General features: G+C 34.5%; 2 protein-coding genes across 4 annotated transcripts; both read right to left on the reverse strand.

The window, feature by feature from the left end:
• Positions 1-648: 648 nt before the first annotated feature.
• Positions 649-7,784, reverse strand: LOC141685356 (RGS1-HXK1-interacting protein 1). Of its 3 annotated transcripts, none has more exons than XM_074490464.1 (8): positions 7,499-7,784; positions 6,874-6,940; positions 6,020-6,097; positions 5,055-5,107; positions 4,463-4,599; positions 4,301-4,365; positions 1,128-1,190; positions 649-1,016 (listed from the first exon to the last, which is right to left on the reverse strand). In XM_074490464.1, the coding sequence occupies exons 1-8, from the start codon at positions 7,703-7,705 to the stop codon at positions 931-933; spliced, it is 756 nt and encodes a 251-aa protein (XP_074346565.1). In that variant the 5' UTR covers positions 7,706-7,784; the 3' UTR covers positions 649-930. The 3 variants fall into 3 exon arrangements, 2 of the variants coding, with proteins under 2 accessions (XP_074346565.1, XP_074346564.1); XM_074490463.1 differs by having other exon boundaries at positions 649-1,020; positions 1,132-1,190; positions 7,499-7,782; XR_012560721.1 differs by having other exon boundaries at positions 944-1,020; positions 1,132-1,190; positions 4,242-4,365.
• Positions 7,785-35,309: 27,525 nt separating this feature from the next.
• Positions 35,310-36,173, reverse strand: LOC141685691 (zinc finger BED domain-containing protein RICESLEEPER 2-like). The gene is made up of 2 exons (XM_074490781.1): positions 36,157-36,173; positions 35,310-36,069 (listed from the first exon to the last, which is right to left on the reverse strand). Exons 1-2 carry the CDS (start codon positions 36,171-36,173, stop codon positions 35,310-35,312), a joined length of 777 nt encoding a protein of 258 aa, XP_074346882.1.
• Between the last annotated feature and the right edge of the window lie 35,916 nt (positions 36,174-72,089).

The raw sequence follows: 72,089 nt of genomic DNA on the forward strand, positions 1-72,089 counted from the left end.
ATGGATTGTATCCATATGCTGAAGCACATAAATTCTGTGCTAGATTTTTTCTATCGTTCTGCAAATAGTGCAGCCAACTTGTTTGCACAAACTGTCTATTCTATGCCAGACGTAGGTGGAGGGGTCTGACACTTCACCTAATTTTCTTAAACATGTATTGAATTTGGATATGAATTAATGAATGCAAGTACATTTTACTCAAAAAAAATTCTTATTTTTATAATCAATCTAAAGATTTTAATAATATTCAAATAAAATAATAATTTTTTAAAAAAATAAATTACCAATTAAATTCAGGTAATAAATTAACCTTCTCTAAGTTGAATATGAAATTGTGTTTGATTAAAAATCTAGCTTCTGTTCAGTTTTAACTCAACTCATTTATCAACAATTCAAACAGTTCAAAGGGCTAGTATGGCATCTGCCATTAGCACATCCTAATCACTAAATTTCGTTCATTTTTTTTGAGGTAGCTCATGATGATCGGTAAGAATTTTTATTCATGCTGTCATTATTTACAAGAAGAAACCAATCAAATTTTGTCACCTAACTTGTTAAGGCGTATGCTCATGGGTACACGCCAAGAAAAAACTGATTAGTAAATACCAATTGTCTAAACACGTTATATGAGAACACAACGCTGGTATCAGAAGTGAAAGTGCTTCCCCCTCGTATAACAAAACTAGGGATTATAAGTTATTTCTCCCCATAGACAAGGGATTAGAGTCTCTCTCCACCATCTTGTAGGAGATAGATGTAGTAGTCTACATCTCACTAGATGAAAACCAAAATTAAAAAAAAAAAAACAATGTAATACCCATTTTATATTGAACCAACCAAAATCGCAAGGACCTTTTATTACTATCCTACCATCTTTGACTAATGAAGAATACATTTAGTACACTCAAGAAGCATCTTTAGTTGTGGGCATTAAACTGAAACACCCAGTTCTGAGATCTTTAATATCCTTTTGTCCACAGCGGTTCTTTGTTGTCGGAGTGTCGACGCCATGGAAGCTACCTGATCAAATGGTTTAGGTATCAACACAAAAGAATATACCATGATATTAGTGATATTAGTTAAAAGCTCGCACAGCAAATGATAAGGATATGATGATCGTAAGTTACTTGCCTCTGCACGTAGCTTCAGAGGCTGTCTACCGGGAATCTCTCGCAGGAAATCCATTAGATCTATATTTAAAAAGAAAAAATAATTAGTAATGTACCTCCTCCTCTCCAAATTAATAGTAGTAGTTTTAAAGAGATTATCTTGTTCTTTCTAAGGGGAGGCGAAGGGTTAAATAGGAATGTACCTTGGCTGGATTTAAGAATATATTAACTACACACACAAGTTCTTTTCAACAACTGAGTTGGACATGAGTACATGACTTATAAATACGTCAGATATCTATTTACTGCTACTAAAAAGGTTTAAAATTAAGAATTAGCAGAATTCCAACCTAACTTGCGTAAAAAACAGCCTAAATCAACATTGTGAGAAATTTTACATCGCTTACAACCTAGGAAGCAGGGGGGCGGCACCCCCCTCACGAACTACGCACCAGATACGTATGGGGTGCGGGGGTGCGCGGGGGTGCGGCGGGACGCACACGGCGAGTCCGCGTATTCTTCAGAACAGATACGGGGGGTGCGGGAAGGGCACGAAATGTAATTTTTCCATTGACTTTCAATTAAAAAAAACACGACTTTTAATTACCAAATATCAATTGAGAGACGTTACGATTGAGCCCTAATTGAGAGTCTGAGAAGAGAGGGCTGAAGAGAGTCTTCGTCGCTGCCGGAAAGCGTCGTCATCGCCGCCGTTAATCAGTCACCGCATCTCCTCCGCCTTCATCGTCATCAGTTCGGTAAGCTTCATCTCTCTCTTCGTTTTCTTCTGTATCTCTTCATCGATCCTCTATCTCTTCGATTTGGTCTTGGGATTTTGTGTGTATAGCACTATAGCTGCTTGTATGTATATATATACGCATTTGACTTTTTTGTGTAACTGGGCTTGGGCTTTTAGTATAACTGTTCGTGCAGTATTATACTCCCTCCGTCCCTTTCAATTGTTTACATTTTTTAGAGAGTGTCCGACACGCATTTTAAGGTGCATATAAAGTATAGTTCTGTAATTTTTTTTTACAATTTTGTTTTTCTGAATAAAAATTAAAACATTCAACTTTTATTCAGAAAAAGAAAATTGTAAAAATAAGTTACATAACTATACTTTTTATGCACCTTAAAATGCGTGCCGGACACTTCTGCTGTGAATTCAAATGCTGTGAATTCAAATAAACCACCCATCAGGTTTACTTATGCTAGAAGGCCCAAAGGAAGAAAAGCCCAAGTTAAAGAAGCCCAAGCTGTGTAGTATCAGTCTTTTATTAGAAGGGAGGGTAGAGAAGTCATTTCATAATATTAAGGACAGAGGTAGGTAAAAGGGAAAGAAGGGGGGTTAGTAAGGGGATCTGGAAATTGTATTGAGTAGTAGACTTGGGAGAGGCCACATCTCGAAAGTGGCAAGCTTATTTTCTGTGTAACCATTACGATTGTGCTAATATATATTTGGTTCTAGTTCGTATTGTTGGGTAACTCAGTGTTGTGTGTTGTTTGGTGTGTGTGTAAGCTAACTCAGAAATGTAAACAATTGGAAGGGACAGGGAGTATGTATTATATCTACTGTTGCTGCTTTTTGTTTTTAAAGAATTGATTTAATAATTAATTTCTTTAAATGGTTGTTAACTAGTTATTAATATGCTAATTATGTGTAAAAAAACTGTGTAATGTAATCAGATTAGTTTTTTTATAAAAAATGAAATTTCAAGTTTTAGACAGTAACTACTGTCTTTTTTGGTTTAACAAGCTACTGACCTTTTTTTATTTTTAATTCTTCTAGTTATGGAATCCTTTTCGTCTACAAGTACCGGAGCTTCTCTAAGTCTTTCTTCTCTAAGTCTTTCTCTTGATGAGCCGGAGATGGAGGCCATGATCATTGAAGATGAATGAATTTCTTTAGCTATTATGTTTAATGTGGTGTCTTTTAATTATTATGAATGTTGATATAGGATATAGGCGTATTCGTATCTGAATCCGACATTATATATAATATAAATATATATATATATATATGTGTGTGTGTGTATTTATGATTTTAATAGTATATATAATTATATATTTAAAATCTATATATTAGCTTATACAGTGTGTTTTTATATAGTGTGTGTGTGTCCATTAAATAATATATTTATAAACATTTTATATAACTGTAAAAATATTGTAGATATTTATTAAAATAACATTCGAGTTTAGTATTTTAAATATATCAAAATTAGATTAAAAAGATATATAAAAATAAATGATTTTAGAAAAAAATAAAATATGCTTAAATCACTTCAACTCCTACCTCAAATTTAAAAAATTAATTTTAGTTATACTATTTTTTTGCAACTTTTTTTAATTTTTAATATAAAAATAAAAAAAAAACTAATTGAAAATAGGGTCCGAATATAATCCGTATCCGAAACAAAACATTTGTATAAGAGACAAAATGGATATAATCTGTATCCGAAACAAAGCAGATATTATCCAAATCTGAATCCGACTTTCGTATACGGATATAAGCAAATCCGTATCCGAATTTTCTGTTTGACAGCCCTAACTACATCTAAGATCACCCCGAAACTCGACAAACAAAATAATTGTTTGATGGCCATATGGTCCCGGAACGAAAAACACAGTGTGACGAAGATGTTAACAAAGAGAAGGATTGATCATTTCATTACTATTTTGAAAGGACAAGTTACACTTGAATACAATTATCAATCTAACCACACATACGTCTGATACTACAATCAAGGCAAATGATCACACTGCCTTCGATAAATTATTGAGATTATAGCAAGTTAATATTTAAGATAAATTGACAAAGTGAAGACCTCCTAAGCCAGAATATATGTTCATAATGTGAAGATGCCTATCCTACCGATAATTAAGAAACCAAAATAGTCTAATATCCCACCTCATTGAAGTGGATGAGTGGGACAATGGTTTTCATCCAAAAAAATCAACAAATAAAGAGTTATAGCCGCTAGATTTTTTTTGGTTTTATTAGCAGCAACCAGGACTCGAGCTCTATGATTTCCACATCCATCACATAACTAATGTCGATTTAATAATGAAGGGGCAGAAGAAGTAGCCACCATGAAGTCTTTACAAAAACTGACAAACTAGATTTATTACCTAAATAATGGAATTCGACTTCCCAGCCATGAAACACAAGAAAGAGACGTAAAACATACCAACAGCTTCGGCTTCAGCTTTATAAACTGCTTTAGTAAGTTGTCGGATCTGAGTTCCAGAGACTCTACAGATAGATACAAATTAATCATGCAATAAGTATAAAAACAAACTTTGATAATAGTATAATACATAAATTCAGGATGTTTGAAACCAGTAGTTACCTTAGAGCAGTGCGGCCACTATTCATCTCAGTTTCAGCAAAATTTGCTCTTTCAAGCAGTTTTGCACTCTCCTTCTTCATTAAGTCAACAGAGAGGGTCAATGCTTTTACATTTTTCTCAGCTTTAACAAACTGGGCCTGCAGATTTAAGATTCAAAGTTAAATCTAATCCGTTTAAAGTTTCATGGTGTCTGTATTACCGCAAGTGCTTTAGTAAGCATCACACAGAAATTATAGAATAATATCTTGTTAGCCTTTCTCTGTTGTTACTGTAAGCTAGTTATAAGGTGTTAGATAGCACTCCCTCCGTCCCCCTCAATTCTTTACATTGGGGGACGGGGGGTCGATTATTTACATTGGGGGACGGGGGGTCGACACGCACTTTAATGCTCTTATTATAATTCTTTTTTTAATTTTTTTTCTTTTAAATAAAATAATAATGCTCAAACTTTTATACAAAAAAAGAAAATTTTAAAAATAAATTACGGAAGTATACTTTATAGTTGTCTTAAAATGCGTGTCAAGAATGTGAAAAAAACTGTAAAGAAATGAGGGGGACGGAGGTAGTATCATATAGTGTTAAACAGCAATACCTCCTCACTTTGTAGTCGACCAAATGTATTCCTAAACAAAAATCTTCTAGGGCCTGAAACAGAAGTCATTAAAAAATAAATAAAAATCACATATAAACTTGAATAACTTTATAATTAGATTGTGATTGGGGAACGTGCAATTGATTTCAAATGATGAATTTCAAATGACATGATTTGAGTAGTCTTTTTAAATTCTTAAATTCGTACCTAATATTTGAATGTCTTGAATCCAAATCCAAATTATTTTGTTTATCCAAACATGTTATTTGCCCAAATCTAGAATATTGACTTGATCTATGTACAAACTACCATACAAGAGCCATCCAAGATGATACATCTTGACAAGTAATAAAATACTATCACAATATATTCACTTCTTCAGTATGTGTAGCCTATGTAGCGAGTAACTTCTCATGAAATTTAGGTTGACAGTTGACACTACAATTAAGAAAATTAAAAGAATCTTCAGCTGAATAATGCTAAAAGGTGTAATTATGGGATTTAGCCATGGTATATAGATTCTTTCAAAGGGGCATACTTCCTGCAAAGAATACTGGAAACTCAGTAATAAGTGAGAGCTGTAAGATGACATCCTGGACTTGTCAGGTCATCAATATAAAAGTACAGAACAAGAATAAAAGAAGTGTAGAATACAGAGAAAAGTTAAGTTTAACCTTTACATCTCCTGAAGTTCATGGAAATACTAATCAGCCTCCCCCATTAAGATTTAGGGATAAAATAGAATAGTGATCTTATTTGTCAGATTTATAATTGAATCTTCTTTGTATGGCACCGTATCAATGTGCTTGACACTCTACAACTTTGTTTACAATTATGAGAACTGACATCGATATGACTATGAAGTACATATGATGAGACTTAAAAAGATAACATGCAAGTCTACCGTCATTTATTTCATATATGTACCAATTTAAGGTAAATATGATCAGGAACTTTTACCCTACCACGCAATAGAATAAATCCAGCTGTAACAGCAATTGCACAAGCCATAACTGGGTGATCTCTTGCACTGGACAACTCCTCTGCCAAAAATGGATATAAAAAGCATTCATATATTAAATATAAGATACGGTAAAGGGAGTCAGGGACAAACTTAATTCATACAGATTGCCTGGTATCCTCCCCAAACAGTTACCAAAATACTAAGCATTCAAAATAGTAATTCTCCCGAAACATCACTCTTATACTCTCTGCAACTTTAGCCCCTTAACTTAAAAAAAAACTTAATTGAAATAATGTCCCCAGAACTGAACCACCAAGGACCAGGAAACCCCGAGATATCATTTTTTACTAGGTTGATTACAGCCATTAGTAAAGATTTAGTGCGGAGCAGGTGAATTAATTAGTTGGAAGGTATTTGATATTATTATGCATGATAATAGCTATCTATAAGGAATGTAGATAATTATTAGGACTAGTTTCTAATGATTCCAGATTCCAGGATATAGAGAGATGTAATCGTTTTATCATAAAATATATTTTGAAATTCATGAATTTATAAGTACATGATAAATCTCAGATTTTATTTGTGTTTTAGCTGTTTCTCTGTGGTGATAAATTCTATACCCTCTGATCAACCATTTCTTAGCCTTTTCATGCATGCTTGGGGGGGGAGCCAAGAGGGGACTTGAACAAAGCATAGATGAGGCTAAATGCATATGCTAATATATGTCACTGTCACCAATTTAGTGTCTAGGAATCAATAATATTTTTGAAGGTGAAGTTACAGATTGTAAGGGTTGATGCTCTGATTACCTTAAACAAACTATGCACAAGTACCAAAGTGTTGAAAAAATACCTTTAACATTCTTGACCAAAGCATCTTCATAAGTTTTACACTGAGATCTGATTTCAGGAACAAAATCCTGCAAAACATTGACACGTAGTAAAGGTAAAAAAGTACGGATGACCATAATGTGCTTCTTAGTTACATAGAAAGAAGAATACGTGAAGATGTGAAAATAAGTGTCCAACCTATTGAAAAAGTAAATTAAACAGAGTTCCACAGATACAGACGCTACTTACGAATACAATGGTGCAGTGGTGTGGTCGAAAGCATTTTACCTTGTGCATTAATATAGAAGTCATTGAAATGATGAATGCTAAGCTTCAGAAATTAAAAGTAAAATCAACATATCCCGACTCTACTTAACCCTAATAACGGACCGTTTTAATCGAAAATGTTGTTCTAAACCTCACATCATCTATAAAATTGGGTTTCCGTAAAATGGAGTTAAATAAGTAAAATGAGGTGTAGTATAACGAGTGAAGTTAGAGTTAAGCATATAGTCGGGGGTTGAGGTCCGCCCAAATATACAATCAGAAAGAGGCAGGCCAAATTAGTTAGAAAAATAATAGTAATAGTAAAATGCTGTAGGAGGCAAGTAGAAAGAACAAATTGCAAAACAGAAATGTAAAGAAACCTGAAGAGATTGAAAAAAGGTGGAGGAGGAATGTTGAAAATGACGGGCGGAGCGAATAGCAGAGTCAGTAGATTGAACGATACTACGAGACAGATCGGAATCTGATGAAGCTGTTATTTTATTGTATAGCCAATTCAATGATAATCCTTTTTCTTCTCCGCCGCCGCCGCCGTTTTCTTTGCTTTTCGCTGCCGATGATTCCTCCATCCCCCACTCTTCTTTCTATTTCTCCTTCCCCCCTCTCTTCTTATTTTTGTTTCTCCTCCGGTATCACTAATTAATTATTAATAAATTGGCAAAATTCTGGCAAAAGTCTAGTATAGTCCGTTTTTTATTTGAAAATCTGGATTTCCTTTTACAGGCCGGGCAGAAATGAAGGTCTCAGATTATATTATGTGTGTATAAAAAAAATCTAAAATTAAGGCTAAATTAAGTATTGGAATTTTATTTTTGAATATAATTTTCATATATTATTTGTTTATTTTAGATTATACATTTTAATTTATATTTTAAAGTACTACACTATATTATGTTATGCACTCTATTTTTTAAATATATTTTTCACATAATATTTTATTTTACAAGTTACATTATATTTATTTATTTAGGTTTAAAAGTAATACATTTTATAATTTTAAATACACTCTATTTATAAAGTTCTACGATATGTTTTGCACTCAATTTTTTTAGTATGTTTTTTTTTCACATAATATTTTATTCAGCAAGTTGTATTATATTTTTTATTTAGATTTAAAAGTACTACATTTTTATTTATGCAAAAATACTTTTTTTCCATTTAATCCACATCAAGCATATTACACTGTAATTTATATTAGACTAAGTTATGCTCTACAAATATATTTTTGAATATATTTTTCACATAATATATGTTTTGCATTTAAATCATATTTTTTATTTAGATTTTAAATTACTACACTTTATTTATTAAAAAAATCTACAATATGTTCTCCACTCTATTTTTTTCAATATATTTTTCATAATATTTGATTTGAAAGTTGCATTATATTTTTTATTTAGGTTTGAAAGTATTACACTTTATAATTTTAAGTACTTCACTCTATTTATAAAATTCTACAATATGTTCTCACTTTCATTTTTTTTAATTTATTTTTTCACATAATATTTTATTCTACAAGTTAAATTATAATTTTTATTTAGGTATAAAAGTATTATATTTTATAATTTTAAGTACTACATTCTATTTATCAAGTTTTACAATATGTTCTGCACTTTTTTTAATATATTTTTTACGTAATATTTTATTCTACATGTTGCATTATATTTTTTTGTTTAGATTTAAAAGTACTACATTTTATAATTTGAAGTACTCACTCTATGCATAAATAAATATTTAGTATTTCTAAACCTAAATAAAAAATATAATGTAACTTGCAGAATAAAATATTATGTGAAAAAAATATATTAAAATAATAGAGTGCATAACTTTATAAATAGAGTGTAGTACTTCAAATATAAAATGTAATACTTTTAAACCTAAATAAAAAAATATAATGCAACATGCAAAATAAAATATTATATAAAAAAATATAATAAAAAAAGTGCAGAACATATTGTAGAATTTTATGAATAGAATGTAGTACTTAAAATTTTAAAATATAATACTTTTAAACCTAAATAAAAAATATAATACAATTTGCAAAATAAAATATTATTTGAAAAAATAAAATTTTATAAATCGAGTGTAGTACTTAAAATTATTATGAAGTGTACTACTTTTAAACCTAAATAAAAAGATATAATACAACTTGCAAATCAAATATTCATATACTTTTTCACATAATATTTATATTTTGACAATTAACTATTTACTCTATTTTGACTTAGGTTTATAAGTATTAATATGTCTTTTACTTTGTATTCATCTCTAACTGGACAATCCTACAAAATCTAACCACAGTTATGTACAATCCTACAAAATCTAACCGCAGTTATACAGGTATCCAGGGTCTCCAAATAATATGGGTCTCTACTGAACCCAACTCATAATAAATTAATAAAATTTAAATTTAAATTTGGGTTTAATCTTAAAAAAACAGTTACTTGTGTCCATCAAATTAGTTGACAGTAAATTTTGTAGATTTTATTATAAAATTCATTTTAATTTTTAATAAAAATACATACAACTAATTATAAAAATAAAAATGTAAATATAAAACATAATGATTTAAATAAAAATCAGTCAATTATATAACAATGTTAGTTAATGAGTACAATGGGTCTTTTGGTTAATAGAGTAGTACATGGTTGTACAAAATCGAATTAGTTCGCAAATTAGTATAGGGCTGTAATACGAAACACAATTAATGTTGTAGGAGATTCATATATGTGATTGGTTGAGAGTAGGGATGAATATAATTAATTAAAAATAAATTAAAATTTTTAATTTAATTAATTTTACCCACAAATGACTTGAGAACCATCCAATACATACGCATATGGATAATTCGTATTCTGGTGAGTAGTATCCGGAGGATACGCCTTTGGTTTAGTTGTGTTAATTGTATGTCAAGAAATTGACAAAACACAGAAACGTAATAAATTATTGAGAATACGCCTATAGGCTTGGTGTTTATTGTGAATACGACTTTGTAGAAGTAGTGTCTCATGATGCACCTAAACTAAACTCGGTAGACAAACAAGATAAATAGAGCTTTGATGGGACTAAGGAAGAATAAAGATGAATGAAGATGCATAGTAATTTACGGTCACAATTTGTAGGCCTTCTACCACCGCATTGAATTTTGGAATTGAAGTTTCATCACGAAGAGAAGGAAATCGGCATGAATAAAGTTTGTTAGGATACAGCAACAATTGAGCAATGTTTTTGATATCAAACGCAACATAACAAAAAAACTAGTTAAGTTTTCTGTTTAATGGGGTTATGTGGGGTTTTATGTTTTGTATTTTAATGATACATGCCTTGCAGATGAGCGCATATGATGGTAAAAAAGTAAGCTATTTTATAGCTTGGTGTAACACCCTCCAAATCCGGGGTATAAATTTGGAGCATTATTAACACTAACTACTCGTTAAACATGTACAAGCAAAATATAAATAAAATAATTACCCCGAACTACTGCTACTCAGGATCTTTTCAAGGTTAAGGATTGAAAACAAGAACGACAAACCAACTTTATTACAAACCAACTAGACAACTGTCTCAAGAACTCTCTTTATTACAAAATATTATTTTATTCACATTTCTAACTAAACAACTTTTTATTCAAACTACCACTATTTCTTATCCTGCTACACCTGATCTGGCAATTCAAAACTCCATTCTAGGATAGGGACAAACACCCTTGGTATAAGAGGATCCCGCTGCATGACTCGCTTCTTGACTACTCGGGTTCTGATGGGTTTCATTCTCTACCTTAACTAAAAATAATGTGAATAACAATAAAAGGGGGTGAGCCAAAATTGCACAACAAGCCTGCAACAATGTATATATATATAGTGTAAAGAGAGAAGAATAAAGGAACCGATAATCTGCTGATTTGAATAACCATATGTTTCTGTATAGAATAATAAATTGCCATTGTTGGGCGAGTGCCAAATGAACAAGACTGGAAACAAAAACCAACATATGCAATATAACCTGCTGATTAGTCAGGATACAGTGCGGATCTATACCCAACTGCATACACCCAACCAACATAAGGGGTACCCAGGCAACTATGGCCTCATAATCAAGGGCCCGGTTAATACCCGGCCCGCATCATAACCATCCAGTTAGAGTTGTTCACGAACCGAGCTGTTCGCGAACAAGCTCAAGCTCGGCTCGTTAAGGGATCGGTTCGGCTCGGTTCGTTAAGGGCTCGAGCTCGAGCTCGAACATGAAAAAGTGTTCGTTAAGAAAACGAGCTCGAGCCGAGTTTTTAGCATGTTCGGCTCGAGCTCGGCTCGAGATCGGCTCGGGATCGTTCGGCTCGAGCTCGGCTCGTTAGAGCTCGAAGAAAATGTAAAAAATTCTGCTACTTTTTATAATTATTACCCAGTTACCCTGCTTGCTAATATTTTTAGATTAAAATTACATAAATCATTTTCACCAATCCATGTTCTCAGAAGTCACATCAAAATAAAGAAAAGTCTACATCAATTATCCAAGTACAAAAACATATAAACTTTAAATTAGATTACATTTCCAAAATTTAAAACCAAAATAGACTTTATAGGAAATTGTAGCAGCACCAGCTTGGCATTCGCAACTTCTTCAGGTTGATGTTCATGTTTCCATCCAGTGCACTTAGCCATCAGCAAATAGATGTACATCCTAGACTTGACTGCAAATAGTTAGTTACATAAAACATGATACTAATCTTACATAAAACACAGCAACCCTTATAAAGAATTCGGAATGAGAAATAATTGATGATAACTACGTCAATTTAAATAACTCCCCATTTTACTAACATCATCTCTGTTTTTTACTAACATATAGAAAATGAATTCATTTGCTTGGCAGTTGTCATTACAATACAAAAGTAATGCATAATTATGGTATTAATCTGATATTTACTTAATTTACTGATTATTAATATAAAGAGGTTCTGATGGTTTAAATTGAGCAACAGCCGGCAAAAAACTCAAGAAAAGTTAGCTCAAAAGAAGTGCATACGATTAAACCTGAAAAGCAGACTCCTCAAGGAGTTCCTGTTGATGCTCGTGTTCGACATCTTAAAGATCAGCTAATTAGAGCAAAGGTCTATTTTTCTCTCGCATCTACCACAAACAACCCTCCATTGCCACACAAAACACTTATCTTGGTAAATTTTAATTAACCATCCAATCCTCTTCCAGTAGTTCAATGTTAAAGAAAAATAAAGATTACCAAATTTAATTTATCAGTCATCACTAGCTCCCGACTATGTACGTACTATTCAGTTTAGTCAAATCCGGGTATGATCCAGCCTATAAGGCTATTCATAAGCAATAGGCAAATTCGAGTACAATATTTTAAAGTTGGAGAATATAAACTGTGAAAATTGTTTACATCTATATAATTCAATCCTTGTACTAAACGAGTAGCATTCCAGATGTCGCCTCAACGCTCAACCTAGCTCAGGTTAGAGGTCGAGTGGAAATATCTCAGTAGAGTATCTTCTTCAAAAACTCCGATTGATACTCAAGAAACAAAAAGAAAATATCCCTTACCAGCTATATATAAAAGTGAAATGCAGCATGATCATATACAGGGTTTACTATATATAAAAGTGAAATGCAGCATGATCAAAATTGAAGTGATCATGTCAGTACCAACAACAACAGAAACATATGATGATTAATATAAAGTAATATAACATGTGAACAACAACAACATTTGAACAAATTATGTAATAACCCCAATTTTTGGGAATTTTTGAAACCCTTATGAATAGTGTTTTTGCTGAACGAGAAAACTTTTCATGCCACGCTATGTAGGGGTTCTGTTATTGATCTTATGGGATATTATTAGTACTCTATGTGGTATATAAGTGTATGTAAAGATCGTCAGAATCCAATTCCGAACACTTTGGTTTTTCCCGGAAATCCATAAGATACGGAGAGAATTGAGTATAAGGTAACAGAATAAAAAGGATTTAAATTAAAGGATTATAATAGAGGATCATAAAAAGGAATATAATGTATTGAGAAAGGTTAAGGGAACCTAAGTAATAAGATCCCGGGTATGATCCTTCAAACGATAAACGAGAACGAAAGTTAAGCGAACCGTACAACAGATCAGCGGTCATTAGGCAAACGATTAGGAAGTTAATCAAAGGGATTAATGGGAGTGATGTCATCCAACCAATAGAAAGGAGACAAGGAAGGGAGGATGACATCATAAGGGTGACATAAGCATGACATGGAAGGAAGGAGGTGTGGTTGATTTAGGACCACACAAATTCAAGGGCAAGGTGGTAATTTGCTAAATCAAAAACAAAACCAAGCCAACCAACTAGCAAATCATTTCATCAAAAATCAAAAAAAATCAGCCAAGGCATTGTTCTTCATATTAGCTCTCGGCTTTTTGCCTTTTTCAAAGAAAAAAATTTCCAAAATCAAGATCCAAGCATCCTTAATTGGTAAGAAAATTCCCTAACCATCTTTATGCTTAGTTATGGCTATATCATGAGTTTAAGCCATTAATTCTTTCTCTAGCTTCTTCATTTAATCAATGAAGAAGACAATGAATAGTGTTTTCAAGTTTTTAACTTGAACTTTTCTTGTTTTTCTTGAAGATCCAAGCTTCCCTAAGGCTTCTCCAAGCTTATTAAGGCTTCCTAGCTCAACCCACCACTCCAAGGAAGGTATACCATTTTCAAACCCTAGGTTCATATATATTATAAGTGATTTTGATGAGTAGGATGTTATGGTATCTTATTGTTATGATTAGAGTTTGAGGTTTGGTATGGTAGTGAAATGAGATGGTAATTTTGTGGTTTTGATTTAAAGAAACTTAAGTATGATTAAAGTTAGGTTTAAGCATATGTATGAATGATTAAAATTGAATTGGTTGGGATTGTTATGATGTGATAAGGATGGGTGTTTGTTGTGTGTTGGATTTGAGGATGGTTTGTGTTGATTGTGGATAGTTTAAAAAATGGGAAAACGCGTAAACATAGCCGTCGTAACGTCCGATTTTCTTTGTACTGTTTTTGTGCATAGCATTAGGACCCGAGAACCCCCTGCTAAATTGTGACCACTGCCATGTTTAGATAGCTCATGTTACGAGCTTCGTTTTGATATGTAGTTCGTTCGATTCCGATGCACGGTTTAGGAGAAACGACCGTTTCAAGTAACGGCGTTTCGCGAACGAAACTTTTCCCCTCGCCTTACTTTGAAACATAGGTTAAAGACCAAAAAGGGTTAATTAATGCATGAAACATTTATGGTAAGTGTGTTAGGCAGTTGGTAAGACACTCGCGAAGGAATCGCCTTAAAACTCGTAAAGGTTAAATTATTAAAAATGGTGGAGCCGAGGGTACTCGAGTGACTTAAGAGAATCAGTAAGCGCAAAACGAGCGTTAGAGTCTGAGTTGGTTAGAGTATAGATTTACAAGTGACTTTGGTTTAATTCCAACTTACTTGTTGTTTATAGGTTACCAGACTCGTCCCGAGCCATTCGTAACCCCCAGTCGCTCAGGCAAGTTTTCTACCCGATATACTGTTGTTGTGATGTAAATATATGTATATGCATTATCTTGTGATAGTGCATGATTGTTATTAGCAAATTTTGCGATATATTGGAGCATGCTGATATGGTATATATGCATGTCTGTTTCGTAATCTGGTTATCTATCTGTTGATTTCAATGCTTATAGTTGCATAATACCTATGCTAGAAATAAGCAAGTAGTTGCGTATACCCTTAGTATAGGGGATAAAAGGTGAACATATTTCTAAACCGGGAGTCGATGTTCCCGAGTATATTATATATATATATATATATATTTATATATATATGGATATAGTTTTTAAAACTATGGATCGAATAAGGTTTATTCAATACCTTTATTTTACTTAATTGAATATTAATTTGAGTATTCATTCGAGGGCTTATGACTCAGTTTATTTTATTATTTGAATTTATTTGAATATTCATTCGAGGGCTTATGACTCAGTTTATATTATTATTGAATATTACTTGGATATTCATTTGAGGATGTATGACTCCTTTATTTTATGAATATTATTTATAGTATTCATTCGAGGTATTATGACTCCGCTTATTACTTAATAATATTCTTTATTGTATTAAAGAATAAGGTGTCGATAATCAAACTTACTTTTGATTATTCAAATAAAGATATTACTTTCGTATAAGTATATCTTTGATTATTTGCTATTCATTTCAAGTATAAGTTTTAATACTTCTACTTCAATTATTTTATAAAGATTATTCTTTATGGGAATATTATTTAAATAATAATATTCAGACATTTTCTAAATATTCTGGGGACTGATTTACTTCATTAAATCAGCTTCACTCCAAACATTCTTAAAAATGTTTTGCGAGTCTTCAAAATGATTTTTTTAAAAGTTAGAGCGGATCCCAAAACTCATTTTTTTTAAGATCCTCCTTTCGAAGGGGATTTAAATACTCGCTCAAAACCTGAGGGATCCGGCTCTGTGGTGTGTTTTATATTCGCAACAAGGTTGCTGTTTTGATAAATGAATTGATTACTTACCCAACACTCGGGAAGTAAAATTCTTGGAACAAGTTAATCCATTAACAGGCATCGCCTGGGAAATATCGGTGAGTTCTCCTTTCCAAATAGATACGACTTCTTGGTGGAGCCGTATCAACAAGTTTCTACTTGGGGAAAGTGGGGACAAGCTTTACGTTTCAGAGTCATGGATTTCATCTGAACTAGGAGTGGCGTAAGTGGCCGAGTAGCGCCGGCCCAGCCTTATTATATTGGCCCAAATGGCCTGGAAGTTCCGCTAAGGCGGTCCATTCCTTAGGAGTTCAGTGTTCGGTTGACAAGTAAATCCGACAGGTTCTCCTCTACATGTAGAAAATGGTGGGGTTGTACTACTACGACTGATCATCGTAAGTGGTCTTCCTGGCGCGGCAAACTCCCGTAATGAGTTCATCATCCAATTGGATAATTTCTGCAACACTACCCAGAGCACTTCGATAGAAAGGCTACGGTTGGGCGATTGTTGAGTGTTGGCAGGGTCAAGTTTTCAAAATGATGTTTACATCAAATGAAGTATCTCGTAACTTCATTTTATTTTGATAATATTTTAAAGATTTAATCTATTCAAATCTTGCCTTATAGTCTCATCTATGTGATGAACTTTTGAAGCTAACTATAACTTGAACGGTGGTAGTTCAAGTAGTATTTGGGAAAGATATAAGTATATTGGGGTATCTTGTAACTTCATCTTTTAAACTTATATCTAATTAATAATTGTCTTATGAATGACAAAGATTTTCAGAAAAACGTTGAGACAAGGTTAGATATATGAGATCACCTTGCAACGATATTTTTTTTATACAGTTATACACTGGGACTTTGTGTATATTGTGCATGGAAGAGGACTTCCAATATTTTGAAAAGTATATATGTATATATATATATACTGAATATTTTGCGACTTCATCGCATTAAGATATCAACTTGGTTCATTTCTTTTGACCAAGACTTTCATGAGTACTATGAGAAGGCTCATATATTGTTAATCATTATACATATTATTTTGGTGGGCTTGCTGCTCACCCTTGCTTTCTTCTTTCATCACACAACAACAGTTAGGAAAGATGACCAGACTCCAGCAGACCCAGCGCAAGCGCGTGGAAAGCGTTCCGCGTCTTCCCGTTGATGTCGTAGCTGCTATAGCTGCAGAGGTAGATCTATTGTAGACTAGACCATCTGCTTTTGAGAATCAATTATGTATAATTATAACTTGTGGCAGATAATGGCAATTAACTGTAAATTTATCAAGTAATCGTTTTGGGTTGTAATAACTTTTAAATTGTGGATTCAAAGACTTGTACTTATTTGAATTTCATCTCTGAGACTATAACGGGTTGTGGTGTATGTTAGTGTGGGGTCACAGCATAAGGTTGGTTATTATTAATTAAGTGAAGTGATATTGTGGAAAGAAAGACCGTGACGACCCGGATCCCCGACCCCGGATCTGGGGGTGTTACAGAAATGGTATCAGAGCTAAGCGTTATAAATCTCAGAGATGATGGGACGTTAAGATAATAAGTTCACTAAGATAATAAGAACTCTTGCCAAGTTCTTAGTCGGACTACCTAACGTAGTACTGACAGTTAAAACCCTTATGGGAACCCTTATAAATGTAGCGATAGAAGCGTAGTTCGTTATCGTATAGAGTAGCGGGACTCCGAACCCTGAGGTTGAGGAGCAACAGCGCGATGATGTTTTATTACTAATTGGAGATCGGATTGTGGATCCGATAGAGTGTCCTAATGCAGGACCGGATAATATTGATATTGAGGATGTAGCGGTTGAGGATGTTGTCCTAGATGGGATTGTTGCTGAGGAGGATCTCGTGGAGGATCCTGACAAGAATGAATAAAGGACCACTGATGAATTGATGACCATGGTTAGGGCAACTCCCAGAGGTAGGATTGGCCGGTCACTACCGGAGGTTCGTTCAAGTTTGTAAAGATAGTAGCCCCTTTAACGCGGCTTACTCGTAAGACTGAGAAGTTCGAATGGACAGAGAAATGCGAGAACAACTTTTAAGAACCGAAGCAAAGGTTAGTGACGTTCCCTATGTTGGCGTTGCCGGATGGAAAATGAGATTTTGTGAAGTGTAGTGACGCTTCGCATAAGGAATTAGGGTGCTTCTCATACAGCACAGCAAGGTAATCGCGTACGCGTCAAGACAATTAAGGTAATATGAAATTCGATATCCCCGCCCATGAGCTTAGGTTCGTGGCAATAGTTTTACCCTAAAGATTGGAGGCACTACTTGTATGGAGAGAAGTGTGAGAATTACCTAAGCCATAAGTGCTCTAGTACATTTTCACGTAGAAAGAGCTCAATATATGCCAGAGGAGGCAGTTAGAGCTAATCAAGAATAATGATTGAGAGATTCTTTATCATTCGGGGAAAGCCAATATGGTGGCTGATGCCCTTAGTAAAAAGGAGAGACTCAAGATGATAATGTCTTTGGGAGAGTTTATAAGAGATTTTGGAAATAGTAGTGAAGGTAACCGGAGCCGGTACCGAAAAGCTGTTTGAGATTGCAATAGAGACCGAATTATTGGAAAAGAGCATACGGTGCCAGAGAAAGGTGATGAATGAAGGCAGAGAGCCAACAAATAAATATGAGATTAATACCGAGAAAGATGATAAGGGAATAATGAGGTATTCCTATAGAATTTGGGTTCCGAAAGTTCAAGAGCGTAAGGATGAGAACTTAGATGAGAGCCATAGTTTGAGGAATAAGATTTAGAGCAAACCCTGAACGTGATAGTCAGGGAGGTCGCCATCAAGATAGAAGGAACCCATGACATAATGGAGTGGAAAATGAGGATTTTAAATTAAAAGATGACCCCAATTATGGGGAGTAGGATGAAACATTTCATACTAAGGAAACAGAAAGTCGAGTAAGGAAAGGAGACCCGAGATGGTACCCCTATACGGCAATTCATGGACCTGTCTAAAGAGAACTTAGACTATTATCCCCAACCACCACCCTGAGGAGACAGTGCGGTGGGAAATTCTTTCATGACCTTTAAGTCACTAAGCTCTCAGAGTTCCAAGGAACAAGCTGACCCAGTCGAGGCAAGAGCCTGGCTAAAGGAAATAGATGAATTATTTGAGATTCTAAATGATTGACGAACCACAAAAGACTGCTTTGTCACTTACCCTCCTAAGAGAGAGACCACCCGCTGGTGAAAGGCCAAGGAAGGCATGGAGCAAGAGATTATAATAAACTGATTTAAGTTCAGTCAATTGTTTTCAGGAAAGTACTTCCCAAGGTTATGGAGATAGTGTAAAAGCTTAAGAGCCAGAACAAAGGCAGACGAGTATGATGAATTATGAATCTAAGTTGTAAAAGTTATCAAGATTCGTTCTGAAGACACGAATCCAGAATGACGGGATGTTTGAAATCAATGATTATGTTGTGTTGGTTCATGAAATAACGATAAGAGAAAGGAATATAAAGGCAAGAGAGTTTGAGGAATGATAAGGGAGTTGGGTATGAGGAAACCCTAAAGACTCGTAGAAATAGAAATAGAAAAGTAGGTAATCGTCCGGATGAGAGTGATTCACCATGAGTTAAATTGATGGTTGAAGGTATAAGAGATACATATATTTTATCCCCTGTAAGTTGGGAAGATTCGAGGAAACCTTGAGATAATTCGAAGGATAAATAATGAGACGCGGATAGACTGAGGAGACAAGAAAGTAAGAAATTAAGAAAATTGGGTGAAGGAAGTGACCTTCAAGAAGGTAAAGTGTAAGACCGGTGGCATGATACCCAGAAAGGGAGACGCCAGATATGAAAGATATCCCAACATTGAGATGACTGTTGAGATAAACAACAAAAGTAAATAAGGAATTATTAAGAAGAAGTTCACGTTGAACATGACCAATATCTTCCAGAACATCCATGTTATCATTACCAAATCAAGAAAGAAAAGTGGATGACCATTGTTATCTTTTGGAGGCCATATGGATTGACCTCAATTTGAATAAGGATGCTATTATGAAGTTAGGTATAGACTATCGAGGTGGGAATGATTGAATAAGACACCCTTATCAGGGATATATGACTTGATTTATCCATGGAAGGATGCAGGTACCTTTTAAAGGTGGAATTAAGGATAGAACATCGGTAACTTAAAATGAATCCTAGGGGAATGCATAAAGGTTGGAATTTCACCCTTAATAGGGACAGTATGAGTTTTGACAGTATGATTTGGAAAGGGTTAATGTAGCAACAACCTTTAAGAATCAGTGGAAAAATTTTTCAGAAGTATATAGACAATGGTTCTAGTAATAGTAAATGGTATTTTAATATGCCCTGTATCTAGGGAATACAGGAGGAACGATTGAAGGATAACCTTAGAGGTTTTACAAGGAGAAAGGTAATATTCAAAATTTTCAAGAATAGAAATGTTGATAAAGGAAATATGACGTAGTTATAATGTTGCCAAGTGGGGCACGTGTTAAACCACGAGAAAGTATGGATCGAACCAGTAATGGTCGAAATTATTCAGGGCAATTAGGACTTAAGATAAAAGATGTTCTAATTATGATTGAGAGTCAGTCATGACAGTGATTAACCTCTAAAGACTGAGGCAATAACTTATGGAAAAATGGTGATTTTTTTTTTTACTCATCAGATTTTAAGGAAAGCATTTTCACATAAGCTGTGATTGAAATAAGGTAGAAAATTTATTTGGAGATGGTTAAAGTGACATTGACTGTAAGGAAATTTTACTATCAGGAAAGGCCAAAGAGGTGGCCGACACTTTAAAGGTAAGAGGATAATTATAGGCGCTTGTGCCAAAAGAATACAGTGATGATGGTTAAAACTGTGAAGGTTGTATTATGGTTTGGAAGATTGACATTCCTTCTGATGACTGTGCAATACCCAGCCGTAATAGTAGTTGATAAAGGTTTAATTCGTGTAATCGCCATGAGCGGGCTATCTATCTTAGAAGGTACTATCTTGAGAATGAGCCTGGACCATGTTTCAAAAGGACTAAACGAACCTTTGAGATCAGGAGTGTTCTTCATGAATCAGAAATGGTGATTATGTTACCTCCTTAGAAGGATTTGATATGACATGTATGGACTCCGTATGGTTAGCTATTAAGATTTCATGGAAAGTGAATGATGACAGTGGGTCAGTGGTGGACCATAGTAAGGCAGTAATGATTCTGCGAGTAACGAGCTGATTACAACCGTGAGAGTTGTATTGGAATGGATGTTGAGATTGAGTACCACTAAACGGGTCGTGGTAGTGTATAAGTTATCATTGATAGACTAATTAAGTAGAGTATCTACCTATTGAATATTTATTCCCTCTTATGAAAAGAGAGTCGTATTACTATATGAGGAAGGTTGCGGTGCAAGCATAGAACTCTAGTAACGGTGATGTCTAAAATGAGATCCCAGGTTCGATTTTCGAAATCGAGGGAGTTTCAAAGGTGATTGTGTATAAGCTCGAGGAAGAGCATGGGTCCATAGAATGATGGACGGAATAGAAATATTTAGGCATGGGAAATACGATGCTATAATACTTGATGCTGATATAAATACGTATATGTTTTGTTCTCCTATGACAAACCTCTATAGTTCAGAGGTAGGTTCCAAGCCAGATATTTTGTGGCAGTATATTTTTTTTTATATATACAATTCTCTTCAGTTCGTTCTTTTCTCTTCTTTTCATTTCATGTAAGTTGAGAAGAACAACCCTTCCAGAAGGGGAGGTATTGCCGAACGACTGTCTATCTGTGTGATAGAAGCCTAGTAGGATACCAACTATTGTTTAATTGCTTGTCAAGTACTAAAGGCTGGCCACCTTTTGTACTAACTATGTGAGATAACAAGTGTTCATGATCATAGTGATCTCTCAATAAATTCTTTTACTTCTATATGAAGGATTAAGCTTTCAAAAATAGAAACAGCTGAAAAAGGAGTAGTAAAGTTATGGTGGTATTCAGAATGGGAACACATTCGTGATACTAAGGTTGACGTGGTTATTAAAAGGTTATATAACGCTAGTGAGCAAAAGTGTAACCGGTATAATATTAGGAACGGAAGGTAGTAGCGATTACGAACTGGAAAAGAATGGGTATTGAGAAGCAAAAGCTTTAATGTTAAAAGCTATGATGAGAGTCTGTGCAATAGACTTGAAAGAATTTGGAATGATCACTTAATTCGGATTGAGTTATCTTACGACAATAGATCATATGTCATTATCGAGATGTCGCCTTATGAGATCCTTGAGGGAAGACAATGTCGATCTCCCTTATGTTAGGATGAAGTTGTAGAGCGCAAGATGCTCGGACCCGCAGTAGTCCAAAAGACCAAGGATATGATAGATCTAATCAGAGGACGGATGGTAGTAGCCCAAGATGGACATGATAAGTATGTTGATTTGACACGGAAGGATAAAGAGTATGAAATAGGGGACCTAGTAATGTTATAGGTATCCCTTGGAAAGGATTGATGAGGTTCGGAAAGAAAGGAAAGCTAAGTCTACAATTTGTTGGACCCTTGGATATATTAAGACGTTTGGGAAGTTAGCATATGAGCTAGCCTTAACCCAGAACCTGTAGCAAGTTCGTAACGTGTTTCACGTATCAATGTTAAGGAAGTGTAATTTAGATGCCAGATGAATAGAGGCATATGAGCGCATAGATATGCAACCCGACGTAACCTATATGGAGCAACCAGGAAGGGTTATAGAGTGAAAAGGGACAAGTCCTTAGGAGAAGGATTATCAAACTAGGCAGAGTTTGGTGGTAGAACCACAATGTGGGAAAATTGACTCGAGAGTTAGAAAGTGTGATGCTAAGAGAGTGTCCCCATTTGTTTTCTATCTGATTCCGGGACGGAATCCTTTTAAGGAGGGGAGACTGTAATAACCCCAATTTTTGGGAATTTTTGAAACCCTTATGAATAGTGTTTTTGCTGAACGAGAAAACTTTTCATGCCACGCTATGTAGGGGTTCTGTTATTGATCTTATGGGATATTATTAGTACTCTATGTGGTATATAAGTGTATGTAAAGATCGTCAGAATCCAATTCCGAACACTTTGGTTTTTCCCGGAAATCCATAAGATACGGAGAGAATTGAGTATAAGGTAACAGAATAAAAAGGATTTAAATTAAAGGATTATAATAGAGGATCATAAAAAGGAATATAATGTATTGAGAAAGGTTAAGGGAACCTAAGTAATAAGATCCCGGGTATGATCCTTCAAACGATAAACGAGAACGAAAGTTAAGCGAACCGTACAACAGATCAGCGGTCATTAGGCAAACGATTAGGAAGTTAATCAAAGGGATTAATGGGAGTGATGTCATCCAACCAATAGAAAGGAGACAAGGAAGGGAGGATGACATCATAAGGGTGACATAAGCATGACATGGAAGGAAGGAGGTGTGGTTGATTTAGGACCACACAAATTCAAGGGCAAGGTGGTAATTTGCTAAATCAAAAACAAAACCAAGCCAACCAACTAGCAAATCATTTCATCAAAAATCAAAAAAAATCAGCCAAGGCATTGTTCTTCATATTAGCTCTCGGCTTTTTGCCTTTTTCAAAGAAAAAAATTTCCAAAATCAAGATCCAAGCATCCTTAATTGGTAAGAAAATTCCCTAACCATCTTTATGCTTAGTTATGGCTATATCATGAGTTTAAGCCATTAATTCTTTCTCTAGCTTCTTCATTTAATCAATGAAGAAGACAATGAATAGTGTTTTCAAGTTTTTAACTTGAACTTTTCTTGTTTTTCTTGAAGATCCAAGCTTCCCTAAGGCTTCTCCAAGCTTATTAAGGCTTCCTAGCTCAACCCACCACTCCAAGGAAGGTATACCATTTTCAAACCCTAGGTTCATATATATTATAAGTGATTTTGATGAGTAGGATGTTATGGTATCTTATTGTTATGATTAGAGTTTGAGGTTTGGTATGGTAGTGAAATGAGATGGTAATTTTGTGGTTTTGATTTAAAGAAACTTAAGTATGATTAAAGTTAGGTTTAAGCATATGTATGAATGATTAAAATTGAATTGGTTGGGATTGTTATGATGTGATAAGGATGGGTGTTTGTTGTGTGTTGGATTTGAGGATGGTTTGTGTTGATTGTGGATAGTTTAAAAAATGGGAAAACGCGTAAACATAGCCGTCGTAACGTCCGATTTTCTTTGGACTGTTTTTGTGCATAGCATTAGGACCCGAGAACCCCCTGCTAAATTGTGACCACTGCCATGTTTAGATAGCTCATGTTACGAGCTTCGTTTTGATATGTAGTTCGTTCGATTCCGATGCACGGTTTAGGAGAAACGACCGTTTCAAGTAACGGCGTTTCGCGAACGAAACTTTTCCCCTCGCCTTACTTTGAAACATAGGTTAAAGACCAAAAAGGGTTAATTAATGCATGAAACATTTATGGTAAGTGTGTTAGGCAGTTGGTAAGACACTCGCGAAGGAATCGCCTTAAAACTCGTAAAGGTTAAATTATTAAAAATGGTGGAGCCGAGGGTACTCGAGTGACTTAAGAGAATCAGTAAGCGCAAAACGAACGTTAGAGTCTGAGTTGGTTAGAGTATAGATTTACAAGTGACTTTGGTTTAATTCCAACTTACTTGTTGTTTATAGGTTACCAGACTCGTCCCGAGCCATTCGTAACCCCCAGTCGCTCAGGCAAGTTTTCTACCCGATATACTGTTGTTGTGATGTAAATATATGTATATGCATTATCTTGTGATAGTGCATGATTGTTATTAGCAAATTTTGCGATATATTGGAGCATGCTGATATGGTATATATGCATGTCTGTTTCGTAATCTGGTTATCTATCTGTTGATTTCAATGCTTATAGTTGCATAATACCTATGCTAGAAATAAGCAAGTAGTTGCGTATACCCTTAGTATAGGGGATAAAAGGTGAACATATTTCTAAACCGGGAGTCGATGTTCCCGAGTATATTATATATATATATATATTTATATATATATGGATATAGTTTTTAAAACTATGGATCGAATAAGGTTTATTCGATACCTTTATTTTACTTAATTGAATATTAATTTGAGTATTCATTCGAGGGCTTATGACTCAGTTTATTTTATTATTTGAATTTATTTGAATATTCATTCGAGGGCTTATGACTCAGTTTATATTATTATTGAATATTACTTGGATATTCATTTGAGGATGTATGACTCCTTTATTTTATGAATATTATTTATAGTATTCATTCGAGGTATTATGACTCCGCTTATTACTTAATAATATTCTTTATTGTATTAAAGAATAAGGTGTCGATAATCAAACTTACTTTTGATTATTCAAATAAAGATATTACTTTCGTATAAGTATATCTTTGATTATTTGCTATTCATTTCAAGTATAAGTTTTAATACTTCTACTTCAATTATTTTATAAAGATTATTCTTTATGGGAATATTATTTAAATAATAATATTCAGACATTTTCTAAATATTCTGGGGACTGATTTACTTCATTAAATCAGCTTCACTCCAAACATTCTTAAAAATGTTTTGCGAGTCTTCAAAATGATTTTTTTAAAAGTTAGAGCGGATCCCAAAACTCATTTTTTTTAAGATCCTCCTTTCGAAGGGGATTTAAATACTCGCTCAAAACCTGAGGGATCCGGCTCTGTGGTGTGTTTTATATTCGCAACAAGGTTGCTGTTTTGATAAATGAATTGATTACTTACCCAACACTCGGGAAGTAAAATTCTTGGAACAAGTTAATCCATTAACAGGCATCGCCTGGGAAATATCGGTGAGTTCTCCTTTCCAAATAGATACGACTTCTTGGTGGAGCCGTATCAACAAGTTTCTACTTGGGGAAAGTGGGGACAAGCTTTACGTTTCAGAGTCATGGATTTCATCTGAACTAGGAGTGGCGTAAGTGGCCGAGTAGCGCCGGCCCAGCCTTATTATATTGGCCCAAATGGCCTGGAAGTTCCGCTAAGGCGGTCCATTCCTTAGGAGTTCAGTGTTCGGTTGACAAGTAAATCCGACAGGTTCTCCTCTACATGTAGAAAATGGTGGGGTTGTACTACTACGACTGATCATCGTAAGTGGTCTTCCTGGCGCGGCAAACTCCCGTAATGAGTTCATCATCCAATTGGATAATTTCTGCAACACTACCCAGAGCACTTCGATAGAAAGGCTACGGTTGGGCGATTGTTGAGTGTTGGCAGGGTCAAGTTTTCAAAATGATGTTTACATCAAATGAAGTATCTCGTAACTTCATTTTATTTTGATAATATTTTAAAGATTTAATCTATTCAAATCTTGCCTTATAGTCTCATCTATGTGATGAACTTTTGAAGCTAACTATAACTTGAACGGTGGTAGTTCAAGTAGTATTTGGGAAAGATATAAGTATATTGGGGTATCTTGTAACTTCATCTTTTAAACTTATATCTAATTAATAATTGTCTTATGAATGACAAAGATTTTCAGAAAAACGTTGAGACAAGGTTAGATATATGAGATCACCTTGCAACGATATTTTTTTTATACAGTTATACACTGGGACTTTGTGTATATTGTGCATGGAAGAGGACTTCCAATATTTTGAAAAGTATATATGTATATATATATATACTGAATATTTTGCGACTTCATCGCATTAAGATATCAACTTGGTTCATTTCTTTTGACCAAGACTTTCATGAGTACTATGAGAAGGCTCATATATTGTTAATCATTATACATATTATTTTGGTGGGCTTGCTGCTCACCCTTGCTTTCTTCTTTCATCACACAACAACAGTTAGGAAAGATGACCAGACTCCAGCAGACCCAGCGCAAGCGCGTGGAAAGCGTTCCGCGTCTTCCCGTTGATGTCGTAGCTGCTATAGCTGCAGAGGTAGATCTATTGTAGACTAGACCATCTGCTTTTGAGAATCAATTATGTATAATTATAACTTGTGGCAGATAATGGCAATTAACTGTAAATTTATCAAGTAATCGTTTTGGGTTGTAATAACTTTTAAATTGTGGATTCAAAGACTTGTACTTATTTGAATTTCATCTCTGAGACTATAACGGGTTGTGGTGTATGTTTGTGTGGGGTCACAGCATAAGGTTGGTTATTATTAATTAAGTGAAGTGATATTGTGGAAAGAAAGACCGTGACGACCCGGATCCCCGACCCCGGATCTGGGGGTGTTACAAATTATATTACCACAGAAAGTAATATAATTACAGGACTTACAGAAACATAAAAAGTACTTACAGGAGTCTCGTACTTCATGTTCAACTCGTCATTTAATCCAAATGAATCACAATATCCTTGTCCTCATCCTAAAAATATTTTAAAGGTCAAATTAAAATAATGTCAGAATCAAAAAATGCAATTATTAAGTATATATACTACTGGACTGATTGATAAAGACCTAAGATCATGTCTTATAAGCAGATTTATTTTGTAACTAGACTCATTTAAACTATCAGGGGTATCAAATCAGATTCGTATATACCTCTTTAGATTTTTTCAGGCCATACAATTCGCGCACCCAATCTGCTCCGCACAACAATACTTCAATTATTTCGGGCTTCAAACATGAGCGGTGCGGTTTAATTACTCTACTACCAGCGCTGAATGTAGATTCTGAAGCCACAGTGCTAATAGGAATGCTCAAAATATCGGATGCCATTTTGGACAAAATAGGAAATTTTGCAGAGTTTCCCACCACGCTAGGATGTCAAATTTAGAACTTGGAACAATAATTTTCTCACTCAAGTACTCCTCAAGTTCTGACTTTGTGGGTTCAACAATACCTCCACTTTCTCGAATAAAACTCTCGTAATCATTTATTCCTTTAGGTGTTTCCCTTTGTTCATTCATGAAACTTGCATCAGAGGAGGAAATTTCACTTGATTCATTTCTTTCCTTATTAGCATCTCTGTCTTCCCTGCAATATTCTACATACAAATCATGTAAGGCATTTGCTAAATAAGACAAATTTTTATCAGAATCACCAGCAATTGGATAAAGCGTAGGAAAGAAAAAGGCTGGAAGTTTCATTTTAAATCGTGGAACCATGACTGCACCAATTGACATTATCAAGTTCATTTCCCCCAGTATTTCTCAAACTTCAGCTCCATTTTTCGCGCCATCTCTCGAATATGCATATTTGGATCAATTGCCTTTTTGTCTATTATCTACTTAACCCTCCTTATTCAGATAAAAACATATTTGAAGTAGAATATTGTGTTCCAGAAACAACTTTCGTGACGTCTGAAAAAACTGTAAGGCATATGTCATAGCATATTTGTATATTCGAGGATTTAACTCAACTCAAATAAGAATGTAATAAGTAAATAGTGGATCTACCGTCAAAGAGATCTCACAGAGTAACATCTGTCAGAGGATTCAGAAACAAGGTTCATCTACAGACTTGTGGAATTAATTCACTGGAAGAAGTTCAAGAAATTGATCATGCCTCAGTGATATAAATCAAGATTGTGGATTTAATCAAGTGACAGAGATCTCGTCAGGGTATCAGATAATTACAACGATTTAATCTGAAGAAAATCAAAGTATCAAAGTCAAGACATGAAGAAACGTCACGGAAGTTAGTCACTCATGAACCAGACAGTACATCGAGTGTCAACATTGAAGTGGTGGAAATTGATTCATATATTTCAGTGATTTTCAGAAGATTCACAGAAGAATGGGTGCTGTTGAAGACTAGAATTAATTCTCTATTAATTAATTAAGTCATCTAATTTAATTAAGAAAATAAATTATATCTGCGAAGAATAATTTATTTATTAATTGAATTAATTGATTAATTAATTCTGAATTAATTTTAGGAATTTTCAGAATTTAAATTGGATTAAAATTCATTTAAATTCAACAAGACAAACTGATTGTACTAATATGACAATCGGTATGACAATTGATAGTCATACCGAAAGTCATGCCAGTACAAACAATTGTCTTGCCGAAAGTTACACTGGGAGGTGGATAGTCTTGCTAGTTCATTCTGATAGTCTTGCTAGTTCATTTGATAGTCCTACCGATTGTCTTGCTGAGCTCAGGATTGTCATTCCAGTTCATTCTATTCGGTTGTTTGATTAAAAAAAAGCAGAAGCAGAACACATTAAAAATATCCAACAACACAGAAGTCAAGAACAAAGCAGAAAAGAAAAACAAGAAGCAATATTTCATCTTTTCATCTGCATACTTCAAGATTAAATTTCTAGATTGTAAAGTTAAATCCAATCCACTAGAAATCTTTATCTTGCTCTCGTGTAACAATCTAGCGGATCAAAATCCCTAGAACTTAATCTCAAATCGCGTTTAGCATTTGATTCTAATTATTACAAAAATAGAAAAAGTTCATGTCGAATTTATTCTAAATTTGTGATAATTAATTTGAGATTAATTCCTTGTAATCGATACAGTTGTTGTAACACCTTTCAAGTTTAATAATATTTTTATTTAACTTGAATTTTGTTTCATATTTTTTATTCCGCATTTATTCAATTATTCGGTACTGTTTGTATTCAACCCCCCCTTATACAAACACATTAGGACCTAACAATTGGTATCAGAGCCTTCTGATTAACGAACAAATCAAGATCCTAGACTTTTGTGATTTTTCAACTCCTTGAATTTTTATTTATTCAAAAATTCATAATGACTTCACAAAAAGTTGGAACCGTTAAAATTCCACTATTTGATAAAGAAAATTATATCATGTGGAAGAAGAAGATGCTCTTATTTTTACAAGTTGCAAATCCCAAATATCTGAACTTGTTAAAGAAGGGTCCAACAACTCCAATGGTTATTGAACCAGAGGTGATAGTAGATGATGTTGTGATTACCAAAGCTAGAACCTATCCAAAAGAGCCTGAGAATTTTTCTCCTGCTGAAAAAGAAGAAGCCTCCTTGGATGCCAGCCTTCAATTAATATTAATTGATTCCCTTGATCCCTTGATGAACAAACATGTGATGAACTGTAAAAATTCCAAGCACATGTGGGAAACTATTGAGGTGATTAATGAAGGCACATAGGAAGTTAGGGAGAACAAGTTGGAGATCCTAACCTCTGAGTATGAATATTTTAAATCAAATCTAGGAGAAGGAATTAGTGAAGTGTTTGAGAGGTACAATGCGTTGATCAACAACCTGAACATAAATGGGAAATATTATTCAATCAGGGAGGTCAACAAAAAGTTCCTTTTAACACTGTCAACTCATCTTGAACATAGAATCACTGCCATTAGAGAAGCTAGAGATCTGAGTGAGATTTCTTTGGATAGACTCTATGGTGTGTTGAAAACCTATGAGTTGGAGCAGATTCAGCAAAAGGAAGTCTACGGGAAAGATAGAATGGTCAACAACAACAACAATCTCAACAGTCGGAGAGAATGGTACAGTTTTCCAAGGCTGAGGAAAATGTGTTAGTAGCAGAATATGATCCTCCTACTACAAATCAATCAAGTGATGATTTTTATTCCTTGGAAGAGCTGGAGCAATTGGAAGATGAGTCAATGGCCCAAATTGTCAAAAGATTCTCCAATGTCAGATTCAAGAGGAATCCCAAGCTTAAGTACAAGTCCAACTACAACAAATTCCAGAAAGGTGGATCTTCATCCTCTAACATCAGCAGTGGTGGATACAAAATAGGGATGGTTGATCGGAGCACCATTAGATGCTATAACTGCAATGAGTTGGGACACTTTGCCACAGAATGTAGGAAGCCAAAGCAAGTAAGAAAAAACTCTGAAAGGGCTTATCTGGCAAAGGGAAGAAGCTGGGATGATACTGACAGTGAAGGTGAAGAAGAAGGAAATCTTGCTCTTATGGCTATTGATGGAAAAGCTTCATCGTCAAGAATAGAGGTAAAACTTTCTGATGCTGAAATGGTTTATCATCTAAGAGGTAACTTAGATTGTGCACGTCGTGATAATGAACTGTTAAGTTTACAGATCACAGACCTTGAGAAAGAGGTCAATGAATTAAGACTTGTGCACATTAATCAAGACAAATTAAAAGAACAAGTATCTTTTCTAGAGAATAGAGTTGACTGTTATAGAAAACTCGAAACTATTCTCAAAGACAAGATCACCGGTCTTGAGACTAAGGTTAGAGCCTACTTCAATTCTTGTTCAAAGGCTAAAGAGTTCTACAGTAAGCAAGCTGTTAATAAAACATCTGGAATAGGTTATGATTACAGTGTTGCTATTGGAGAATTAGGCATAAACTCCCCTCCTCATGTATGTTTTAAAGGGAGGGAAGTACCACATGTGCTTAAGGGTGTTGATGAACCCCTCTATAAGCCATCAATTGCTGAACCATTTGATGCGACCTCTTCTGTTATTCAAGAAGAAATACGTGCTGAGGATCATGCTAATGAGAAGATTGTTTCCAAGTCAAGTGAGTCGAAAGTTCCAGTCAAAGTTGTGAAAGCAACTAAGACTAACTCAGACACATATGAGTTGGATAACAAAAATGCCATCTCTACCATGCATAAATTGCCTGCTATTAATCACTCTCATAAAGCATGTAGTGTTGCTAATTGTATGTCTTGTGCTTTTAAATTGATGTATGCTTATTTTAATGGTAAGCATGTTTCTAGTGATAAGACTACTCCTCGTCAGCATGTGAATAATAGAAAGCATGATAGGTCTAAGACTGCTAGTCCTTCTAAGGCTAGAAAGGAGACATTTGTGCCTAAGCCTAAACAGAAATTTGTTAAGGCTATTTACAAGGTCAAATATTCAGTCATTGAGGATGTTAAGACCATTAAAATTAAAAATGTTGTTTTGCCTGACAAAGGACAATTCTACAAGTATGCCGGGCCCAACCAAGTTTGGGTTCCGAAGAAGGTCTAATCCATTTGAAGTGCAGGGCAGTATACAGGTGTAACCGGTAGTGTGGATTCTTGACAAGTGGATCATCAAGACATATGACCGGAGATAGAGAACTGCTATCAAATGTGGATTGAGAAAGCTGGCCCAATGGTTACCTTTGGAGATAACAGCAAAGGTTTATCTGAGGGATATGGCTGTTTGCAAGCTGGGAATGTTATCATTATAATTTTGTATATTGTGCTAGGTTATTATCAGGAAGCAGTATCCAACATATAGCACCAGTGACGAGACTTGGGAATATTACAACATATCAAGCACCTGCTGCACATTACACTTGGAATTGAACTCTAGTAAGATGTGTACAAGTGTACTCCTGTTCGGTGAGTCAAAAGAGGAAGTCAGTGTACCACAGTTCATGGACTTTGCAGTTGCAGATCTATTGGACTATGCAATCTCTTCTTCACAATCTCACTTCAGGTTGGTATGAACTAGTATACTGCTCAAGCAATCGTCAAGGACATGGTATGGCACTCTAACTGCAGTTACAGTTTTATATGAATAAGTAGAGTCGTCATATTAATAACTATCTTATCACTAGGCACAAACATATTGTTTTATATGTGCAGTGGTATATTGATAATGCTATCATTGAACTCAAACTTCTTTCTACATTAGTGATTTCTTATTTCATGTAAAATCTTTTGAAATCACTATTGTAAATCATTTTCTCTCTATTGCCATATGTTCTGTGATACAGGTTCATTCTCCAATGACTTTCTTTCATTGACAGTCATGAGGTTGAAAACCCAGAACGTCTATCCCAGACTGTAAAGACAAACACATAAACAAAACCAACCAACACTCTCTTACCACTAAATGTAGTATGAATGAGCGTGAGGGAGATAGTGCCTTAGTGTACCACATAAGGAAGGTTCTGTAGTCAACCCAGTAGCTCTGTCTCCTACATAGATGAGTAGTATTTAAACCGAGACAACTGATAGCCCCCATACATCTTCTCAAAAAGATGTAATGGCTGAAAAGGCACAAAAACAGTTACTAGATTCATTCTCTCAACAGGGTGCGTCTATTAAAATTTGCATGTCGGCCAAGGTATCCTATGTAGTGTCACCACCTCAAATATAAACAATTCTTAATGCACAAGGAAAGGTTACACACACAAAGGATGAGTTGACGGAAACAAGAGTTTCGACCATTTTAAGGTCAGATTCGATTGTTTAAGGTTCGTTAATGGACCAATTGCCTTTACAGGTGTTAGGAGAGGATACTGATCCAAAAGCCATATGTCAGTGGTCAGTGTCTACCTCCCCAGGCTTAAATCCCCTGGATGCATCTGCGGATAGTGGATCTGACATAGGTGCAGATCGGCAACTTGTTGACAATGATTCAGATATTACCTGATGAGTCACAAGGAAATGTCTTCACAAACATTAGAAGGGAACTTTGATCTTTATGCTAAATTCGTTGGATCATTGTTTACCTTCCCAGAATTCAAATCTGGAACCCTAAAAGGGAAACTAGCAACTTGTAGATTATGACTCAGATTCATCTGACGAGTTTAACAAGGATGGGGATTTGTGAACTCCCATTGCACCACCTGTGACCTCCTTAAGGATGGCTAAGGTGATTTTCCTTGCAGGTACAGCTGATTTTTGGAGCTATGAGTGGAGTGATACACTTGTGAGAATGAGTGTAAACACGAGTGGAGAGAAGAGTGAAACACATGTGAGGTACACTAAAACAGAATCACACACTCACAGTGAGGAAGAAAGAGAAATTTCTTGTTATTTCTTTTCCAACCAAGTAAAATATGAGAACTCCTTCAGACGACGGCATACATTCCTTCTTTAAGGGGGAGATAAAAGCTTAAGTAATAGTTTGGAGGATTCCTCAACTAAGGGGGAGAAATAGCAGGGAGGAAGAAAAAGATCCTACATATACACTACACCACACCATTGTTGTTTGTAACTACGAATCCTATTGTACGGGAGAGGTGGTAAACACAAGGTGATTTTCTAGTAAGGGAAGAAACTGTTTTCTAAAAGGGGAGTACCATTGGTTTTTATCTGCGGATCCTATTGTACGGGAGAGGTGGTAAACGAAGGTGATCTTCTTTAATCAGTTGATTCTCATAGGGGGAGAAGCAAGAGAGATATGGGCTTCTCAACAAAAAATGTGGTTGTACAAATGAAGATGAAACTACTTGAAGATATGTTCAGTCTAGAGGAACATCTATTTGGAATCTGGAAAATGTTAAATCTAGTCCAGAACTTTTCTGCTATTTACTTTGCATTTCTGTTTATATCTTTTTCTTATTTGTTAGTTGAGTTATCCTCTAGGTATTTGTGTGTTATTGTCTAACAAACAAATAGGTGGAGATTGTAAGGCATATGTCATAGCCTATTTGTATATTCGAGGATTTAACTCAACTCAAATAAGAATGTAATAAGTAAATAGTGGATCAACCGTCAAAGAGATCTCACAGAGTAACATCTGTCAGAGGATTCAGAAATAAGGTTCATCTACAGACTTGAGGAATTAATTCACTGGAAGAAGTTCAAGAAATTGATCATGCCTCAGTGATATAAATCAAGATTGTGGATTTAATCAAGTGACAGAGATCTCGTCAGGGTATCAGATAATTACAGGGATTTAATCTGAAGAAAATCAAAGTATCAAAGTCAAGACATGAAGAAACGTCACGGAAGTTAGTCACTCATGAACCAGACAGTACATCATGTGTCAACATTGAAGTGGTGGAAATTGATTCATATATTTCAGTGATTTTCAGAAGATTTGCAGAAGAATGAGTGATGTTGAAGACTAGAATTAATTCTCTATTAATTAATTAAGTCATCTAATTTAATTAAGAAAATAAATTATATATGCGAAGAATAATTTATTTATTAATTGAATTAATTGATTAATTAATTCTGAATTAATTTTAGGAATTTTCAGAATTTAAATTGGATTAAAATTCATTTAAATTCAACAAGACAAACTGATTGTACTAATATGACAATCGGTATGACAATTGATAGTCATACCAAAAGTCATACTAGTACAAACAATTGTCTTGCCGAAAGTTATACTGGGAGGTGGATAGTCTTGCTAGTTCATTCTGATAGTCTTGCTAGTTCATTTGATAGTCCTACCGATTGTCTTGCTGAGCTCAGGATTGTCATTCCAGTTCATTCTAATTGGTTGTTTGATTAAAAAGAAGCAGAAGCAGAACACATTAAAAATATCCAACAACACAGAAGTCAAGAACAAAGCAGAAAAGAAAAACAAGAAGCAATATTTCATCTTTTCATCTGCATACTTCAAGATTAAATTTCTAGATTGTAAAGTTAAATCCAATCCACTAGAAATCTTTATCTTGCTCTTGTGTAACAATCTAGCGGATCAAAATCCCTAGAACTTAATCTCAAATCGCGTTTATCATTTGATTCTAATTATTCCAAAAATAGAAAAAGTTCATGTCAAATTTATTCTAAATTTGTGATAATTAATTTGAGATTAATTCCTTGTAATCGATATAGTTGTTGTAACACCTTTCAAGTTTAATAATATTTTTATTTAACTTGAATTTTGTTTCATATTTTTTATTCCGCATTTATTCGATTATTCGGTACTGTTTGTATTCAACCCCCCCTTCTACAAATATATTGGGACCTAACAAAAACTTCAAGAAATGAACACACACCTACAACTCTTTCCCAGTCATCTGGACTTGAGATACTCCTTAAACCCCTGATCAGATGTGCTATACACGAGAAATGCATCTCTGAACTCGATCGCACATGACATCATATTATATGTCGAGTTCCAGCGAGTTGAAACATCCAAAATCAGTTTCTTACATTTCAGACCTAAGGACATTGAAATTTCAGCAAACTTAATCCTACGACTTTCAGAGGCTGCTATATACTTAACCCCATCCCTGACTTTATCAACTATTTCTTTGGTTGGTTCTAACCCATCCTGGACACATAGGTTCAATATGTGTGCACAACAACGTGCATGAAACATTTTCCCCTCAATTGATAATACCCTTCTAAAACTAAAAGTTTGCTTAAGATATCGTAAAGCAACGTCATTTGCAGCAACATTATCGACGGTTAACGTCCCAATTTTATCAATTATTCCCAGTTCATTCAAACATTTGAACAAAGCTTCTGAAATTATAAATCCAGTATGCGGGGGAGGCACATTACAAAAATTCAGAACCCTCATATTAAGATTCCAATCAGAATCGATCCAATGACCGGTGACAACCATATAACCAAGTTTCTGATGTGAGGAAGTCCACATATCGGTTGTAATAATAATCTTTCTAACAGATTTGAACAATTCTCTTAACTTACTTTTCTCAATTTCGTAAGTACTAATACAATCCTTTTTAACAACATGCCTAGTAATTTTATGCCAGTAAGAGGTGGCTATTCTCATTACCTTTTCAAACATAAAGCTTTCTGCATGCCTAAATGGAAGTTCATTTACCAAAATATAATGAGAAACTATTTTTTCTCATTTCAGCATGATCATATTTAAAAGTGCCAAGTGTTACCTCAGATGATACCGCATCGCTCGGTTGAAACTATAGTGTTGCTTGATTTGTTTGCCCATGTTCCCTCAAACATTTATCCACGTGCCTGTTTAGCGTGGTTGTGCAACCCGTACTGCCTAATTTCATTCTTACTTTTTTGCAAATTTTACAAATTGCAATCTTCTGATTGTTTTCCTCAATCGTGTCCAAATATGGCCAGCACCGGGATTTCTTCTTCCTCTGCTTCTTTTGGTAAGGATGAGTAGACTCTTGAGTTTCAAGGCTGGCACTTTTTCTTTTTCGCGAAATTTCCTCTTGTTCAGGTTGTTCACGCTGTTCAGATGCGCCATTATTCTCACCAGCATCTTCAGATTCCGATTCATCGCCAAGGCTTCTCAACTCTTCAAATTCAGCATTCTCCGGAATAATTTCAATTTGATTTTTCTTTTTCCGAGAAGGTGTCATTACAAATCTACACGTCTGCACACCATTAAACAATATGGTATGAATGAATAAACAGTAGCATAAATTGTAAATAACAAGTTAATTACTGATAAATTTAAAACACTCTTATAGTAATAAGCAACGGAACACATGATATACTTGAAAGTATATCAAAACTAGAGAGGACTGTTTAACTGTTATTAAAAACCAGAGTTGTACTTTCAGAAAGAACATGTATTCTTGTAATATTTGTCAAATAGTGACCCCTGGCTAGCCAAGATTTTACTACGAACTTCATAAAGGATTCAAGTGAATATGACCTTTACATTTACTGTTTGTTAAAGATGAAGAGAGCTATTTAAAATGGAAAAGTAACAACTCAAAATCCAGTAAATAAAAAAAGATTCAATAACAACTTAGCAAAAAGGCGTTACCTGAGAATTGAGAGTTGCAGCAGGACTTGAAATCAAGGGCGTAAAACAATTTTTGAGAGAGGGGATTTAGGGATTTAGTCGTTTAGTGGGTTTGGCCGTTTGGGGATAAGATTGACTGATTTGGGAAACAGGGAATAAACGAACATATCATGGATTAGGGTTTTCTCTGGGTTGGGCTTGCATTATTTGAATTCAGCCCAATAAAGAAAAAGAAATTCTAAAAATATAATTTTATATTTCAGATTATTGTATTTTTTTTAATTCATGAAATTATACTAAAGTATATACGATTTCGTGAAATTATATATTTTAGTCGTATCGATTTTTTTTTAACAATCAACAGGTGTTTTGACCGGTACTTGTAACTACTGTTTATCCTTGTATTAATGTTTCATTTTTTAAAAAATATTGACGAATGATCCAACCATACGGATGTTAAGATCAATATATTTTAGTGATATGACAAAAAATTTAGAAAAAAATAAATGTATTTGGTTTGTTATTTTAACAATCAACAGGTGTTTTGACCAGTACTTGTAACTAGTGTTTATCCTTGTATTAATGTTTCATTTTTTAAAAATTATTGACGAATGATCCAACCATATGGATGTTAAGATCTATATATTTTAGTGATATGACCAATTTTTTAGAAAAATATAAATGAATTTGGGTCATTATTTTAACAGTCAATCGTGTTTTGACCCGTACTTGTAACTAGTGTTTATCCTTGTATTAATGTTTCATTTTTTAAAAATTATTGACGAATGATCCAACTATACAGATGTTAAGATCAATATATTTTAGTGATATGACAAAAAATTTAGAAAAAAATAAATGTATTTGGTTTGTTATTTTAACAATCAACAGGTGTCTTGACCAGTACTTGTAACTAGTGTTTATCCTTGTATTAATGTTTCATTTTTTAAAAAATATTGACGAATGATCCAACCATACGGATGTTAAGATCTATATATTTTAGTGATATGACAAAAAATTTAGAAAAATATAAATGTATTTGGTTTGTTATTTTAACAATCAACAGGTGTTTTGACCGGTACCTGTAATTAGTGTTTATCCTTGTATTAATGTTTCATTTTTTAAAAATTATTGACGAATGATCCAACCGTACGGATGTTAAGATCAATATATTTTAGTGATACGACAAAAAAATTAGAAAAAAATAAATGTATTTGGTTTGTTATTTTAACAATCAACAGGTGTTTTGACCAGTACTTTTAACTAGTGTTTATCCTTGTATTAATGTTTCATTTTTTAAAAAATATTGATGAATGATCCAACCATACAGATGTTAAGATCTATATATTTTAGTGATATGAAAAAAAATTTAGAAAAAAATAAATATATTTGGTTTGTTATTTTAACAATCAACAGGTGTTTTGACCAGTACTTGTAACTAGTGTTTATCCTTGTATTAATGTTTTATTTTTTAAAAATTATTGACGAATGATCCACCCATACGGATGTTAAGATCTATATATTTTAGTGATATGACAAAATATTTAGAAAAAAATATATGTATTTGGGTTATTATTTTAACAGTCAAACATGTTTTGACCAGTACTTGTAACTAGTGTTTATCCTTGTATTAATGTTTCATTTTTTAAAAAATATTGACGAATGATCTAACCGTACGGATATTAAGATCTATATATTTTAGTGATATGACAAAATTTTTAGAAAAAAATAAATGTATTTGGTTTGTTATTTTAACAATCAACAGGTATTTTGACCCGTACTTGTAACTAGTGTTTATCCTTGTATTAATGTTTCATTTTTTAAAAAATATTGACGAATGATCCAACCATACGGATGTTAAGATCTATATATTTTAGTGATATGACAAAAAAATTAGAAAAATATAAATGTATTTGGTTTGTTATTTTAACAATCAACAGGTGTTTTGACCGGTACCTGTAACTAGTGTTTATCCTTGTATTAATGTTTCATTTTTTAAAAATTATTGACGAATGATCCAACCGTACGGATGTTAAGATCAATATATTTTAGTGATATGACAAAAAAATTAGAAAAAAATAAATGTATTTAGTTTGATATTTTAACAATCAACAGGTGTTTTGACCAGTACTTGTAACTAGTGTTTATCCTGGTATTAATGTTTCATTTTTTACAAAATATTAACGAATGATCCAACCGTACGAATATTAAGATCTATATATTTTAGTAATATGACAAAAAATTTAGAAAAAAATAAATATATTTGGTTTGTTATTTTAACAATCAACATGTGTTTTGACCGATACTTGTAACTCGTGTTTATCCTTGTATTAATGTTTTATTTTTTAAAAATTATTGACGAATGATCCAACCGTACAGATGTTAAGATCTATATATTTTAGTGATATGACAAAATTTTTAGAAAAAATAAATGTATTTGGGTTATTATTTTAACAGTCAATCGTGTTTTGACCAGTACTTGTAACTAGTGTTTATCCTTGTATTAATGTTTCATTTTTTAAAAAATATTGACGAATGATCTAACCGTACGGATGTTAAGATCTATATATTTTAGTGATATGACAAAAAATTTAGAAAAAAATAAATATATTTGGTTTGTTATTTTAACAATCAACAAGTGTTTTGATCGGTACTTTTAACTAGTGTTTATCCTTGTATTGATATTTTATTTTTTTAAAATTATTGACGAATGATCCAACCGTACGGATGTTAAGATCTATATATTTTAGTGATGCGACAAAATTTTTAGAAAAAAATAAATGTATTTGGGTTATTATTTTAACAGTCAACCGTGGTTTGACCCGAATTTTTACTAAGCTCGGCTCGACTCGACAAGGCTCGGCTCGGCTCGTTGTGATGGGGAAAGCTCATATTCGGCTCGTTTTGGCTCGTTTGGGCTCGGCTCGGTATTGTTCGATAAAAGCTCGTGTTCGGCTGGACTCGGATCGGTTCGGCTCGACTCGATTTTATTCGATAAAAGCTCGTGCTCGGCTCGTTCATTAACGAGCTCGAGCTCGAACAAGGTTTTTTGTTCGTTAAGAAAGCTCGGCTCGTCTCGGTTCGTCAGAAAAAAATAAAACTCGGCTCGGTTCGATCAAAACTCGACTCAGCTCGGTTCGTGAACAGCCCTACATCCAGTCCATAGCTTAGCATCCGGAATAATCGGTATGCTTTTGATGTATCCCAACATCAGGATATATCAGAGTATATGTAACAAGGGTAAAAGTATTGGAATATGAATAGAGGATTTAATAAATTGGGAGAAATCAAGAATCGAAATGAAATAGAAACAAGAATCAATAATTGTGTATCCGTGTATATGAACAAGAATTATCAAGGTGTAATTGATATGGAAAGTGGGGTATATTTCACTATTCTGAACTTACAATAGGGGAATAACTTGCTTGGTGTGCACTTCACCTCGTATGCCTCACTGCATTTTGCTTCTGGCTTGATTCGCCTTGTTGGTACTGAATCTATCATGGAAAGATATTCGTTTAGATAACTTACTTCATATGCATGTCTCGAATTGATACCACGAAGCCATAATCGTCTACCCATACGATTCTATCAGACTCGTATAATATATATATATATATAACATATAAGGTTTATATAATTACGTAAAGCGCATAGCACATAAGGCGCATAATTGATTTTAGACTCGTAATTATTTTTAGAATCGATACTAGACTTAAACTCACACTAACAAACACTATCTGTTTCGATTAATCATTTTTCGAGATTTATTGGACTCGATTCTACCCCTAATAGGGCCTACAAACAATTAATTACCATAAGACGACTCGCTTCCGAAAGAAATTATGATTTATAATTATTTTTAATGGAATCGGGTCATTTTTCTGAGTCTAAGGGTCTTCGTTTCACTCAAATCGGACTAACGGTTTAATTACTATACATTAAACAATATTTAATTAATTATAAATCAATTATAATTAATTAATCATAATTAAATAAATCTTAATTATATTTTTTTAATAATTATTTAACATTTATTATAATTTAAAATAATTAATCCCTATTTTTTATAATTAATTACAAATTATTACAATTAATCACAAATTATACGATTAAATCGATCATTTACGAATAATTATTCGATACGAATAATTATTACAACACTGTTCGAAAATAAACTAACGCTCGAATAATAAATCCAACCTATCGAAGTATTACTCGTACAACTACGAGTTACTCGCATTATTCGATCAATTATCGAATTATTAATCGTATTATTCGATATATTTTTAATCTTATTAATTAATTATTTAATTAATTATTAAATAATAGATAAATAAATAAATAACTCCGAATTTCTAAATTAATAAAATAATTTAGAAATTATTAATAACATTTTTCAGATTTTAAAACTATTTTTTAATTAATTTTTAGAATTATTAAAATATTTTCTAATTTTATAAAATAAAAGTAAATAATTAAATAATCAGAAACACAAATCAGGTATTGGATTCAAGGTTGATACGACCCAGGTCGAAACCGGGTCGACTCGGATCGACGAAGAACAACCGTCCGGTTGCCTAGAACCCGGCACCGGCGGCTTTTTCCGACAACGCAGAACGTGGCTAATCCCGTGGTTTTTTGATCTCATTTCTTCTTGTTTTCAGTCAGCAACAACACCATAACAACGTCCCTGCCCTTCTCCTTCTTCGTTCAAAGATCACGATGTCGGGAAGTTCAAGCACGGGCGGCGGTGACACCGTTTTCGGCGACCGTAAAACCGAAGCCAAATCACGTAAAACTGGCATGAATCTACTCGCAACTACACGATCTATCCGTTCATATTAACACAAACATCAAACAATCAACCCAACTCAAAACCTAAATTCAACATAAAACCCTTAAATCACAAATCAAAAACCAAGGAATTAATAACTGAAATTAATAGCAGAATCATAAACTAGATCGAATAAGATTTGCAACGACTACTTACATGTTCGATTTGGTGAATAGAAACACCTTCAAATCTGTGGATTAATTCCTACCCCGTTCTTCACCAACACTCTTGTTCTTGATTATTTTCTGATTTTTAATAATAAATAACTAATTTATTAATAATAAAACAGGTATTTATACTAATGAAAATAATACCTCTAAACAAAATTAAGGGGCTAATAACACATCTAATAAAAATATTTGGCCCCAATTTTTATAATTTTTGGGTATCAATAATGAATTTTTAATTATCCAATAAATACAATATAAATGCCAAAAATTCCCAAAAATTATGAATATTACAAAAATGTAAAGAAAAATGATGTTTGATAATTTCATAATCATATAAAAATAAAAATGTGATTTTTGTGGGGTTTTTGACTCCCGAAGGGGTCTGGAAAGTCATTTTTCGCGAAAAAGGTAAATTTGTAAAACGTCTAGGGGTTCAGAATAGCGATACGGTGTAGGTCGTTCTTGGCAAAATAGGGCCAATAATTTTGTTTGAAATACGGGCTTTTAAAATACTGTTTGAGTTGTACGGGTTTTGATATAAATCATATAACTTATAATAAAACGCTTAATAAATACCCGAAACACATTCCGATCAAAACAGACAACACGTAGCACATAGCAGTTAGGGTTTATGACTCAACACACTTAATTACATAATAATACACATAATTATCTTAATTAGAATATAATACAAACGTAATTTTCTCGGTCGTTACACTTGGTATATTGGACATCTTGTTGGTGAGATTGCGAAATTGTATGAACAGTAGACGTGATAACTCAACACTAGAACATGTCAGGTAAATCACACTACGTCTACACAAGAAATCGGGAAGATATGAAGACAAGGCAAATACAAAGAATCAAAATATTAGAAGAAGTTTTGAAGTCTGTTTACATGTCAGTGAAAGAAGTTCATTGATATGTTCATGTCTTAATGAAGAATAAGATTTAAAGACTTTCAGGATTTCAGAAGTGTTGAAGATTCAGTGTAAAAGTGTCATCAGAAGATTTCAGTGTATTAGCATTGATTGAAAATAGACAGTATTTGAATCATAGGAATATGAAGAATTGAAGACAAGATAAAGACAAAGGTTAAAGAAGACAATTGTAGTCTCAAATTTATACTCACTGAAAAGAGTTCATTTATATGTTCAAGCATCAGTGAAAAATAGTGAATGAACTATTCAAGATTGTAGTAGTAATGAAGATATTTTCTAAGTACCAGAAAAGATTCCAGTGAAAGTACATTTGTTTATTTTCAGTCAGTGTGTTCGAAGTGATAAAGTTGCTGCAAACTTAACAATGTAATCAGGGATATATACGAACATCTGAATCGAAGTTAGTCGTCTGTGAACCAGACCAGTTTCACTAGGCATCAGCGGTTCGTGAAAGGAATCTAAGTATTATCAATAAAAGAATTGTTAATATATAGAACGTACTTGGATTGAACGTCTATTCTTTTGAAGTACGAGAAGAGATGAGCAGGATGTACAACTAAAGGGTTAAAGTACTCTATAGAAGCTAAATAAAAATTATTGCTACCTTGTAGTACAAGTCATCAAAGCTACTATCTTACCTAGTAGAAGCCGCTACCTTATAGTATGGCTCAAAAACTAAGTACTATAAGTGGTCTTGACCTAGTAGGAGCAACAAGAAAGAAATTAAATAACAGCTTCAAACCAACTTAACTTAAATTACAAAGTCTTCATCATTTATAATAACTTAAAATTTTATTTAACATGTAAGGAGCCATGGCGCTTTTCTTCCCTCGGGGCGCTTGAAAATCCATCTCATTTCTAAATCTTGTAGACTTTCTTCTTCCCTTCTTTTTTTGAACATCCTCGTCATGAACAAGCTTTGGAAAATTATTTTTGTTGGCCAACATGGATCACCTTTGTTGGGAATGGGTTCGAACACGCCATTATAAATTTTTTAAGACATTTTCCAATGTATAACAATCGTCAAAATGATTATCATGTCTCATTTTCACATACACACAACAAGCTTTCACATGAGAGCAAAGGATATGATAGTGTTGCCACTTTTTACAACTACAAGTGGCCTCACGTAGGCGAATAGTATGGTTATTCCTCATTTTAGTCCATACTTTCTTGTAGTCACTTGGAATAGCCATGTTTCCCGATCAAACAATTTGATTTGATGTTCACTTGCTCTTTCTATAACCCGACTCAATTTTATGTTTGCATACTTGGCGAAGATACCTCCATTGAGAGATATGTTGATATCTCCACACACCGTGCATCAAAATAACCAACTACATTTTCAAACAATGATCTAACTAAAGAAGTGACAGGAAGATTTCTTGCTTCAGTTATTGCATTGTTCCAACTCTCGTCTTAGTTGGTGGTCATGATGCCAAACCTTTTTCCCCATCATGTGCTAAAGTCCACTACTACAAAGCCTTATTTTCAAACAATTTTGTTGTCCTTGGCTCTATTGCCACCAATTAGTTCCATAAAAAAATCAATTTTTTTGTTGCATTTGAGAAACCAATTCAACCAATTATTTCTTTAAGCCCGGTTTCCTATGTGTTTACAAAAATTGCAGTAAGGTGTCTGATACTGAACAAATCGTGATCATGTGGTAAACACCATCCAGTCTGCTGCATATCTATCATGATCCCGGCATGTCTGTCAGAAGTGACACAAATGTCACGCCTCCTACTTGTACAAACTTGCTCAAAATTTTGCGTCGACATAATCTAAAGAACCTAGATCCATGAACCACCCCCAACAAGACAGATTCTCAGCTTCGACAATTATAAATGTTAGCTGAATAATATGATTGAAGTCGTTCACTGACATGGCACTCAAAAGTACACCGGGATAAGGCTCGTAGAGGTGAGTGACGTACAATTAAACCTCTTTAAAGTAATAGGGTCGGGACCAACAAAAAATATTACTTTAGCGAGTTTATTACTTTACCGGGAATAAAAACATACCGTGTCCATTATGTTGGGACCGTAGAAAAATATTATTTGTTAGATATGAATACAACACAGAGGGGGGGTGAATGTGTTTTGGCTTAAATGTTAACTTTTTGATCGACTTTGGGTTTAGCAGTTGGTTGTTATCAATGATTTTGTAGAATAGATGTTAAACATAAATAACAATGCAAATATGTAAAACAAAGATCTTCAAAACTCACTTAATTTTATATTAAAAATCAAGCAGTGTTTTGCTACAAAATCTCTTAGTTCTTGGTTTAGAACTTAGCTTCTTTCTTGAGAGAGAATACAATTTCTAATCTCTTTTCAGTCCTCTCTTAAACAAAGGACCTCAGTTAACTTTCTATGATAGTTAACTTTGGTTTACACAGTGAACAATAAGAAGTGTTAATCACTTTTCTAACCTGTCACTAATCACTTATATTTAAAGGAAAAGTGAGATTTCCATATCTAGATTAGCATATCTTCGTCCACTATGTATTTGTTGATCCTCCTTTGTCAGTTAATCTTCACCATTAATCTTGCACATCTCTCAAGCTGCTTTTTGTAGACTTGTCAATCCAGCTGTGTGAATTGTTTGTTGATTTGCAACCTTGGATATTGAACTGTTCTGCAATTCTGTACTTAGAGAAATTTCTTCACTTCGAGATCTCCAATTAATCTGTAGAGAACTTGACATCTCGATAGGCATGTTGGCTTATCGATATCTCTGAAACTTCATTGTTGACTTGACTTATCGACAACTCTGAGTTCTCTAGTGAATTTTGGTTTATCGATAACTCAGAGTTCTCTAATGGACTTTGGCTTATCGATAACTCAGAGTTCTTTAATGAATGTATACTTGTCGATATCTTTGAGTTCTCGAATGGGTATCTGACTTATCGATATCTCCAATAGCATTTCTTGAGTTCTCGATAGACAATTCCTGAGTTCTCGATAGGTCTTTCTGAGTTCTCGAATGACTTCTCTATAACACTAATTCTGTGACTTGTAGAGATCTTGACTTAGAATGTTTTTCACCAAACAGAATTATTCAACTCCAAGCTTCTTCATAATTCTTCTGAGGCATGACCTTCTTGATCTTCTTCCAGATAGAATTCTTAGGCTTGACACTATTTAGGGAAAAATACTCCAGTCTGCTTCATTTACATTTTACATACATTAAGTGTTACAAGTATAAACTACAGATTAAGGTTACAATACAACTAATCTTAGGGTTGTCAATATGACTTAGTCTTGTTATGATACAGGCATGTCTTACACAATAATCTCCCCCAATTTGTTAGAAGATTGCTTATCACAAATTCATGCCTGTTAACAAGACTAACCCCAAGTTAAAGAATGAAAATAAAATAATACAAAAGCTGATACAGCACTTGTACATTGAACATTTGACAGTTTACAGTAATTAAGTAAAGATTGAGCTTTCTGATCCTTTCTCAATTATGTTCTTAATCGGTACAAGTATTTCTAATTCTTCTAGGATGGGGGTGTCAGTTAGAGCCTCTATTAGTTTCAGCAAATCTGGCTTAGGATAACTAGCTAACATCCCAATCCTGTATCTTGACAAAGAGCCAGCTTTTACATTCAGAAATCTTCCATCCTTTGATATTCTACTCTTGCATGCTGCCTTCAACTCTTCTGATCTACAAATATACTCATCAATGTAATGCTTACACTTTCTCCTCTTTTCAGCTAGCAAAGCTCTATGCTCATCTCATCTCCTCTCTGTTAACCACAAACACTGTCAATACTGTTCTCCATGCCTTAGTGGTTGAATCTTTACCATTCATCAAGCTTATCACCCTTTTTAGTTCAACAATTGAGAGAGAATCCATTAGTCTATTTCCAAGATGTTCAAAGGACCCATCACTGTAGTAGATTCTAACTTCTTTGATGTTAACAACCCAAACTCTGACCATTCTTTCAGCTAGCTGTTGGAAGTAGTCTTCATCTGAATCAACAACATTTAGAGGTTGGAAATCATCTTGATCATATCTGTTCCAAATGGCCTTTTCACCAAATCCATGATCATTGAGAAATTCAGCTATCAGTTATCTTCTTCTTTGTCTTCTTTGTCTTCTGAATCTTCTCTTAACCTTGGCTTCTTTTGGACCTATTCTAATTGTTTTGAAGTGTGTTTTATGGGGTGGCTTGAATGAAGGTACAGTTTTGAGTCTTTTCAGAGAAGTATGGTTGTGAGTGATTTGAGTTTTGAGGAGAGAGTTTGCAGTGAGCTTGTAAAAATATTTAGACTTAGAGGTTTGAGGTTGAACAGTTTTTGATGAGGTTGAATGTGAAGGTTTAGCAATTGGTATTTGGATATTTAGGGTTTGGAGGGGTTGTGAGGTATCATTCTTTTGTCTTTGTCTCCTTCCACCCCTCCTTTGAGTCTCAGATCCACTTTTCTTCTCCTTCTCTTTCTCACTATCACTTTTTCCACCAATTGCCTTGCTAGATTGACTTGAGATTGAGCCAGAAGGGTTTTGACCATCTTTCTTCTGCTCATCATCACCCAAGTCATCTTTGTTGATTTGAGTTTTAGGCAAATTGGCTTCAGGGTTATCAATGTATCTCCTCAGAATCTTGATCATAGCTTCATCTTCACTAGTCTTCAATTTCTTACTTTTCAGCCCAGACTCAAGCACCATTATCAGTCTTCTGTTGGCCATGACACAGTTTTTAGGTACTTGGAAATGTTTCAGTTGCTTGGTTATAGAGCAGATATAGTGCACGCATTTGTTTGGATGTAGATAGGCTTCTGGGAATGCAGCTTCTTGAGCCTTCTTCAACTCTACTAGTAGTATTTTCTCTTCATTGGTGATTATCCTGACCTTGTTAATCAAAATATCCACCTCAAATGCTCTTCTAGAAATTAGATAATTGATATTGACTTGCATACATCTGTCTACACCAAAATCATTAAGATTGATCACTATCCTTTTCTCCAAAAACTGGTCCTTGACTGGGATCTACAGCACCCTGATGTAATTGATAGTCTTTTCCAAGGTCTTTTTGTAAGTGAAGAAGTTGTTGTTGAGAGAGTTCCTTAGTCCAGTGAGCAAATTGTCAAACTCTTGTGTCATTCCTGGACCTTGGGCAGCCATAAGGAGCCTCTCTTGTCCTAGACCTTGTACTTGACTTTTGAGTTTTGATTGTGCTAGCCTTGCATCTATCTCCCCCTTAGTCTTGGTGACAGGCATGAGTAGGGGAGTAGGAATCTCAGGTCTTACAGCTTCAGGTATTGTTGGCAGTGGTATGTTGAGTTTTCCCATAATGGCTCCCAAAGCAACTGTATTCAGTATTTGTAAATGCTTATGGGACTCCACTAGGGCCTGAATATCATGTTGTTGACTCTCAACCAATGTGGTTAGAGCTCTGACTTGTGAAGATAAATTTGAGTTGGAAGCTTGAAGTGAAGAAATTTGATCTTGAAGTTCTTTTATTTGAGGAGTAGAGGTAGTGGAGACTGTTGTAGCTGAGAAGGACCCAAAGTGTTCATCAACAGCTTTTCTGACACCCTCCATGAGAAGAAATGAAGGCTCATACCTAGCAGTATGCATTTGATTTATCTTGACCCTGGTATCATTTGAATTTGTGATATGAGCTTGAACTTTTTCAAACAGGGCCTTGAAAGAACTCTTCATATTTGACACTTCCTTCTCCATGGAGGCTAGATTCATCCCTGACATTTGCTCAGTGAAAGACTGGAATTTATTCTTGATGTCCTTTTAAGAAGGCACAATGTCATCCATCTTTTCCTTGATCAGCTTCCTGATTTTATCTTCATGTCCAGCCAATTTTACTTCAAGGGCCTTTCCAAAGAGATGGAAAGCCTTGAGTTGAGCTTTATGCATATCCATGATGGCATCATAGAATTCAGGAGGAGTGAGAGATTTAGCATTGCTTCCCATGATAGTTATGTACTCCCTCCTGAATCTATCCAAAACTTCATCCATCTCTGCCACATGGTCATCAGACAACCAGGCATCTACATTGCCATCCTCTTCAGCCTCATCTACTATCTTCTCCTTCTGTTGTTCAACCTCTTCATTGAAGCATAACAGTATAGCTTGATAGTACTGGTTCCCCATATTTGAAGTGAGCAATTGCTGAGAGAGATTGACCAAGCCTGAGATTTGATCTACCAACATGTCATCAACTGTAGAAGGCTGAGCTTCTATATCTTGTATCCATTGAGCCATAACATGTGGTTGGCTGGATTGAGATGTGGATGGCTGTTGAGAAATGTCCAGATTACCACTTGTGACTGAAATCACAGTTTGACTCACATATAAATCTGTGTATTTGACAGTTTGTTATTCACCACATGTAGTGGGAACCTCCATTGGAATTGGAGAGGATTTGATTGGGTTACTGTCATGTACACCAGCCTCAAACCTTTGTGCACCTTGCAGAGCACTGTCACATAAATGTGATGAACTTGCCTCTCCCATAACAGGGTCATTGGCAATTGTACTCCTAGCTTCAACTACCAAGGCAAATTCAGCTAGGGTTTTGTGGGGAGTTGTTCCTTCTAGAGGAACCTCCAACTGAATTGGAGAGGATTTAGATAGCTCTCCCTCAAGAGTACTACCCTCAAACCTATTCATCTGTGAAGATGATTGTGCACATGAAGGTGCAAGAGTGACCATGGGGTCATCAGTAAAAATTGATGAAACCCCCATATTTTTTATGGTGTCATCAAGGTCTACCCCAACTAGTAGCCTCTCACCATCTAGATGTTGGTTCTGGGTGGTGATCACAATTTCATGAACCATGTCACTTGAGTGTTGGTGCACTTGAGAATCAGATTCAAGTGCTCTATATGATGAATAAATTTGAGAGATTAGAGAAGTTTGCTCAGTTGTGAGTGTTGGCAGCCCCCCTGAATGGATGAGGGAGCTTCAAATGATGTGCCCTCAATGTGTGTGCCATCCTTATTTCTTCTACCATACACTCTAGGTGCAGGTTGTGCTGACTCAGTACAGGATGCATTGGGGTGAATGCTCTTTTCAATAGATACACCCTGTTGAGAGGATGCATCTAGTAACTATTTACTCCCATTTGTTCAACTGTGCCCTTTTGGGAGGACACAGAGGTGTTTTGAGTGGTCAACTCATGTATCTTACTCTTCTTTGCTCTCTTGACTAAGGGTGACTCTGGTTCAGTTTGAACTGTTTCACTCTCATTTACAACAGCAAGGGTTGGTTCCTTTCTCTTCTTTTTACTCACTTCAGTCTTTTGAGAGACTAAAGTGGTTGGTTTGCTAACATCTAGTGGTTTAGAAGAAGGGGCTGCAACTTTGGAAGGTCCCTGTTGGTGTGCCTGTGTTTGTACTTCCACAGGCTCAGGAACCATAGCTGAACTAGCAAATTGAGGAGCCCTCATGTCTGGCATAGGGTAAGGATAAGTCCTGAATCTCTCCAACATAAATGGAGTGATTATAAGACTTACACTCACCTTATTCTTTGTAGTAAGTGATCCAAATATTATTTTGGACACTTGCTTACAATTGCCAATTCTACTACTATCAATACCAGCTAACAAATGTATGTCATTTACTTTATGAGCTAAAGTAGACATAATAAACCTTGGCAAAAAGATTTCTTTACCTCTATTCTTCAAAGGCATAGTAAGCCTGGTAGCCAGCTCCTCCAGAATTAGAGCCCCAACATTCAGATGCCTGTTGTGAGCTATTGAGAACACCAACTTCTGCACCACACTTGAGATGTTGTCAAAACCAGTTTTTCTGTAGGTGAAAGCCCTCACTACAGAATCAAACACAAAGGACCATTCCTTCCTAAGGTTTGTCATGTTCAGGCTTGCCAAGTTGATTGAGCCATTGTAGTTGATGAAGTCCATGAATTCACTCAGCTCATCTGTAGTTGGCATCTCTCCATAGTTCTCAGTTGGCAATCCCAGGGCTGTATTCACATCAGCAGTTGAAAACTCAATTTCTTGGCCTCCAATTGTGCAGGTGACCACCATAGAAGTGACATTCTCTAGAACAACTGTCCTGGTTATAGCTGATGTCCAAAATTTATGAAGAACATCCAAATACAGCACAGGACTTGCAGTTAAAGCACCTGCAATATAGAATTCAAAAAGAAACTTCACAAACCCCTTGAAACTATCAGGGGCTTGGTTAGCATTAAGAAAAGCAATAAAGTTGGTTCCCTTCTCTGGAATGATAGCTCTAACAATGTTTTGTGCCATTTTAGTGTGTAGAAGTAGTGGGTAAGAAAAAGTTTTGAGAAAGGAGCAAAAACGAGAGAGAAATCGCCTTTTGTCTGAAAGCTAGGTCACTTGAGATCTCGAAAAACTGTAAGTACAGTGTATGTATCGAGATGTCTGGTATTTATAGAAAAAGTAAAATACTTATCGAGAAGTCAAATAAACGTTTGATATTAAACTTATCGAGAAGTAATTTTGAATTTGAAAAAGGTACATTCGATAAGTCATTTTATTAATTCTTTTCGAGAACTAAGAAATGATTTATCGAGAACTCTGATAAATGCCCAGTTTGTCCGAAAATGGACTAAAAATGATTCTAATTTATTTGAATTGAATCAAATTGAAATCAGAATAAATTTTCCAAAAGTATTTGTCTAAAATAATTCATTGAATTAAATTATTTTATTTCTGAGTTATTGATAAGTCTCAAAATATCCTTGTCGAGAACTCTGTGAATTAACACTATTAGATAACTCTACATGGTCTTATCGATAAGTCATAATAGAGCTTATCGAGAAGTCATTCGAGAAGTCTGTAAATAGACTTATCGAGGACTCACTCGAGAACTCTAAAATGACTTGTAGATAAGTCATTTTGACTTATCGAGAACTCAGTTCTCTATACCTTTGAGTACTGTTATTCTGTCTTGTGTTAATTTCACACATTTAAGATGTAAATTAACAACTAAGCATTTTACTTAGAATTTGAAATATTCTAAGTTAATTTTTAAGTTTAAAAAAAATATACAGAGATTCTGAAATATTTATAATTCATATTTCAGTTAATTTCCAATTAAATCAAACTAGGTTGATTTATTAGAAATTAATCTGCTGCAACACATTAGCTGAGTTCTTGCCTTAGGATGAAGAGTTGAGCATTCCAATTTCACTCACAAGTCTAGTGAAGGTTGCTTCATCCAAAGGTTTAGTAAAAATGTCAGCTAATTGTTTCTCTGTTGGAACAAAAATGAGTTCAATGGTACCATTTGCAGCATGTTCCCTAATAAAATGATACCTAACATCAATGTGCTTTGTTCTAGAATGATAAACTGGATTAGCTACTATAGATATGGCACTAGTATTGTCACACATAATAGGAATTTTGTGTAACACTAGACCATAGTCCATTAGCTGATTTCTAATCCAAAGCACCTGAGCACAACAACTTCCACCAGCTATATATTCAGCCTCAGCTGTGGAAGTTAACACATATTGTTGTTTCTTACTATACCAGGATACAAGTCTTTAACCAAGAAATTGACAGCTTCCACTAGTACTTTTCCTATCAACCCTGCATCCAGCAAAATCTGCATCTGTGTATCCAACAGCTTCAAAACGAGTTCCCTTAGGATACCATAATCCCAAGTTTGGAGTTCCCTTTAAGTATCTGAAAATCCTTTTCACAGTCATCAAATGTGATTCCTTTGGATTGGCTTGAAATCTAGCACATAGACAAGTAGCAAACATGATGTCTGGTCTACTAGCAGTCAAATAAAGCAATATCCAATCATCCCTCTGTAGCTTGAAATATCCACACTCTTGCCTTTCTTGTCTTCATCCAACTTGGTTGCAGTAGACATTGGTGTAGATACAGGTGAGCTATCCACCATACCAAATTTCTTCAATAAGTCATTCACATATTTGGTTTGGCTGATGAAAATACCATCACTTCTTCGACTAACTTGAAGGCCAAGGAAATAACTCAATTCTCCCATCATGCTCATTTCATACTCACTCTACATTAGCCTAGAGAATCTTTGACAAAACTTTTCATTTGTAAATCCAAAGATGATATCATCCACATAGATTTGAACTAGGATCATATCTTCACCATGCTTCTTGTAGAAGAGAGTCTTATCAATAGTACCTCTGGTAAAACCATGTTTGGGTAGAAATTCTGATAGTGTGTCATACCAGGCTCTAGGTGCCTGTTTCAATCCATATAGAGCCTTGAGTAATTTGTAAACAAAGTTAGGAAATTTTGGATCTTCAAAGCCAGGTGGCTGTTGTACATAAACTTCTTCTTCTAGTTCACCATTAAGAAAATCACTCTTGACATCCATTTGATACACCTTGAAATTTGAGTGTGCAGCAAATGCCATAAAATTCTTATTGCTTCTAGTCTTGCAACAGGAGCAAAAGTCTCATCATAGTCAATTCCCTCTTCTTGTGAGTAGCCTTTAGCAACCAGCCTTGCTTTGTTTCTAGTAACAATTCCATTTTCATCCATTTTGTTCCTGTATACCCACTTAGTTCCAATTATGCTTCTGTTCTTTGGTGCAGGAACTAATTTCCAAACTTTGTTCCTCTCAAACTGATTCAGCTCCTCCTGCATAGCACATATCCAATCAGGATCCACTAGGGCTTCTTCAGTTTTCTTGGGCTCTACTTGAGATAGAAAACATGCATGTAGGCATTCATTAGCAGTTGCACTTCTAGTTCTCACACCAGATGAGGGATCACCAATAATAGCTTCTACTGTATGACTCCTATCCCACTTTCTAGTGTGTGTCTGTTGACTAGTGCCTTCATCATTTTCTTCAGTATTACCATGACTGTCATTTCCATTCTCTCCTTCTCCCCCTGAGTTTGTGCCATCAAATTCAGGTGTCTGAAGAGAGCTTTCATTCACATGATTTTGTTCAGAGGTCTCTTCATTTGTCATTTGTTATGCCACAACTTCATCTTCCTCATCAGAATCACTATCAATGGTTAGATTCTCAAATGCAAGGGCTTCAACATCATTTACATCAAGGCATTCCAAGCCTGGACACTTGTCATCATCAAAAGTCACATCTATGCTTTCCATAATTTTCTTTTGATCAATCACATAAACTTTGTAGGCTGTTCTTTCCAATGAATATCCCAGAAAAATTGCTTCGAAAACTTTAGAGTCAAATTTTCCCACATATTCAGAGTTGTCTTTTAGAATATAACACTTGCTTCCAAACACATGTAGATGCTTCACTGTAGGCTTCTTGTTAGATATGATTGCGTAAGGTGATTTTCCATGAGCTTTGTTGATGAGATATCTATTTTGAGTGTAGCATGCAGTATTAACAGCCTCTTCCCAAAAACTAGTTGGCAACTGAGTATCTTGTAGCAAAGTTCTAGCAGCTTCAACCAATGTTCTATTTTTCCTCTCAACTACTCCATTCTTTTGAGGTGTTCTAGCTGCTGAAAATTCTTGAACAATGCCTTTACTTTTGCAGAATTCACTTAATGTTGAGTTTCTGAATTCTGTTCCATTATCACTCCTCAATCTTTTCACACTAACTTTTCCTTCAGCTTGCTTCTCAATTTTCTTGATGTGCTCAATTATAATGTTTGGAGTTTCATCTTTAGAGTACATGAACTCAACCCAAGTGTATCTTGAAAAATCATCAACCATGACAAGAGCATATTTGTTCCTTGAAATGGACAAGACATTTACAGGCCCAAACAAGTCCATGTAAATAAGTTGCAGAGGTGCACTTATAGAATTCACAGATTTTGACTTGTGACTTGATCTTTTCATTTTTCCTTTCTGACAAGCTTCACAAACTTCCAGTTGAGCAAATTCCAGACTGGGCATGTCTCTCACAAGCTCGTTCTTGACTAAGGTGTTGATTGCTTTGAAATTTAAGTGAGATAGCTTCTTATGCCACAATTTGCTTTGCTCTTCTGATGCCTTGGTGTAGAAACAACACATTCCATCCTTATTTATTGAGTCTAAGTCTGCAACAAACAAGCTTCCCTTTCTTACTTTTTTAAGAGCAATTTCACCAGTCTTTTTGCTAATAAAAGCACAATCTTTTTTGTTGAAAATAACTTGAAAACCTCTGTCTGCAAATTGACTAACACTTAGAAGATTTACTTCTAATCCAGCAACTAGTGCTACATCTTCAATGACAATATTTCCAAAAATAATCTTGCCATATCCCATTGTGAATCCTTTGTTGTTGTCTCCAAAGGTCACCAAAGGGCCAGCCATCTCCTCAAATTGTGATAGCAGGGCCTTATCACATGTCATATGCTTGGAACATCCACTATCAATGATCCATATGACCTTCTTTCCTTTGCCCTGCACACAATGAGGATTAAGTGTGTTTAGCTACCAAAGCTGTGTTTGACATTTTCTTCTTGTTAACTGATTTTGCAGAAGTAAAATGAGAAATTTCAGATAAAATGGAATTCATAGACTGTTGAGCATTTTCCCTTTCAGATATAGAACCAACTTTTGATTCTATGAGATCAATTCTTAATTTGTGGCAACTCTTCATCACTTTCATGTTGCAAGGAATGCAGTCAAACTTGTCACAGAATGAATATGGATCATTAGCCTTAACTTCATTGTACTTGCAGACTCCTTCAGGTGGATTGCTAACAATCTTTTTACACAGGTGAGTTAGGTGATTCATTGATCCACAATTCTCACACCTCTTTCTAGGAGCATCTGCAACATAAGCAAAATTATTGCTTTTGTTTATCCCAATCTTTCCATTTCTATTCTTCTTTTTCTTTTTGACCTCTTCAGCTTTAATCTCCTTCACAGGCTCCTTAGTTTCTTGATTGGCTTTAAGTGTTTCAACAGAGATGGAAGACTGAGTTGTCTCATCATTTTTCTTTTCCTTGTCCTCATCAGCTATCTCCTGTTTGATGATTAACTCTTCTTCACTGAAGTTCACCTCACATGCCTTGAATAAAGGTGATTCAACTTTCTTCAAAATAATTGGAACATTCTCAGTTTCAGTTGATTTTCCTTTGTCATTGACAGGCTTCTTTTTGTTATGCAAACCCTCATAATCAAGACCAATGGCAATATTTGCACATGGCATGTTCTTTTCGTGATATTGGCCAATCAACTCAGAAGCATTTTTGAAGGATTTCAGCTTCACTTCATTCTTCTCCAGCCTTTCTCTCAATACTGCTTCAATTTTACTTGCACACTTTAATTTGTTCTTTAAATATGCATTTTCTTGCTTAGCAATATCAAGCTTAACCAGCAACAATTCAGTCTCTTGTTTTTCACTCTCAAATTTTTCATTGATCTTTTTCAATCTGCTAACTTCCTCATCTGCAACAACCATGCTTGTATGAATGTGGAACATTTTTGTGCTCATCTTTTTAATAGTTTCCTTATATTGACTCATATTTAAATCAATTGTGGTAAGAGTTGGTACTTGTGATTTAGATGATGAAGAATCTCCTTGCTCTAAGGCCATGAGTGCATAGTTTCCAACTTCTTCATCTTCATCATTATCTGAATCATCCCAGCTTTTGCCCTCAGCAATATAAGCTTTCCCTTGTTGCTTCTTTAGAAGAGCATCATACTTTGCTTCCAATTCAAGATAGGCTTTGTCTTTCTTTGCCTTCTTGGGTTTCCTACATTCTGTAGCAAAATGGCCCAACTCATCACAGTTAAAGCACCTTATGTTTGATCTATCAACAGATCCAGTTTTGTAGCCAGTTTTGCTATCAGGAGTGTACTTCCCTTTTCCTTTCCAGTTGTTGTCTTTGTTGAAGAACTGTCCTTTACTCTTGAAAAATCTTGGTTTCTTCACTCTAATGTTAGAGAATTTTCTAGCCAAGTAAGCCATTGATTTTTCTAGCTTATCAAGCTCATCAAGAGTGTAGAACTCATCTTCTTCATCCAATTCCAGTATGACTTGCTCTTTAGTGTCATTGACTCTTTTCTCACTTGTAGAAATTACTGGAGTTTGGGATCTTTGCTCATCATTAGAGGTATGGCCATCATTCACAATCAGTGCACTTGAGTCATTCATTACATATCCTTGACCAGCCCTTAATGATTTCTTTTGAATCATTTCAAGTTCATAAGTTTTCAGAACCCCATAGAGCACTTCCAGTGTGATTCTACTCAAATCCCTTCCTTCTCTGATTGCAGAGATCTTTTGTTCCAAATGATCAGGGAGAGTAAGCAAGAACTTCAAATTCACTTCTTCATCATCATAAAATTTATCATGAAGCTGCAAGTCATTTATCAGCTTATTAAACCTTTCAAACACATCAGTAATACATTCCTTTGGTTTAGCCATAAAATCCTCAACTGAAAAATCAATATCCTTTTTTGATTTGACCTTACCTCCTCAGTTCCTTCACAAAGTATCTCAATCTTTTCCCAGATCTGTTTAGCAGTGTCACAGTTGACAATGTTATTATACATTACATTGTCAAGTGACTCAATTAGTATCAGTTGCAAAGCACTGTCTAGGGAAACTTTCTCTATTTCAGTTTCACTATACTCAGAGGCATCCTTAGGAGCATAATGAGCTGGAATAACCATGTCACCATCTGTGGTTTCCTCAACTCTAACCATAGGAGTGAAGGGCCCATTCTTGAGGATCTGAATGTAAAGGTGATTGGCCATTCTTATAAACAGCAACATTTTCTTTTTCCATAAAGTGTAGTTGGCCTTATCAAAGGGAGGAATCTTGATACTACTGATTTTCTGTGTATTCATTTTTCCAAGATCTAATCTGTTTACTTTCAGATTTTGCTCTGATACCACTTGTTAGATATGAATACAACACAGAGGGGGGGGGGTGAATGTGTTTTAGCTTAAATGTTTTTACTTTTTGATCGACTTTGGGTTTAGCAGTTGGTTGTTATCAATGATTTTATAGAATAGATGTTAAACATAAATAACAATGCAAATATGTAAAACAAAGATCTTCAAAACTCACTTAATTTTATATTAAAAATCAAGCAGTGTTTTGCTACAAAATCTCTAAGTTCTTGGTTTAGAACTTAGCTTCTTTCTTAAGAGAGAATACAATTTCTAATCTCTTTTCAGCCCTCTCTTAAACAAAGGACCTCAGTTAACTTTATATGATAGTTAACAATAAGAAGTGCTAATCACTTTTCTAACCTGTCACTAATCACTTCTATTTAAAGGAAAAGTGAGATTTCCATATCTAGATTAGCATATCTTCATCCAATGTGTATTGGTTGATCCTCCTTTGTCAGTTAATCTTCACCATTAATCTTGCACATCTCTCAAGCTGCTTTTTGTAGACTTGTCAATCCAGCTGTGTGAATTGTCTGTTGATTTGCAACCTTGGATATTGAACTGTTCTGCAATTCTGTACTTAGAGAAATTCCTTCACTTCAAGATCTCCAATTAAGCTGTAGAGAACTTGACATCTCGATAGGCATGTTGGCTTGTCGATATCTCTGAAACTTTATTGTTGACTTGACTTATCGACAACTCTGAGTTCTCTAGTGAATTTTGGTTTATCGATAACTCAGAGTTCTCTAATGGACTTTGGCTTATCGATAACTCAGAGTTCTCTAATGAATGTATACTTGTCGATATCTCTGAGTTCTCAAATAGGTATCTGACTTATCGATATCTCCAATAGCATTTCCTGAGTTCTCGATAGACAATTCCTGAGTTCTCGATAGGTCTTTCTGAGTTCTCGAATGACTTCTCTATAACACTAATTCTGTGACTTGTAGAGTTCTTGACTTAGAATGTTTTTCACCAAACAACATTATTCAACTCCAAGCTTCTTCATAATTCTTCTGAGGCATGACCTTCTTGATCTTCTTCCAGATAGAATTCTTAGGCTTGACACTGTTTAGGGAAAAATGCTCCGGTCTGCTCCATTTACATTTTACAGACATTAAGTGTTACAAGTATAAATTACAGATTAAGGTTACAATACAACTAATCTTAGGGTTGTCAATATGACTTAGTCTTGTTATGATACAGGCATGTCTTGCACAACATTATTTTAGAGAGATTATTACTTTATCAATTATTATTTCATCGAGGTTTAACTGTATATTAGAATGTCTGGCCTATAATGCTCGAATCCATCAATGCATGGCTTGAAAGCCCAAAACACTCTCTTGAATGTCATTACATGTTGAAAAATGTATATGACATTCATTGGTCATAAGTAGAGCCGATAATTTCGTACACGACACGATAACACGACACGAAAATAATGGGTTTGGTTTGACATTTTTGGTACACGAACACGAAAGTACACGAACACGAAATTACACGGATGAATTTAGTGTCGGTTTTGAGTTTACACTTCGGTACACGGCACGAAACGAAAGTACACGAAATAAATAAATATTTAAATAAATTTATCAAAATTAAATGAATACATATATTTTATAATAATATTTTACATATAATATGTATATAAAATAGATTCAAATTTAAATTTCATAACAATTGAATACACTTGAGTTTTTATGACTTATTAACGTAACACTTGACTAATGAAAAATTTATATTTAAATATATATTTTATTTATCTTTATTTTTATTATAAATTTTAAATTACACGAAACACGACACAAAACGTACACGAAATGAAGGTACACGAACACAAAATGAAACGAATCCTTAACAGTTCAGGTTTGGGTTGGGCATTCATGACACGAAGCACGAAAACACAAAACGAACGAATTGCCAGCTCTAGTCATAAGTTAATTTTTAGGGTTCAATAATACTTTTGGGTTTTGGAAGAAAGGTACGCCAATTTAGGGTTTAGGGCCTCCCTATACCAGAGAGCCTAAACCCTAATTTTCATCTAGGGTCTACGACCTAAACCCTATGAACCGAAATCGTGGACCATAATGTTAGGTAATGAATACAACACAGAGGGGGGTGAATGTATTTTGAATATTTTTAAGCTTTTTAAAACTATTTTGGATATGGTGAAAAAAGTAGTTTAACTTGTAGAGATATAGTGTTTAAACATAATTAATAAACATGCACATAAACACAGTATCCTCAAAACTCACTTAATTTTATATTAAAATCAAGTATGTCTTGCTACAATTTTCTGGGTTCTTTGTTGATAAAAAACACAGCTTCTTTCTTGAGAGAGTTACAAGAAATCCTAGATCTTTTTTTTCACTACTTAAGGACAAAGGACCAGTGTTTACTTTATAGATCAGTAAACATAGGTTTTACAGAGTGTTAGGTCCCGAATTATCGTAGAAGGGGGGTTGAATACGATAATCACTAAATTAAAAATTCTTTCGAATCTTTAGCGGATATAGATATTTAGTGCTCGGTTAGTGGTTTCATGTTCTTGAGAGGAATAGTGTTTGGAACGATAAAAATAAGGAACACAAGATATTCAGGGAAATATATATTCGTATATAAATCCTCGAGGGGTGTTGCTACACTCCGGTAAATAAATTAACCGGCTACAATCTAAGAACAACAAACTTCCTAGCTTCTACAAAGATTTACAAATCAAATCCTATACAATAATCTAGCTTTTGTTTGTACTAGGATTTAATTACCGGGTAATGATTATAATGCCCCTATGAATATACAAGAATTAAATCGGGCATTATAACGTTACTCCGGTGAGAAGTTAAACGGATAAACAAAAAGCTTGAACTTCTTTGTAAATCTTTGCTGCCATTTTCACTTCTCTTTTTGGGAGAGAAGATGAACAGAAAAAATGAATGACTCCTTTCTTCTGCTGCAAAGTGTAGATTTTATCAATAAAATGTGTGGACGAGGATTGACACTTCTGTGTGGCGACAAGCTCTATCTTTTCTGTGGCGACAGGAGTACAAGAGGGAGCTAATTGATTTGTGTGGTGACAAGGGGGTGGATAATCTCTGTGGCGACATGTTTGTTCAAGTACATGTTTATGTACTTAAACAACATGTACAACATGTTTTTATTTCCACTTTCTTTTATTTCTTTTTTTTTTATTTTCTTTTTGCTTTTTCTTTTTGTTTTCTTTTCTCCTTTTTTGTTTTCTTTTTGTTTTCTTTTTGTTTTCTTTTTGTTTTCTTTTTTGTTTTCTTTTTTTTGTTTTGTTTTCTTTTAGTTTAAATTGTAACTAAATTAATTTATAAAATAAACTTAAATATAACTTATATAAATAAACTAATTTAGATTTATAAAATAAATTTATTTAAAGTTTATAAGATAAATTATTTTAAGTTTATTAAATAAATTATATTAAAGTCCACTAAATAAATTTATTTAATTTACCAATTAAACTTTTAGCTTCGCCAATCCCCTGAGCTGTTTAGCTGTATATCCCGCGCACCACTTCTCGTACTTTAACAGATAAACGTTCAATCCAAGTACGTTCCTCAACTTAACAATTCTTCAATAAATAATACCCAGATTCCTTTCACAAGCTGTTGACGCCTAGTGCAACTGGTCTGGTTCACAGACGACTAACCCCGATTCAGGTCTTCGTATTATAACCTTGATTACATTGTTAAGCTTGCCTCAACTTTATTGCTTCAGACACTGACTGTCAATAAACAACTGTACTTTCACTGGAATCCTTTCTGGTACTTTAGATAACGTCTTCATTAACCTCTGTCTATGCCATGTCTTCAATTCTTCAGATTCCCATGCTTCGAACACTGTCTATCTTCAATCAATGCCAATACACTGAAATCTTTCGGTAGTACTTGTATACTGAATCTTCAATATTTCTGAAACCCTGAAAGTCTTTAACCTTTGTTCTTCACTGAGGCATGATCATATTAATGAACTTCTTTCAGTGACCTGTAGACAGACTTCAGGCCTTCATCTAATCTTCTGATTCTTTGTATTTTCCTTGTCTTCATTCTTCCTAATTTCTTGTGTAGACGTAGTATTATTAACCTGTCATATTCTAGTGTTGTTATTGTGTTGAGTTATCACGTAACTGTTCATACAGTTACATAGTCTCACCAATGATCTCCCCCTATTTAATTGTTAAACTTAACAAACAAATTAAATAGAGAGGATAACTCAACTAACAACTAGAAAAAGTAATGTACCAGGACTTATAAATAATGCTACTGGTTTTCTGGATCAAATACTGCATTTCCAGATTTCTTGAGTAACTGAAATGGAAGATGCTTGTTCCTCTAGCACTGAACTGATCTTCAAGTAGTTTCATCTTCATTTCCTTGGTTCTTCCAAATCTCTGCCAGATAGTACTTCTCAGTCTTGAAGTAATCATCAGTAGCTTCTTTTGTACAACCACATTTCCTGTTGAGAAGCGCATATCTCTCTTGCTTCTCCCCCTATGAGAATCAACTGCTTAAAAGAGATCACCTTCGTTTAAGTACAATAGGATCCGCTGATAAGAACTAATGGTACTTCCCTTTTGGAAAACAGCTTCTCCTCTAATGAAGAATAGTGATGAACCAAACCACTTCTTCTTATTACTAGGAAATCACCTTGTGTTTACCACATCTCCCGTACAATAGGATCCGTAGTTACAAACAACAATGGTGCGGTGTAGTGTACATATGCATTACCTTTTTCCTCCTTCCTGCTATTTATCCCCCTTAGTTGAGGAATCCTCCAAACTATTATATAAGCTTTATCTCCCCCTTAGAGAAGGAATGTATGCTGTTGTCTGAAGGAGTTCTCATATGTTACTTGGTTGGAAAAGAAATAACAAGTCATAGTCTGATCAACCATGTCCCTTTAAATGCTACAAGAATGACTTCACTGTTGATCATCATGTTCACCAATCTTCCCAACTCCTTATACCTCCCAACCGTGAGATCACCAATTGTTACCAATTGTTAGCTCCCAAAGGTCCCGAAGTATTCTAATCCGATCTGTAAATGTTAGGTCCCTAAGAGTTAGGTTCCAATCATAAACAAATTTGAGATCTGAAGTATCAAGAACCATATTTAGGGATAGGGAATGGGATATAGGGATAGGGAATGGGATATGGTTTTTGTCTTTCTTCATCACTGTGAGTGTGTGATTCTGTTTCGTGTGCCTCACAAGTGTTTCACTCTTCTCTCCACTCGCGTTTGCACTCATTCTCACAAGTGTATCAATCCTCTCATAGCTCCAAAATCCAGTTGTACCTGCAAGGAAAATCACCTTAGCCATCCTTAAGGAGGTCACAGGTGGTGCAATGGGAGTTCGCAAATCCCCATCCTTGTTAGACTCGTCAGATGAATCTGAGTCATAATCTATAAGTTGCTAGTTTCCCTTTTAGGGTTCCAGATTTGAACTCTAGGAAGGTAAACAATGATCCAAAGAATTTAGAATAAAGATCAAAGTTCCATTCTTATATCTGTGAAGACATTTCCTTGTGACTCATCAGGTTATATCTGAATCATTGTCAACAAGTTGCCGATCTGCACCTATGTCAGATCTATTATCCGCAGATGCATCCAGGTTTATTAGTCCTGGGGAGGTAGACACTGACCACTGACATATGGCTATTGGATCAGTATCCTCTCCTAACACCTGTAAAGGCAATTGGTCAATTAAAGAACCTTGAACAATCAAATCTGACCGTAAAATGAGCGAAACTCTTGTTTCCGTGAACTCATCCTTTGTGTGTGTAACATATCCTTGTGTATCAAGAATTGCTTATATTTGAGGTGGTGACACTACATTGGATGCCTTGGCCGACAGGCGAATTTCAATAGACGCACCTTGTTGAGAGGATGAATCTAGTAACTGTTTTGTGCCTTTTCTGCCATTACATCTTTTTGAGAGGATGTATGGGGGCTAGCAGTTGCCCCGGTTTAAATACTACTCATCTTTTTAGGAGACAGAGCTGCTGGGTTGACTTCAGAACCTTCCTTATGTGGTGCACTAAGGCACTTTCTCCCTCACGCTCATTCATACTTCATTTTACGGGTAAGAGAGTGTTGGTTGGTTCTGTTTCTATGTTTGTCTTTACAGTCTGGGATATAAGTTGTGGGTTTTCAACCTCATGACTATCAATGAAAGAATGCCATTGGAGGCTGAACCTGTATCACAGAGCATATGGCAATATAGAGATAAAATGCACTTAAGATCTATAAAGAATGAAAATTATGCATTTAATCTTTTGAGAGAAATGATGTACAATAGTGATTTCAAAAGATTTTAATGAAATAAGCAATCACCAATGTAGAATGAAATTTGATTTTAGTGCACAAGTCTGTTTTTATGCCTAAAAAGATAAATGATTTGATAAGACACAGACTGACGACCTAGCAGTAATAAGAAGAGAAAGACATATTTTGTCTTTTAATATGAATGAGTTTTTGTAAAAGCATTGATCACTTAGGGTAAAGTCTAAGCAATTCTCATTCACGTCAAAAGCTCTATAATCTATCTTTTTAAGATTATAATCAACAAAATTGTTTATTGATAAATAACCTTAATAAAACTGACTATGCTGCTGATTTCAAATTATAGTGAATCTTTCAGATATAGCAACTCATATAAATTCATTAGAACTCAAAATCTCACAATTATCTGCAATAAAATATTAACAATATATCATTGTATGATACTTGTCAAGTACTTTAGATACCAATAATTATGTTGCATCCTATTTTAAATAATAAAATAAGATATCAATGAATTAAATACCAACTGTCTATCAAAAAGACATCAACATTCAATTTTATATATCGTACAATTGTTAACTCCTAACAACTGTAATATCTCAAACAATATTGGTTCGATAAATAAAGCAACATTAACCAACATTGTCTTGTTTGCAATCTTAGAAAAATATTCTAAGTTCCATATACTTTGATCCATTGATTATTGCATCTATTATCAAAGTGTTTAGGAATTTGCAAATAAGTATAAAAATTATTCTAACTTGACAACATATGGTTAATTCTAATAAAGCAAAATCTTCATTGACCATAGTTGTACTTCAAGAGATATTTTTACACTTTTTATATTAGTATAAGTGACTGAGGATAAACATTGATTACTTAGAGGAGTTATAAGTAATGTCACAAATACTAATACTTCACAATTAGTTCATAGTTAAACTCTTAACTAAGTATCATTAACTGATATGAGTCAAGAATTAGCACACAACTAATCATGCTATAAACATGATTCTGATTTCAGTGAATTCTTGAGATATAAGCATTGCTAAATTCACTAAAACCAAAATCTCATAATTAACTTATAACATATAAGTTATAATCAATATACTAGATATCAATTATTGACAAATTTAGTTATAATCAATCATGCTGCTTATTTATTTTAAGTTAGTTTGAATTATGGAGCAAATAACATCATTGAATTGCTTCAATTTCCATAATCCAAACTACCCAAAATAAATACTAAATAAATAAATACTAAATATCTATGAGGTAGATATTAGCACTTAAATATTTTTATAATTATCCTGAATAATAACCAATAGGATATATGACTTATATACATGGTAATCAATCTTTGGATAATTAGTCATTTTAGAATACTTTCTAAGCATATAAAATATTGAGAGTTTTATACTCATAACTTAGAAAATACTTCAACTTTCAATATTAGTGATTTTAGAAATGAGCATTGATTACTTAGAACAAAAATTATAAATAATGTCACTAATACTAAAAGTATCATAATTATTCGTACAAGATATAAATAACTATGATGCATATTATTTTAATATAATTTAAATTATGAGACTGCTATGGAATGGAATTATCTACAGTCATAATTTAAATCAATTAAAATAGTATTCAAACTTAATGATGTACTACTTAACTACTACAAATGTATATGACATTGTAATCATGATAATCAAGATAGTAGCACTAAGTACGAGGTACTGGATTATCGATAAATTCACAAGTCCTTTAAATATTGAAGATTTAATACTTGTGAACTAATATGAAGAATTCCTTACATATGGGATTTCCACCTAATATGCATTGAATGATATCCCACACTTACAAACCAGTCTTGAAAATTTAACTTTATCAAGTGATTTAATAAATATTTCTGTCAGTAACTCTTTAACTAAAAGACATGTTCTCGAATTAAATGATACATGGTGTAAAGGTGCCTTGTCATAGAGTATTTCACAGTGTTGTTGGATTTAAGGTTGTTTCTTATCATAACAAGAAATCAATCTTCGTCCACGAAGTTGACAGCTTCCTGAGATGCTTCTCCTGTCACTTAAGTTGACAGCTTCAGAGAGGCTTCTCCTGTCTTTCTTACAACCTGCGTAATCTATATCTATATAGCCGTTGTATTTCCATCATTCTTTTGGTTTACTTGTGCTCCTAAAAGAATTGTTCTTTTGGCTTGCTTGAACTCCTAAAAGAATTATTCTAATGGCCTGCTTAAAGTAATCCCAAAAAAATTGCAACTTTCCAACATGCTCCTCCATACCTACTCTGCAATTACTTAACAAATAATCTTGCACTAGTTTTTGTTAGTAGACCTGAAGGGTTTTTAGCACATAAACGCAACGAAAACGTAAATTTAATTCTTAAAAAATCAAAACCCTCCGCAGGATCCATGCGAAAAATAATATTTAATTTGTAGTTCAGTATGTTTACCTTAGGAAGCGTTACGTTAATGGAAATATGGAGGTCTTGAATGATCACCACATAGCCCGTCGCTGGAACGATCTACGCCTTGAAGGTATCCACACGAATGATTGCCCGGAGGATGGGTGTGTACTAACACGTTCTTGAGGCCGCCTTCTTGCTCTCTCTATCTCTCTTCAAGTTCCAGAGTTTATGTTTTATCAAATAAAATGTGTAACCCTAATTCTATTAGAAAAAGATATTATATAGGCAAGAGCTATTGGGTCTCCAACCTTAAACTTAATTTTAGAGTTATTATTATTATTAAATTCAAAATTCTAATTATTGTGTTATTAAGTCTCACTTAATCATCCAATAACTTAATTTCAGATTTAATATTAAATTCAAATTTCCTATTTATTTAATTAATTAAGTCACACTTAATTAATAACAAATAATTCGAATTACTTACATTTAATTTAAATCCGAATTTAAATTAAATAATCCTCCAATCATTCTTTGTGCGGCCCTTTAGGTTATTATTACATTGGCAATAATTTTAAATCTAATTTAAAATCATAAACAATGAGCGGCATCTAGTAATACATCATTGTTACCCAAGTAATAATAATTAAATCGGTGATCGATTAAACCTTTTGTGTATAATGTACAATGTACTATAATCCTTTTAACCATATATTATAGATTAAACTCGAGGCATATTATGTGTCATCCTCTTCATAATTTAATCCAGGTTTCCTTGATCGATGAGTAGACTATAATATCAAATCAACATTTGAGCATGACCATGCATTTCATAGTCTAACTCAAACAAGAGGCCAATAATATCACTCCTAAAATAGGAGGGTTAAATCCTTTCTAGATCATTCATATTTCTCATATGATTTATAATATACCCAATATACACTTTTATCATCACCCGGTCAAAGGTAACTTTTAATGCAACCAAAGTATATTAATTCTCATATAGAAATATAATGATTTCAAGTCTAAGGACCAATACATCATTATCACTCTGAGAATTACTTATGACACAACAGACATGTAGAATCTCATATTGGGTCTTCCAGCACCATGTATATAATACATGTGCCTGTGTTTTGACTTTAGTATCACTATACCTATGATCAATGAGATGTGATCATCAGTCAACATTCACACTAGTCTTAATGCATTATTATTGTCCCTTAATAATAATACTCGACTAGGGATCTTTAGGAATATCGATACTATTCTCATAATCTCATTTCTAAATCACATATTTAGAGATATAAAATTACATATCATATTCCAAGGACATTTATTAATCTAACATCTTATCGCAGAAAATAAAGTTATAATAAATTACTAAAGAATAATCCATATAATCAGAATTAATAATCCAAATGTTTCATAATATAAACATAATAGTGTTGTCTCTAGGGCATAAACACTAACAATCTTCCACTTGCACTAGAGCCAATCACCCATATATCTAATACCCATGGAACTAGTATGACCTTCGTGCTTTTGCTGCGACAAAGCCTTAGTCAGTGGGTCTGCAACATTATCATCAGTATGCACTTTATATATATGTATATCTCCTCTTTCATTAATCTCTCGTAGGAGGTGATATCTCCTAAGTATATGCTTTGCCCGGGAATGGGACCTTGGTTCTTTAACCTGTGCGATGGCTCCATTATTATCACAGTAAAGATCAACTGGATCTGTGATCGATGGGACCACGCCAAGTCCTGTTATGAATTTCCGTATCTAAACAGCCTCTTTGGCTGCTTCACAGGCAGCAATATACTCAGCTTCCATTGTAGATACAGCTACTATCTCTTGCTTTGAACTCTTCCAGCTTACAGCACCTCCCTTAAGGCAAAACACAAAACCTGACTGAGATACTAAATCGTCTCTGTCTGTCTGAAAGATGGCGTCAGTGTAACCCTTTACAACCAGCTTATCAATGTATGTACATATCCTCTTTTTGCTTCTTGCATCCCGAAAAGATGAAATACTTTGTCAATGTATGTACTCTGACTTAGGCCGATTAATTTCCTTGATCTATCTCTATAGATCTTGATCCCTAATATATAGGTAGCATCACCTAAGTCCTTCATCGAGAAACTATTTTCCAACCAAGTCTTAACAGCCTGTAGAGAAGGTATGTCATTCCCTATTAGTAATATGTCATCTACATATAGTGCTAGGAATGCCACATGGCTCCTACTAACCTTCTTGTAAACACGTGGTTCATCTTCATTTTGAATAAATCCAAATTCTTTGATTGTTTCATCAAAACAACGATTCCATCTCCTTGAGGCTTGCTTCAATCCATAAATAGATTGAAGCAACTTACAAACCATCTTAGCAAACTTAGGATCGACAAAACCCTCAGGTTGTATCATGAATACATCCTCTTCAAGGCTCCCATTTAAGAAAGAGGTTTTAACATCCATTTTCCAAATCTCATAGTCGTAGTAAGCAGCTATTGCTAGCAAAATCCTGATGGATTTGACCATAGCAACTGGTGAAAAGGTCTCATCATAGTCTATACCATGAACTTGTTTGAAACCTTTTGCCACCAGTCGCGCTTTATAAGTCTGTAATTTACCATCCATGTCAGTTTTCTTCTTGAAAACCCACTTGCACCCTAGTTTTACCCCTTCAGGTGGATCAACTAAAGTCCATACTTTATTTTGATACATGGATTCCATTTCGGATTTCATGGCCTCTAGCCATCTCTCGGAGTCTGGACTGTTCAAAGCATCTTGGTAGGTAAGAGGCTCATCATTATCTATGAGCATTACATCATCATCTTCAGTCAAGAGAAATCCATAATATCTCTCTGGCTCATGACGAGCCCTACTAGATCTACGAACAACCTGTGTTTCCGGAGCAGGAACATCTTGATGTACTTCCTGCCCATTTTCCAACTCTGGTTCAATATTATTTTGTACAACTCGATCTTCATTGAGATCTATAGTCCTCCCACTAATTTTCTTTGAAAGTAACTCTCTTTCAAGAAATAGAGCGGTTTGAGCAACAAACACTTTGTTCTCAATAGGATTATAGAAATTATACCCTTTAGTTTCCTCAGGATATCCCACAAAATAACATTTATCCGATTTTGCTCCCAGCTTGTCAGACACCAAGCGTTTCACAAACGCTTCACATCCCCAAACTTTCATAAAAGACAAGCTGTGACGTTTCTCAGTCCATATCTCATATGGAGTCTTTTGAACCGATTTAGTTGGAACTCAGTTTAGTGTATATGTAGCCGTTTCTAGAGTATAACCCCAAAAACTTATTGGATGATCTACTAGACTCATCATCGATCGCATCATATCCAACAAGGTACAATTTCTCCTCTCAGAAACTCCATTCCATTGAGGCGTTCCAGGAGGAGTAAGTTGTGATACGATATCACACTCCTTCAAAAAACCTTTAAACTCGAGGCTTAGGTATTCTCCTCCACGATCTGATCGTAGAACTTTTATACTTTCCCCTGTTTGTTTTTCCACTTCAGCCTTGTATTTTTTGAACTTTTCAAAAGAATTGGATTTGTTCTTCAAAAGATACACATATCCATATCTACTGAAATCATCAGTAAAAGTAATGAAGTAGTAAAAGCCACCTCTTGCCATCATACGCATTGGACCACATACATCATTATATATAAGTCCTAATCGTTCGGTGGCCCTTTTACCTTGTCCGGTAAAAGGAGCTTTAGCCATTTTGCCAATGAGACAAGATTTGCATTCTTTGTATGATTCAAAATCAAACTTATCCAAGTAACCATCTTTATGTAATTTGGAAATGCGTTTCTCATTTATGTGACCTAAACGACAATGCCAAAGGTATGTTTAATTTGAGTCTTTCATCTTAATACCTTTATTATCATTATTTATGTTATAGACATGAGTATCTATATTAAGAACATATAAACCATTAAACAAACGTGCAATCCCGTAGGTAACATTATTGAATGAAAAGGAATAACTATTGTTCTGAATCAAAAATGAAAAAACTTTCTTGTCCAAACAAGAAACCGAAATAATGTTTCTGCAAATTGCAGGCACGTAAAAACAGTTATCTAATTCTAAAACAAGCCCAGTGGGCAACGATAAACGATAAGTCCCTACAACTAAAGTGTAACGCCCTCCAGACCCGGGGTATAAGTCCGGGGGTTACGAGCTAATCACCAAACCTGTATAATCTGATTAACAAATAATAAAGAAATGACACAAAACCCCTTTAACACTAACCAGGATCTTTTTAGATTGAAGTATGAAAACAAGAACTGCTAACTACTTTTATTACAAACCAACATTCAAAATCTCACAAACTCTTTTTATTACAAACCATTGTCTAATTCATTTTTAAACTAAGTTCATCTTTTATTCAAACACACACACTATTTATCAACACTCCACCTGCTCGGGCAACTCAAAGCTTTCTTTCTGAATTAGGATCAACACCTTGGGTATGAGAGGATCCCGAGGCTTGACCCGCTTCTTTACCACTCGAGTCCTGATGGGTTTCATATTCCTTCTTAACTGAAAACAATAAGGTGAATAACAACAAATGGGTGAGCCAAAAAAATTGCTCAACAAGTCCACAAAATATAAATAGTGTTAAAGCAAAGATATAACCCCACGAGAATAGAAAGAAGGCCATTACTGGCAAATACAAATGAACTAAACTGGACTCAAGTTCGCAGCTATACCCTGCTGATCAGCCAGGATACAGTGCAGATCTATATCTCACTATGTAGATCCCGTCGGGCACCCAGGCACTACAGCCCATCTCAAGGATCCGGTTATGTCCCGGTCCTTAGGATTAAGTAGACTTAATCCCAAAAGTAGTATTATCCAGTCCCTGGAATAGCAACCGCAACAATCGGTATGCTTTGATATATTCTAATCACCAGAATATATCAATAATTGTGAGTAAGAATTGAAATATGAATAATGAATTCAAATGAATAATTCAAGAATCGAACTGAAATATGAACAAAAGAATTAAAGGAGTACAAGCGTAATAAGAATTTGAAATGAATATTACTATTCTGAAAGTAGAATAGGGGAGAAACTTGCCTTCTGCGCAACTCACTGCAATTAAATCACTTTCGTTTATCACCTACTCGATCTGCCTTGCTGGCTTAGCTTCTGTTAGCAAAATAGACTGGTTAAGTCATTTTGTACTTCAATTGCAGCTTGAATCGACTTCATGTCATTCCTATTATCTACCCATACGCTTATGACTGACTTTTATATTATATATAAGCAAGTAAGACTCGATTAACCATATAATACACATAAGCACATAATCATTATTTATAGTTAAAATAATTTTTAGAATCAAAATCGACTCGCTGATTTCTCCGCTGATCACCTTCTGCCTCATTTCCCATTTTCCAGAATTTTTCGGACTCGTCTCGGCACGCATTTCGACTGATAATCAAGCAATTAATAAGGTCAACTAATTTCTAGAAGAAATTAGGTATTCTTATTATTTTTAATGAAAAGAATTCATTTTTCTGAGTTAAATGGCTTTCGTTTCACTCGAATCGGACTAACGGTTGAATTATTATCAATTAAACACTGTTAATTCAATTTATTA

Source organism: Apium graveolens, chromosome 9 (genome assembly GCF_009905375.1).
Source record: "Apium graveolens cultivar Ventura chromosome 9, ASM990537v1, whole genome shotgun sequence".
Classification (NCBI taxonomy): Eukaryota; Viridiplantae; Streptophyta; class Magnoliopsida; order Apiales; family Apiaceae; genus Apium; species Apium graveolens.

What these genes read in the sequence shown, in the direction of transcription:
- LOC141685356 (XM_074490464.1), bottom strand. Translation starts at nt 7,705, where the DNA reads ATGGAGGAATCATCGGCAGCGAAAAGCAAAGAAAACGGCGGCGGCGGC. An exon ending in GTCGACTACAAAGTGAGGAG is followed by an intron (nt 4,600 to 5,054) that starts GTATTGCTGTTT and finishes TTAAATCTGCAG; the next exon opens with GCCCAGTTTGTTAAAGCTGA. An exon ending in AGCTGAAGCCGAAGCTGTTG is followed by an intron (nt 1,191 to 4,300) that starts GTATGTTTTACG and finishes TTTTAAATATAG; the next exon opens with ATCTAATGGATTTCCTGCGA.